The following is a 72,089-nucleotide window of genomic DNA, read 5'->3' on the forward strand; positions in this document are numbered from 1 at the left end:
ATCAAAGCTGCATGAGTTTAGTCTCTGAACACTATCGCTTAGTGAAACACTTTCACTTGATAGCTTATCCGTGAATTCTTTTCGAATGTAGTAACTCTTTATTTTTAAGAAAATAATTTTTCTTTTATCTCACGGTTAACATAAAACCACCAATAACCTCCCACTCAATCGGTTACTAGAGAAAAATAAATAAATTATCATATAATTAATGTATTACAAATAAATATGATAACCAACTTACCATATTATATTTATAACCTATAGTTTTAATATTTCATCTCATGAAACATATAAACCATAGATCTTTTATATTTACGTTAATCCTCCACTCGATGTATCTCATACATCACACCAATTATATCATATATAATTGAATTTTCTTTTGTTAATTTGAACACTTCAAACTAACCTCAATAATTGATTCTCAACTCGAATCCATTGAGCTGCCAAGGGGACCTTATGGACCTGTAGCTTGAAGCTCCAACGGTACGTGAATAACTGACTAAACTCTTTAGTCTCGGGATCCACCATCCGTTAACTATCACACTCCATTAAAGACCGATAGCTGCACTCTCCTTACTATAGATATATTTCCATGTCCATATAAACCAATCAACAGTGCAATAACTTTTAATAGATCGCTCGTAAGTACAGTGATATATTTCCATGTCCATATAAACCAATCAACAGTGCAATAACTTTTAATAGATCGCTCGTAAGTACAGTTGAGCCAATTTATCGTTTTGCCCTTGTAGTTACATTTAACTCCTTAAGTATCACTTATTCCTCTAATGAACAATAAGTCATAGTCCTACTATGTCTGGGTCCTCTCTTCCAAAGAGAGAATGTAGCCACTATATTCAAGACCCGGAATCAGCCCTTAAGGGAGCAATCTATCTACTTACCCCTGCTTCAGGGAAGAAGTGAATTTCGTCTTGTGTAACTGAATTCCCAGCTCCCCAATCAGATAAATCTCTAAAAAGGTAGGCTTGTTGAGTTGGCAATCTAGCCACTCTCACCCATACTAACCAAAGGACCGCCCTCAAAGGCAGGAGTTCCCAAAACACTCAGGATTAAGGTCATATCACCTATGGTCGTTTAAGTGAGACGTAAGTCTCAAGTATCAATGACGTTATATAAAGAGACTAATCATCTCGTGGTCCGATCTTATACAAACTCTTTGTATAGGACACCGCCACTTGCATGTCTCCACATGATTAGTCAGAATTAGACCATCTGTAGTAGTTCATAGCACTTGTAAACCTCTACAAAATGGGTCATATTTGTAGTATCACCAAGATAAAGTATCCCTCTTTAATCCTTATACCACTGACCTTTTAGGTTATTACTTAAGGCACGATCCACTTGTATATCTCATATATATGCTTAAGTTTATATAAAATAACCATGGATATTTGGTTATTGGATATGAGTAAATGTAAATAAAATAATGCTTATTTTATTAATAACAATGTGTACAAAGTTTATAAACTACGAGACTCAGGGAGAATTAGGACACCAATCCCAACAGTTATGAAATTTGAAACTTTAAGATTTGTCAAGGAAGGATTTGAATCACCTGGCTTGAAAGTTGAAGGTATGGGAATCCATGGGCTATTGTAGAAGTTAACCAATAAGCCATTTCCTATTATGAATCTTTACCCATCCAGAAGCAAGTTTCTACCCCATATAATAATTTTCCACAGATATGATGGACAATGGCCAAGATCAGCTGAAATAAAATATGAGTTATTAAAGTAAATTCCTTTTAGGAATTTGGTAAGAAGAGCTTCAGGATTATTTAAAATTTTTTAGGATCATTTGGTCACTAAAGCTTGGTTAAATCCTTCTAAATCTCTGAAGTTAAGACCTCCAAAAGCTTTTAGTAGACAAAGTCTTTTCTAGCTCATCCAGTGCATTTCCCTATGGTTTAAAGAAGAGCCCCACCAAAATCGTGAAAAGCTTCTTGACAGCGCATCATGAAAACACTTAGGCAATTGAATATACTCATTGCATAAGTTGGGATAGCATGACCAATACTTTTGATTAAAATCTCTTTGCCTTCAATAGAAAAGAAAGAACCCTTCCATCCTTGAACTGCTTTTCAAATCATTTTTGTGAGGAATATATAGTCATTCGATTTCTTATGGGATAAAACAGATGGAAGGCAAGATAATGGCCAAAACTTTCAGCTTTGTAAGATTTGAGAATATTTTTAATTTTGGAAGTTAAAATGAATTTCTGTAAAAGGATAATTCAATTTTATTTTTTGTTCATAAGGAAATTTTGAAATTTAGATTTGATTAAAAGAAAATGTGGGGTTTATGTCACATTATCTTAATTTTGTTATAGTTCGGAGAAATTGGAATTAAAATTTGGAGAAGATATTTGGAATCAAATTGAATCGATTAATTGAGATAATTAGTTTAAATTAATTTACTAAAAATATTTGGATATTTTTTTTTTATCCAAAAAGAGATTTGGAATTTGAAGAGGAAGAGGGAAAAGGGATTAAATGTGTATATATTTAAATATATGTCGGTTTTGGAATTAGAATATATATATATATATATATATTTCTTTGTTTGTTTGAGTTAAAAATAAATAAATAAGTAGAAGAGATTAATTAAAAGAACTTTTCTTCAAGATTTGGTTCTCATGCAGCCACCCACGCAAGCCCCACCTTCGTCTTCAACTTCATGCACATAGTCCTCCTCGAGACAATTTCTTCAACCAATCACCAATGCTCATTGTTAATTCTGTCCAACCACTATTCGCCACCAACCATTGATTTCGTCTCCCTTTCTTCTCTGTGTGAAGCTTCGACCATCAAGTTGTCACCGTTTTGTCAACTCGTTCGCCAGCCGCCATTGCTCTCCCTCTTCTGATCCACCATCGGTCAGGCGTCTGTCAATTTCGCTGTGGGTCTCGGTCAGTAAAGTTTTTCGGTGAGTTTTGGTGGATTTTCTATTTTTTTTTTCTTGAGAATCTTGCCAATTCATCAAGCTTTGGCTTCGATTAACATTTACCCACTTGATTTTGGGATAAAATTCTTGATACCCGATATGTTTGGGCCATCGATTCGAGCGTTGGGGGAAATTTTAAGGTCGAAGCGTGCTGTATGGTGTTGCAAAGGTTTAATTTTGGTAAGTTTTGGTGAATTTTAGCACTTTGGCCTTTGGATTAAGAGTATATGTGGAAAATTAAGCTACTTAATTTTGGATTTGATTTATGTTCAGATTGGACAAATAAATTGAACTTTGGAACTGCCTTTGAACCAAGCCACAATTCTTGTAAGTTGAGTTAGAGACATTTGGACCAATTTGGTTAATTGATTTTAGACCCCAAAGGATTAATTCAAATTTTAGATTCATTATTCTAGGCCATGGGTGCTAAATTAAATCTATGATTTATGTTATAGGATTGATTCACGTTTTTCAAAAGTTTTAAGAAGATTAATTACGTGGACTATTTTTGAGCTCGAAGTCTGAGGTAAGTAATCTAATTACTGGAACTGCCTTCGTGTCAGGCGATAAGATTAAGAATAATTTTGTTGGTTCTGAGATTGTATGTATCACGACTCTTGATTAGGGAGGTTACATGAGCATGCGATAATTATGTTTGAAGCATGTTTTATGTATAAGCATGATTTAGAATATTATAAGATATTAAGAGGATGATTGAGCATGGACCTAAATTCTAAGGTAGGTGACACTACTACTGGAATGTCTTAAAGTCAGGTGAAACTTAGACTTTGTTGATGAACATGTTTTATGTGATTTATTATGAAAGAGTGTATGCTATATGATTTATTATGAAATTATGAATGTTTTGTTGTTTACATGATCTAGTGCATGAAAGTGATGTACTGGGGTTGATTCATTACAACTAGATTAAACATGTATGTCAAGACTGATTAACATGACACTGATGGGGAGATTTTATGGGACTCATGATTACGTGAATATTATATGTAATATGAATTTAGATGCGACCTCTTTTCCTTTCCATACTATTGAAGGAACTCTTATACAAGAGTATCTCTGAGTGGAAGCGGATCTTTCCAAAAGTATCGTGACAGAATTTTCACATTTACATTTAAACAAATAGATATGCATCAAACTACTAAATTACCAACATGCTTAGAGATAAAACAACACGAGAATAAGAGAAGTTACCAGTTGAAGACTCTCTTCAGCAAAAATCTCGCTTTCTCCGAACGGACGCTCTCGCTCTCGCTGGAATGATAAGCTATCGTTTAGTAACACCCGATCGTCTACCACGAACAAACACCACACGAACAGACGAAAAATGGGGACGACACCACCACTTGGAACCTTTAGTATTCTCGAAGTGAGAATCCAAAGAGTGGACTCTGTTCGGATTTGGTAGAGGGGAGGAGGAAAAGAGATCGTATACAACGATCAAGCAAGTGGGAGAAAGCTAAGTCTATCGTGTAGACAAATTGCTTGATCGTTTAGGTGAGGTATACGATCGTGTAGGAAAAGGTAAGCGATCGTCTATACAATCGTTTAGTAAAAGCTCAGCGCTAAGCGATCGTTTAGTAGATGCGCGCGTGTGTGTAAGCCATCGTCTAGTAAACTCGAGCTATCGTATAGGCTTTCAATTCACTAAGCGATAGAATGCAAACACTTCGTGAGCTATTAACTGTGTTCTTTGCAAAATGAAGACAATTTTCATATTATTCTTTAGTTATGAAAACTGAAAGGCACTTCCCACTAACGTATGATTACGGAGAAAACGGCGGCCAATTATCCCATAACTGTCCAATTAATAAAATAATAAATATATCATATTATATTCATTAACCTATAGTTTAATATCATATATCAACCATAGTGTTTTCTCCTCCACTAGAAATAAAACATATTTATATTCAATTTTCTCCAATTAATGTATTTCATACATAAAATCAACCATATCATATATAATTAACCAGTTCAATCATATCATATATAATCGAACTCTCTCTTGTCAATTTGAACATTTCAAACTGACCCAAAAACTGACTCTCAACTTGAATCCAAACTATCAAGGAAACCTTATAGACCTATGACTCGAAGCTCCAACAGTACGTGAATAACTGACTAAACTCTTTAGCCACGAAATCCACCATCTGTTAACGGCCAGACATTCCACTAAAGACCGACAGTTGAACTCTTCTTACCATAGATATTCTATGTCAATCGAATATAACCTGTAACAACCCCACCTCCTAGGACTACTAAAAAGGGGATCGTTACTGCATGCATGCATAAATATTCTTGAGGAAAATAAAGTAAATTAAATTAGAATAATCATGATTTTGAACTGCTTTAGGTATATAAGAAAATGTTCTGACATTATCTCAAAATCCTAAATCGTTCAACCCGACCATCCTTTTTAACAAGAAACAAATAATATATAATAAAAAAATTATAATAAAACCATGAATGTAATAAAAACAAAACATGCGAAAATATAAAAGTTCAAACACGGAAGCGAAGTCTGGTTCCTTTGGCATTGTCACGGATTCCTCTTGTCAGCCGCCCGAGTGTCCTTGCCCTTAGTTGAAAAAATTAAAGATAAAGGGTGAGTATTATCCCATTACCGGGATCAGACTATGCATCCACGAGCAAAGAAAGATAGCCCGTGGCTCATACAGCTACATCGGTTTTTTATGATGAAAGGAAAACCAAAAGACGTATTATCTTGCCTTGAAACGCATGTCTAACGGCCCGTAGGCACACCGTCAAACATGATAATAACATGAACGTAAACCTGTCGGTTCATTATGTCTAGCGGCCCGTAGGCTCGCCATCAAAACATGAAACATGAAAATAAAAGTAACATGAACGTAAACCTTTAGGCTCGTGCATATCTAGCGGTCCGTAGGCACACTGTCAAACATGGTAATAACATGAACGTAAACCTATCGGCTCACGCATGTCTAGCGGCCTGTAGGCACACCATCAAACATGATAATAACATGAACGTAAACCTGTCGGTTCACGCATGTCTAGCGGCCCGTAGGCACACCGTCAAACATGAAACTAGACCCATAGGTCTTCTGAAATAAAACATGCGTCAAGGCGAGACAATAAACCGCTCTACTGGTCTATTCATGCATCACATACATAATATCAGTACTGATTATAAATTTGAATATGCTCATAATACTTGTAACTGCCATGCAATTAGCAAAATATAATGACAAACAAAATCATGCTCCAGAGTCCACCAAGTAACTTTATAGGTCTAATTTAGGTCGCCTGGTACGGTGAGAACTGGGGCAGTAACCAACCTTTGCTTAAGATCTTGGAAACTATCCTCACAAGCCTTACTCCAAATAAAGGAAGCTCCTTTTCTGGTCAACTGGGTTAGAAGGGTGGCTATACGGGAAAAGTCCTTCACAAAACGACGAAAATAGCCCGCCAACACCAAGAAACCGTGTACCTCTCCCACTGAGGTAGGACGAGACCAACTCTTGACTATCTCGATCTTTGCAGGATCAACAGATACCCCTTCCTTGGACACCACATGCCCTAGAAAGGACAACTGCTTTAACCAGAACTCGCACTTGGAAAACTTAGCATATAACTGTTGCGCCCTCAAGGTCTCTAGAACCTTTCGTAAATGTTCCCCGTGCTCCGCCTCTGTCTTGGAGTAAACCAAAATGTCATCTATGAAGACTATCATGAATTTGTCAATAAATTCCTTAAACACCCTATTCATCAGGTCCATGAATACTGTAGGAGCATTCGTCAATCCAAATGATATCATGACGAACTCATAATGCCTATACCTCGAACGAAAAGTTGTTTTGGGGATATCACTGTCCTTTATCCTCAACTGATGATACCTCGATCGAAGATCAATCTTAGAAAACACTGTAGCTCCCTGCAACTGGTCAAACAAGTCATCAATCCTGGGAAGCGGATACTTGTTTTTTATAGTCACCTTGTATAGTTCCATATAGTCAATGCAGAGCCGTAATGACCCATCTTTCTTTTTCACAAATAGCACCGGTGCACCCCAAGGGGACACACTAGGGCGTATGAAACCTGTATCCAACAACTCTTGCAACTGAACCTTAAGTTCCTTCAGTTCTGTTGGGGCCATTCTGTACGGAGCTCTCGAGATAGGATTTGTGCCTAGCTCCAACTCGATAGCAAAGTCTATCTCCCGATGCGGCGACAGACCTGGGAGTTCCTCTGGAAAGACATCCGGGTAGTCACGTACCATTGGCTCCAAAGTCAAGAAGACCTCAGGCTCTCTAGTGTCGACGACACTAGCCAAGATACTCCAGGTACCCTGGTTAAGTAACCTCTGGGCTTTCATGGCATAAATCACTTTGGGTAGGACCACGGTCCCTGCCCCTTTAAATTTAAAATTGGCTCCCATGGGAAGGTTAAAGATCACTCCTTGCGAGAGTAGTCTATACTGGCATGATTAGCAGCTAGCCAATCCATGCCCAAAATTATGTCATCCCGCATGTCCAAGAATATTAAAGTCACATCCAGGGTATGACTCGCTACTTCAATCTGACATGTTTTTATCTTCTTCTTTGCTAACATAATTTCTCCAGATGGAGTGGAAACCGACAACACATAGTGTAAAGGCTTTAGTTCTAACATGGCATGCTTAAAAAACAACGATGATATAAACGAATGGGATGAACCCGAATCAAACAATACTAGCGCAAAATGTCCTAAGATTGAGAACCTGTCACAACAGTGCTTGCTTTTTCGGCCTCTTACCGGGTGGTAGAGTAAACACGACCTTGCTGATGCTGAGGCCTACCCGAACTTCTCTGTTCATGGCCTACAAACTAGTTCCCATAACCGAACGTGCTTCTAGCAGGACATCTATCTATCGAGTGCCCCTCCTACTTGCAATGAAAACAAACCCGGTGCCTGCTAAACATCGACCCCTGTGACGTTTTCCATACGAGTTACACACCGGTCGCATTCTCTTCACCATACCCGCCTTGGTAGCCTGCTGCCTAAAATGTCGAGGCGGTTTGTCTGAGCCTTGAACCTTCTGATGGGGGTGAGGCTCGAAAGCCTTCTGATCTGCCTTCCTCTTTTGACCTGAGGAAGGTCTCGCCCCAAACGCTCATGAATACTCGTCTCTGGACTATAGATCCACCTCGGCTGCCAAGCGAAGTGCCTCAGCATGAGTAGTTGGTTTGAATGCTCGCACAATACCTTGTATATTGTCTTTTAGGTCATGAACGAACCTTTCTGCCCTCATAGCTTCCGTGGCGACCAACTCCGGAGCAAAACGAGATAAGGTGTCAAACTCCTGGTCATACTCCTCCACTGACCTGTGTCCCTGCCTTAGCTCCAAGAACTTCTTCTGCTTATTGTACCTCAGATTGGCAGAGAAGTACTTCGCGTAAAAGTGCTCCTTGAACTGCTCCCATGTCACTGGATCCCCTCTTACACCCAACATCCTTTCTGTCGACTGCCACCAGATCCGTGCTTTGTCGGTAAGCATAAAAACAGCACACTGCACCTTCTGATCTTCTGGGCATTTCATATAACGACAGATCATTTGTATTGTGGAAATCTATAATTCTGCATTGGTAGGGTCCTTTAGTGACCCATTGAAGGTGCTGGGGTTGTACTTCCTCAAATCTCGCAAATGCTTGGCCTCTACCGAAAGGCCTGACATGCTTTGGTTCTGATCATGTTCTGAGTTTGGACTTGCGACACCTGATCCTGTGGTGGTGGTGTCTGATGGAACTGGACAAACTGGGCCAGTCGTTCATCCAGCATGTCCTTCACCTTACCCAACACAGCTGATGTAACTGCTTCCCCAATAGTGACTGCCCAATCGATAACCTCTGTTGGAGCGATGGGGGTGGTATGCGTCTATGGTGGCGTGGTCGTGTACTGGGCTCTACTTCATGTCTGGGTTCGCTGCCACCCTGACCCTGAGAGGTTCCTAGGCGGCAAGGAATCCTTTGATACCAGAGGGTCCTGAACTTGTGCATCTTGAACTTGTGGATCCTTATCATGAGGATCTTGATTCTGTACCGACAGATTATGCTCTCCAGGAACGCGCCCCCTTCCGGTAACCCTATGACTGCCTCTTCCTCTAACACGAACCATTTTCCTGACAGTTATTCATAACCATCCCTTAGCTACTTTTCTTATTAGCACAAAACACATCAATTGCAATCATAAATCCTACTAACTCGGGTGCATATTATCCTAAATACTTTTTATAAATGACATACCTGGCGACGACGAAGAATCCATTATAGGCCAAAAGGAACAACCTGGACTTAATAATAAGCCAGTCTACAGAACCCCAAAACACAGGCTCTGATACCAACTGTAACAACCCCACCTCCTGGGACTACTAAAAAATGGGATCGCTACTGCACGCATGCATAAATATTCTCATTGAGGAAAATAAAGTAAATTAAATTAGAATAATCATGATTTTGAATTGCTTTAGGTATATAAGAAAATGTTCTGACATTATCTCAAAATCTTAAATCGTTCAACCCGAGCCTCATTTTTAACAAGAAACAAATTATATATAATAAAACCATGAATGTAATAAAAACAAAACATGCGAAAATATAAAGGGTCAAATGCGAAAGCGAATTATGGTTCCTTTGGCACTGTCACGGATTCCTCTTGTCAGTTACCCGAGTGTCCTTACCCTTACCTGAAAAAAAATAAAGATAAAGAGTGAGTATTATCCCATTACCGAGATCAGACTATGCATCCATGAGCAAAGTAAGATAGCCCGTGGCTCATACAGCTACATCGATTTTTGATGATGAAAGGAAAATAAAAAGACGTACTATCTTGCCTTGAAACGCATGTCTAACGGCCCGTAGGCACACCGTCAAACATGATAATAACATGAACGTAAACCTGTTGGTTTACGCATGTCTAGCGCCCGTAGGCTCGCCATCAAAACATGAAACATGAAAATAAAAGTAACATGAACGTAAACCTGTCGGCTCGTGCATGTCTAGAGGCCCGTAGGCACACCGTTAAACATGATAATAACATGAACGTAAACCTGTTGGTTTACGCATGTTTAGCGCCTGTAGGCTTGCCATCAAAATATGAAACATGAAAATAAAAGTAACATGAACGTAAACCTGTCGGCTCGTGCATGTCTAGAGGCCCGTAGGCACACCGTCAAACATGATAATAACATGAACGTAAACCTATCGACTCGTGCATGTCTAGCGGCTCGTAGGCACACCGTTAAACATGATAATAACATGAACGTAAACCTGTCGGTTCACGCATGTCTAGCGGCCCATAGACACACCATCAAACATGAAACTAGACTCGTAGGTGTTCTGAAATAAAACATACATCAAGGCGAGACAATAAACCGCTTTATTGGTCTATTCATACATCACATACATAATATCAGTACTGATTAAAAATTTGGACATGCTCATAATACTTGTAACTGCCATGCAACTAGCAAAACATAATGACAAACAAAATCATGCTCCAGAGTCCACCAAATAACTTTATAGGTCTAATCTAGGTCGCTTGGTACGAAGGCACCGGTAATAGTATCACTTACCTTAACTTGGTCTCAAAAGTCTGCACAAATAACTCCTTAACAACCCTTGGATAAAACTGAAATTAACCCTAAAACATTAACCACAAGTTTAGTTTAGCAACTATGGTCTAGGAAGTGAGTAAAAAATTAAGCAAATCCTTGGGGTCCAAGTCCAAAGGATAACAAACCATCTTACACAAAAATTACCCAAACTAAAACTCTCCGTTGAAAAGAATGGTCTTCTTTTTTATAGCAACGCCCCAGAATCTTCAAAAATCCAAATCCTAAAAGTTGACACAATGGGTAATAACTAAAATTGTTTCCAACACCAAGTGACACTCCTAAAAGACTCAAACACCAACCCTTGCCTAAAATAGTCCAACTCTTGCCCAATCTCAAAAAGGTAGTGGTGGACGAACGACGTCGACTTGGTTGGGCACGGCGGCAGAAGCAAAACTGAACGATTGGGCGTGGCGGCAAGACAGCGGCGAACGACCGGTGCTCTATTGTTGCGATGGGCGGTGCTGCAAAGCGGCGACAGCTAGGGTTTGGAAGGAATGGAAGAAGAAGAAGAAAAGGGGGGGGGGGGGGTCGCGTGCGTGGCTTGAGGAGAGAGAGAGAAAAGTTATTTTCTTTTTCTTTTTCCTTTTTTTTTTTTTTAACCTTTCCATAAGTATATATAAGAAACTAAACTCCCTCATTTTCCTTTAAAAAAATAAATTCCTTAATTATTTTCCAAAATATATGTACTTATATATTTTTTCTTTTTTAAAAAAATCTAATAAACACATTTAATTATCTCCATAGATAATCAAATCTCCCAAATACAAGCCAAAACAAAACTCAATTAATTCCAAATAATTAAAATATATTTTAGCTTAGCCAAAAAAACATAAATCTCATATAATTTATCCAAGTAGCCAACATAAAAAAAAAAAAAAAACTTAATTAAAAAATAAATCAGGATGTTACATAACCAATCATGAATACGGTAATCTTTCACAGATGCTCGTAAGTACAACTGGGCCAATTTACCGTTTTGCCCCTGTAGTTACATCTAACTTCTTAAGTACCACTGTTCCCTTTAATGAACAATACAACATAGTCCTACTATGTGTGAACACCTCTCGGGCCATGAGAAGGTGTGTGGCGCCACATCGTTCAAGCCCCAAGGTTTGCCCTTAAAAAACCAATATATCTACTTACCACTGCTTCAGGGAAGGAGTGAATTCCATCTTGTGTAGCTGAGTTTCTAGCTCCTAAATTAGACGAATCCCTAAAGTGGTAGGGTTGAGTCTGTGACCTGGCCACTCGCACCCATGCAAATCAAAGGACCGGCCTTAATGGCAGGAGTTCCCAACTCACTCAGGATTGATGTCATGTTACCTATGATCATCCTAGTGAAGTGAAGTCTCTGTCATGAATAACGTTATATAACAAGACATTAACATTTGTGGTTAGATCTTATACAAACTCTTTGTATAGGACGCCCCCGCTCGCATGTTCCCACACGAATGATCAGGATCAAACTATTTGTAACAAGTCACAACACTTGTAACTATTCCACAAAGTGGGCCGTATCCGTAGCATTACCAGGATAATGTTTCCCTCCTATAACCATATATTACAGACCATTTTGGTTATTACTTAAGACATGATCCACTTGTATGTCACCACATACATGCTTAAGTTACATAATTACAATAAGGGATTTTAGTTTATTGGTTTATGGTAAAGTAAATAAAACATCCAATGTGTAAATTCAAGTAGTGAAGAAAATATCATATATTATACGTCACAAACGTTCGTACAAAATGTGTTTACAAACTACAGGACACGAGACTTTAGAGAATCATCCCCAACAACTATTTGATTGCGTGAAAATGGTGCATGTCTAAGGTCGCTAGTGCCTGAAAGAGATGTACTGGGGTTAGTGTGTATGGAAGTGATACATACGTAGAGGGGATTGGGGTGTACGAAATAGGTGCATGCCCAGTGGGTTATGTGTATGCGAAAGAGATGTATACATAACCATGTGTACAAAAGAGGTGCACATCCCAATATAACTAAAGAGGCATGAGGTATACAAATAGGTGCACACTCAGTGGGTTATGTGTATACGAGTATACACATAACTATATGCACGAAAGAGGTGCATATCCCTACATTCGTAGAGAAGACCTGGCGTGTATGAAAGTGATTCCTTCCCAGAGGGTTCAATGTATCGATGTGTGTGAAAACGATGCACGTCTAGGGGAAAGGTAAAAGAGTGAGCCAAATAAGAGAATTCTTCAGGTCCCACTATATAGAGTTACTGTTCATATTGCATTTATTAGACACAAATGCTTAGCCTGGCCTCAGCAGTGGGGTTACTTACTGAGTATCTTATATATTTTAAAATAAGATTATATTCAATACATAAATTATAAAATTCTACAAACAAAAACTATGCATACAATTAAATTTGAGCTTTTCTAACTTCTTACAAATCTCCTATATATAAAAAAAGTTTAATCTTCCCTAAGCCAAAATACTCTAATCCAAATGGTTATAATTAAGTCGTGAACCCTCCCCCACGTTACGAGCATGTCGTAAATCCACTTAAACAAATAGATAAACACCCTTTAAATCTTCACAACTATTGGATCCCTACAAATAAGCCAATAACTTGTTCATTTAAAGTCCACAATTAGGCTTCAACATAATCTAAAACACAATTACAACATATACATCCCCCTCCCCTCCCAAGCTATGAACGTATCTTAGTTCCACCTAAACGTCATTTAAACGATAAGGTAGCAACAAATGCATAGAAAGTATCGAAGTGAATCCCCCCCCTTAAATCCACTCAAATTTATTGCAAGGCTAAACCTGTTATTCAATAGTCCTAAAAGCATATAACTCACCTCACGGATCCCTACAAATAAATCAAAAAACAAAGTTCCTTTAAAGTGCACAATTAAGCTTAATCTAAAAAACAATTAAAACATATACTTCCCTCCTCCCCCTCCCTCCAAGCTACGAACGTGTGCTAGTTCCACCCCATTTAGACCACAAAGTGGCAACAAGTACACTAAAACACACATATTTAATGTAACGACCCAACCTTTTGAGTATTCTGATAACGGTCATTACTCATAATTACACACTCACATTCAAAACATTTTGACCATTGAGGAAAAGAAATTTCATTAAAATAATAAAGACAGTTTTTCAAAATAAATAACAAATAAGTAAAACCTTTGTTTGGGACCCCTAAAATAATCAAGAAAAAAAATAACTTAAACAAATAAAATTTTGACCAACATTGAGTTTCAAATCAAAACTTTTAAATAACTTGAAAACATAAACTGAGCGGAAGCGATTTACATGTCCCACATGGCACGATCACAGGTCCCTCTTGTCACCCGCCGGTCCGTCCCTATCATTACCTGAAAAACATAAATTAAGAAAGGTTGAGTATAAAATACTCAGTAAGTGATCCCAATACCGGGATCAGGCTATGCATCCACGAGCAAAGAAAAAATAGTCCGTGGCTCATACAGCTACATCGGTTTTTTATGATGAAAGAAAAACCAAAAGACGTACTATCTTGCCTTGAAACGCATGTCTAGCGGCCCGTAGGCACACCGTCAAACATGATAATAACATGAATATGAACCCGTCGACCCACGCATGTCTAGCGGCCCGTAGGCATACCGTCAAACATAATAATAACATGAACATGAACCAATCGACTCACACATGTCTAGCGGCTCATAGGCACACCGTCAAACATGATAATAACATGAACGTTAACCTGTCGGTTCACGCATGCTAGCGGCTCATAAGCAAACTGTCAAACATGATAATAACATGAGTGTTAACCTGTCAATTCACGCATGTCTAGCGGCCCGTAGGCACACCGTCAAACATAATAATAACATGCATCAAGGCAAGACAATAAACCGTTCTACTGATCTATTCATGCATCACATACATAATATCAGTACTGATTAGAAATTCGAACATGCTCATAATACGTATAACTGTCATGCATCAAGCAAAACATAATGACAAAAATCATGTTCAAGAGTCCACTATGTAACTTTATAGGTCTAGTCTAGGCCGCTTGGCACGAAGGCACCGGTAATAGTACTACTTACCTCAACTTGGTAAAAAAACGCAAAACAAAATCTCCTTAAATCTTCTTTAGCACACTTGAATCAATCTAAAGTTGTGGTTTGGTCCAAGACAAATTCCAAAACTTGATTCAATTAGTCAATCTGATCAAGAATTAAATCCAAAATTAATAATTTAATTTTTCACTATTACTCCCAATCCAAAAGAATAATCATTCAACAACTTACAAAACTTACCTCACCAATTTTCTGCAAAACAAAATGGTCTCTAGCTTGATGATCGGGATGTGGCGGCTGATAGCGCGTCGGCTCGTGACTACAATAGATAGACAGCGAGTGTTGCTGTCGGGACAACATAAATTATTTAGGCTAGCGGCTGGTAGCGAGGGTCTTGCATGAGGAGGGTTTGCGAGAGTGGGAGAGAAGGGAAATTTCTAGTTTTACAAATTTTATTCAACAGCAATTACAAACAAACTATAGCTACAAACAACGATCCAACCGTTCAAAATGAAACTCTATATGTCTCAAAGAGACAGACCAAATTTGAGCACGATCCAATGGTTCAAACTCCGGAAATTGACAATTTTGTGGAAGCTGTTGCTGAAAAATTGAATTGTTTTTTCTCCAATTTTTTGCCTCTTTTTACTCTCATTTAATTTCGAAAAAAATCTAATTTTTTTTTTTTTCAAATTTTGAAAAGATAAATAAAATATTTTATCACAATATCTCTAAAATCTCCAAATATTCTATTAAATTTATAAATCAATTAACTTTTCAAATTATCTTAATTTAGGCTTCAAAAACCAAAATTAAAGGGCGTATCCATCAATTTGATACAAATTAAATTCTTCCAAATATTTAAATCAATTCAAAATCACATAATTTAATTATCTCTTTTAATTTATTTTTTTGTAAGTTGGCCCTAAAATCCAAAATCAAAGGAAACAAAATTTAATATTTTCAAGATAATCCGTTCAAATATCTAATCAATTAAATTCAATTTAAACAATAAAAGTTTTTCAATTATTTAAATTTAATTTCAATTTTTCAAGTGAAAGGGAAATTTAAACTCAATAATTTTAGATAATTAACTTAAATTTTCCTAAAATTTGGGATGTTACTTTTAAAGTGGCTACCATAACCACAAAACAAACAAATGAAGTTCCTAAATTCACTAAAACGCTCCTATTTGTGGTGACTATCATAACAACAGGATAGCCATAAACAACCAAATTAAGTTTCTAAATCCACTAATCAAGAACTGAAAGTTGTCATAACGTATCTAGTTATTCGAAGGTCCATTGTCTGTAATTCAATAAACAAATTTATTCTTTACATTAAATGGGAAATGAATAAAACAATAATGAATTTGCATTATACCATACAAATTCATTTTGCAGTTGAAGAAAGGATTTTGACCCACAATAATGATTGAAATTGAAACATTCTATACTCTTCTTGTTCTTCTCCCTTTTTTCCTACACAAATTATAATTTATTAGTACAACCAACTTATGTAAACAATAAGTACAACAAACACATAAAATTTGTCACTTCCATGAATTGTGCAACTCTATCAATGTACTCTCTTGAAAATCTATCTCTAAACTTAAACCAATCCTTATTCATCGTTGAACTAAATGAATAAAGTGTGAAATTTAACACTAGCAAGTAAAAAGTGTAAAATTTAGTTAATTAAACATCCTTAGTAATTTCATTTTAAAACTTAAAGCATATTATATCCATAAAAAAAGAAAGATTAAAGTTTAATATTAACAAATGAATTTTATATACAAAATCAAAACCAAAATACACAAATAATCCATCCTTCATTATATCCATCCATACAAACCAAATATAGAACAACAATTTCATTCATAAATAAATGAATATCCTAATTCCAATCTGAAACAAATACATAAATCCATCTTAAAAGAAAGAGGGAAAAAAAACATAACAACTAAAAGCTTATTTCAAATGGATTTATACATCAATTTCCTTATCAGAATAATAACATAAACACAACCCATAGACACATTTGTTAAAAAAAAAAAAAAAAAAGTAAAAAGTAAAAAGAAGGAGAACCAACTCGCGTGCAGCGGTAGTATGCGATGGTGTGTGGTGATGTTGGACATTGGAGCGGCAGCCATCTGTGTAAAAAATTTGAAGGTAAAAGGAAGGCAAAAGGGGAAGGAAGAGTGATGTCTGGAGGGGGTGGGGGGAAGGGTGAGACGGGAAGGTTGGGTCGGGTGGGGGAAGACGAGTGGGGAAGGAAGAGTTGGTTTGAAAAAAAGGGGAAAAAGAATAGTGCGAGTTTTTTAATGTCTTTTGCCAATGCATATTTTGTCAAGATAAGTTCAAATCTTTGTCGGCATAATTTTTTTAAAAAAAATGTCTACGTTGCTATATTTTGGCCAACGTATTGAATTTTCGTCGGGATAAATACGTATATACCAACGAAAATTGATGCGTCGGGAAAAAAAATATCGAAACAGGTAAAAATTCTTGTAGTGAAAGTTGAGGGTGCTATTTCTGATAATTTCCCAAATTCAATAGATCTGTGGTCATAATGCATCAAATCTAGGTGAACAACTTCAGTAAAATGAAGAGAATTTTTAATTCAAAATTTCCAACGGAACTGTCGAGTCTTTCCCATATAAGATCATCTCCTCTTCTATTGCACCAAATAAATAAGTTTTCAGAGTGTCCAAGATGAATTAGGGAACAATCGTTTATAGCTGAACGAAAATCAAAGAGAACTTTTTTACTTTTTGATGGACCATCGTGTTTTTCTTTATCCATAAGAATTTCATTTAAGTCACCTCCAATAAGTCAAGGGAGTCATCAAAGTCGTGGAGTCTACATAAAATCATGTTGCATGTAAAAAGGTGGTTAGTTTCCATTATACTCTTAATTTAATGATATATTTCAATTATGCTCGACCACTTAAAAGTTGTTCATTATAGCTATTGTTTTTTTTCTTTTTAAAGAGAAACTCTACGCTATTTTATTATCAATAATAGTTTTTTTTTTTTTTCCTTTTTAAAAAACCATTACACTAGCTTCTTCATTTAAAATTAAAATATAGATAGATATGGTAGTAAGTTTGTAAAAACAATGTCTAATAGTCTCAATCATATTCAAAATGTTAACGTCAATGGACTATAATTTATTAAGAAATTAATCGACATTCATTTATTTAGATGCATAAGTTCTCTTTCTCTTTCCGATTATATTATATAGTTGACCAAATTAAATGTCATCCATTATTGATTTATCAATTTTGGTAAACCTTCTCTTCTTGTGGATAATAATATTTGATAAGAAATTTGGTATGAAACTGTTAGAGGACTTTTTAGAGAAAACGAACAAGTCTTAATACTATTTTTCAAAAAAATGACATACTTTGCATGATAAATAAACAATATGAAAAATATCCATTTACATCTTTAAATTTTGAAGATTGTATTAATTTGAACTTTAAACCTATAAATTATATCAATTTAATAAACTTTGAAGTTTCATAATTATATCAATTTATACCTTTTATTACATTATATTTAAACAAACATCGCATGTGACTTAGAATTTAATCGATTAAATCCTTAGGTTTTTATAAACAAATCAATTTAGACCTTCCTTTAAAAATTGTTCATACATTAGCTATAAGTATAAATTTATTCATCTAATATCTAAAAAGTCTACACACATGGGAACCCTTATAGTTGTGAGATTTGTAATATAGTTCATCCCTTATAGTTGGTTCATATAATTTTAAAGTTTCAACTTCCATAATGGAAGTCAATTAGATTTCACAATTCATCTCAATATCATTACTATGTTGAAAATAAATTTCTTTATGAATAATTGATTTGATCGGTCATCTTGTTATTTTAGTACGAAAATGCATAGGTGAACAATCGAACTTTCAATCGTGAGGAAGATAATTGAGTTAGTAAATTGAATTAGGACTCTAAATCGAAAAAAAAAAATATAGATATAAACAAGTTTGTGAAGAACTGTGGCAAAATCGTAATATCTAAATTGAAAATTCGAATCTAAACACATCATCAAAATTAACTTAGAAATTTAAAAAAGCAAGTCATACTTTTCAAAATTAACTTAGAAATTTAAAAAAGCAAGTCATACTTTCCGAAGTTACAATATTGTCCTTCCACTTTTATAAACGTATCATAACTATCTTTAGAATATAAATCATTTAACTTTTGGTTGGTAATCATTCGGTTTTTAGTTTTCACCATTAATATTTTTAGAAAGTAAGCCTATAAACAACATCCACCCCTAAAATTTTTTGTTCTCTTGTCTACTTTTTACCAATATTAAAAAAAATTATAAAAATCTATTTTGTTTTTTGATATTTGGCTAATAATTCAACTCATTTACCTAGATATTGAAAGAAAAAAAAAACTTTATTTTAAAAACTCAAAACCAAAAATCAATTGTTGCCAAGTGGACTTTAGAATTCCAAATAGGTCACTATTTTAATTGTGTAAAGATAACCTAAAATGATGTGGTGATCTAATTTTTCATTATAGGTCACTAACACATAGTTTCATATCTCAATTTCTGACTACAATCTTAGAGAATTTCTATTACAAAGATATTTTGAAACGGTTCAAAAATAAAATTACAAGTTTTCAATGTATAGAATATTTTTAAACAAATGTTAAAGTTCAAGAGATTTTGTATACTTTAACCTAAAAAAACATTAAGGGAGCGTTTGGAACAAAAATTATCATAAGATTAAAATAATCACCTCTTGCTACCGTAAGTACTATTTTGTAGTCCCCATTAGCTATAATCAACATTATTTCAAAACTTTCACTTGCTATAGTATTTACTATTTGCTACGACTTTTACTATTTTACATTCATCATTTTTTTATTCTTTGCTACAATGTTTACTATTTCCTTCTAAAGCTAAAATAGTTTATACCTCAAACACATAATATTATATTCCAGACTAAAATAATATACACCCCAAACACAAACTATTGTAGCCAATTATAATAACCTAGGACTATAATAACAACTTCTTTGCCCCAAATGCTTCCTAAGGAGGTGTTTGTTTCAAGGGTTGGAATTAGATGGGCTAGGCATCCTAAGCTCAACCCTTGTTTGGGGCAAAGATGTAGAAAACCTTAGTTTCTTACATCTTTTCTCATGGATTTGAATAGTAAACACTATTCAAACCCATAGGTTAACTTCTCTTTTTTTTAATAAAAAATTTAATCTAGGAAGTACATCGGTCAACCTCCGGATACCACCTTCGCCGACCACTGTCGGCCAACTCTGAGCACCACCCTCTGATGATCGCCATCGATAAACTCTAGTCGTCACCTTCGATAAACGCCGTTGGACAATTCTGGCCACCACCTCAGTGATCACTGTCAACCAATCTCTGACCTTCACTGGCCAACTCTAACCACCATCGACCAATCTCTGGTGACCCTCCTTCCCTCCACAGGTGAAATTTTGGCCACCAACTTCGTTGACCAACCTCCGACTGCCACCTCCGGAGATTGCCACTAGCCAACCTTGAAAAATATTAATAAAATTACTTTTAGTATATATCAACTAGACAAATTTATATACAAAAACACTTTTTAAGGAAAAAAAATACAATACATGTGCGTTTTTTATCTTAAGGATTTTTTTTTTTCAAATCAAGAGTGTTAAAATAAAAATGAATTTTTGAAAGATATTTTTTTCTAAGTCATTCCAAACATGCCATTAGGCTATATGTGTAGAAAACCTTAATTTAATTTAATAACATTTTTCATTTTTTTTTTGTTGGTTAATTTAACTAGTTCGAAGACTTTGGGTCATTTTCTAAACCTAAAGATTTTAAAATTTTAAAATAACTTAGAGACCAAATAAAAATTAAAACTCAAAGTTTTATGATTTTTTATTCATCAAATGTAATTTGATAAAAAAAATTACAGTTTATCAATAATTGAATTTAAAATTAAAATTAGTTAATATATTTCAATTTTAAGTTAGTGTATTATGGTAAAAAAAACCGATCATTTTTAAATTAGTTAAAGTGACAAAAGTCTTTGAAATTTTATGTCAAAATTTAGTAAAATTAAAACATCAAATTATTAAAACAATATAAATAAAATTATAATTTTAGTCAAAATATCTATTTCGATTTTTTTTTTAAAAAAAAATCTTCTATTTTTTTTAGTTTATTTTAAACTTAACTATATTAAAATAATTAGGATGACAAATTTAAACTAATATATAATCGAACAAGTGATTAAATACAAGAAAATATTTTATAAACTAAAAATTTATATATGCAGTTCATTCTTAGGCTACTTAAACTTGCATTCCAAACACGGAATTCTTAAATCTAGACTTAAAAAAACTGTACTCCAAATACTTTTAGCCCAGACTATATAAATCTCAGCCTAACTTTGAGACTTAACATTCTCAGACTTAGGATTTCAAATCTGCGTGTCAAACGTTCTTTAATAATATATTGTAAACTAAACTCAAAATCTAAGGAGTAAAATTGTATTCTTTTTCCAATATTTTAAAACAAAATTATATATATATATATATTAAAAATAGTTATTAAAAAAAGGTGTACGGCCTCAACCCATGAGTGAGAAGTGAGAACCGGCGAAGGAGAAAATCCATTATGGTAATATTATTTTTAAAAAAGGAAAAAAAAAAGGGAGATAAAATATGTGATTGGTGGGTGACGGCAGCAGTTGCAGAGGAGGGTGATGATGGGAGAGCTCTGCAGGACCCACAAATCACATGCAAATGCAAAAGCCCATTTCAATCACGCTCACGTGCCTATTTAATTCTATTATTAAAAACCCTTGTCGTCCCCACTTTTCCCCCATCTCCTAAATTTGCAAAAATTAAATACTCCCTTTTTAGTTATAACTACCTATAAATTATAATATATTATAAATATCATCCAAATAAATTTTAGTATCATGGGACTTATATCTTATTTATCTAGTGGGTCTTAAAATTATTGAGAATAAAAAGAAATTTTCATATATTTTCTATTTTTATAAAACCATATTTCCTATTTTTATTATTCCTATTCTCATAAAATTATAATTTTAGCTATTTTTAATTTAGTTATATTTTATTATTTTATTACTATTATATTATATTTTCTCCATATCCGTTATATTCTATTGTCCTCGTCAATTTCACAACATAATAATCCCTTTTCTCTTATTTTTTCATTCTTAACTAACTACAATACTCTGTTCTATTTCTATTCAACAGACAACATAATATTAAAAAACCTCGAACACTTCCATAAAAATGACATTTCTTTTAGTTCAAATTACTTGTGGCGTGAGAGGTTTCATACCTTTAACTAGGTTAAAGAAATACTCGTAAGGACAAACAATTTTCATGTACTTCTAATTCATCTCTATCTCATACCAAACTTTATTTTTGAGTTCAATTCTCTTTTTGATTTATAATTTCATGAAAATTGTTATACCACCAAAAGAAACAGCATAATACAAATGTCAAAGGTAGAAGTATGAGTAACTACAAACAAAATATGTAAGATTCAGTATCGAATAATTTCTCTTTAAATATATTTTCCCGTGTTATATATTGTTCCTATTTTTAAATAATAAACATCTATGAGATAATCATTTAGACTCTATTTGATAATCATTTCGTTTTTTGTTTTTGAAAATTAAGTTTATTTTCTCTTAATTTCTTACAATAATTTGCATCTTTATGGAGTACAATGGTTCAATTCTTAACCAAATTTCAGAGACAAAAACAAGTTTTTAAAAACTTTTTTTTTTAATTTCCAAAATTTTGCTTGATTTTTTTAAACCATTGGTAAAAAATAAATAACAAATGAAAATGTTGGAAGCAAAAATAGTGTGTATATATATATATATATATATAATTTTCAAAAAACAAAAAATCAAAAATCAAATGGTTACCAAACAGACCTTAATTTTTAAAATTTAAGCTTATGAAAATTGTTCACTCAAAGCTTTTATGTTATGTCGTTTTCTTCTTTATAATATTTTTATCAACCAAACCAAATTTTAAAACTAAAAAAAAAGTTCTAAGATTTAACTAAAAATTAAAGTGTTCATCTAACAAAAGCGAAAACCATAATTGAAAAATTGAGAGAAAATAACATAAATTTAAAAAACATAAAGACCAAAATTAAGGTCCCTTTTCGTAACTATTTAATTTTTGAAAATTAAATCTATTTACATGTTCTTAAATAAAAGAGATGAATTCTTGATTACATTCAAAAAAAAAAACAAGGACAAATTTCTATGTTTTTTAAATTAAATTTTCAAGGACATTAAAGTAATAACAAGAAATTTAAAGTAATAACAAAGCAATAACAAAACAAGATAAAGTAATAACAAAGCAATTTTCAAAACTTGGGTTTTTAAAACATCGATAAAGTAATAACAAAGCAAGAAACTTAAAGGTGGATGGATGTACATAAGTTCAATTTTCAAAAACTAAAAATAAAAAACCAAATGATAACGAAATAAAGCCGAACGTTCTCAAATGAAACATAAGTAGTTCAATTAATTTTGTATATTTCATGTGCAAACCTTCTACTCACTTTAAAAATATATTTTGGGACAGGGATTGATAAAATTATTGCCAAAATGAAAAAGAGATGAAGAGGGCATGGTTCATTGGAAGTATTATCCATTTTAATATTTCAGGAGTTTTCTTATCCCAAACTTCCCTTCTGCCTATGAAGATCCTTGAAGATATTATGCATGTAGATAAGATGATGAGGTTGACAGTGTAATTTAACTGATTAAATTCTCTCCATCATCTACAGTACTTCAACACAACAAATCTAAAATTAAAAGAAAATATAGCATCATCCTGGGATGTATTTTGGAAAAGGGGAAAAAAAATAGTACAAATGAAGATTAAGACATAATGATTGAAAATATCTGTTAAAAGTGGGGTTCAAAAAGAATGTGGGCAATCATATCCATACTAGCATATAAAAATCTCTTACCACATCCACCTGCACTGCTAAAAACATCCATTCAAAAGAAACATGTTAATGCTACTTAGATTGTTAAACTCACAAGTAATCTAAATTGTTACAAATGTTTGCACAACAATCAAGATGTTTTCTTTTCCCTCACAAAGTAATGCAATTTCTATATGATCATTGATCACATGCAGTGAAACTATTCATATTCATTGGATTTCAAATTTAAAAGCTGTGCCTTTCCATATCAATATACAAGCAAAAACCTTGGTCAGAGATGAAAAACAGAAAAAGCACTGAAAAGTGAGGAATGATACTTCGAATCTACATAATACATATGCATATGAGATAAAATCTCAGGACAAAACAAGATAAGCTTTCAAGAAGGGAATATTTCTTTTACCAATTAGGCAATGGCCCATTAAATTCAATGGTTTCAATATCAAAAATAGGAAGAATTCCCAATCCCCCATTCTGCCAACCTCACTCCTAAAAGAATGAGCAATATGGTATTTTATGGATGAAGTTCACGTGAGTTTTTATTTATATATTTATTAAAACACAAATACTCTCGGTGAGAGAGAGAGAGAAAAAAAGAGCTCCCTTAAAACACAAATACTGTCAAGTTAGTTCCAGGTTTGTCCAAAGTTATAAGAAATTAAAGCACAGAGAGAGTCATGGATATGCACTTAACTGACCCGTTTGATGTCCAATTGACTCTATAATTTATTAAAACGGGAGCTACTTAACATATTTTGTATGCCATTCAGGTAGATTTTTGAGCTTCTTTGGGGGCATGGATCTGCAGAAGTAATGAGTTGGTGACGACGAATATTGAACTTAGAGCCATAAGCCCACCTGAGAAACCAAAGAAATTTAAAGAGCAGTCTTTTTTTTTTTTAATCAAAGAAACAAGCTGTTCTTATTGTTACAAATCACAATAGAACAAAATAACTTTGGGAATGGTATGACGTATGAGAACGAATTGCTTTTGTTTCTCTTTAGTGATTTTGGGAGTGATTATTTTTACTAATAAGAGGAGACAGGAGAGATTAGTATGCATCTACCTGAAAGTGAAGGAGTCATTGCAAAGTCAAATCCTGGGAGTAGCACTCCAGCAGCAATTGGAATGGCAACGACATTGTAAGCTATTGCCCACGACAGATTCTGGTACACCTTAGACATTGTTGCTTGTGCTAGTTCCATTGCGTCAACAAGCTGGCAGAAAGGGCATGCGGAGTTATCAAAATGAAGGAGGGTATTTGTGGTTCATATTTTCTAGTGTTGGGGTTTTGTTATACAATGAAAACTTCCTACTGTATTGGAGAAAATTATCACCCTAGGAATCATTGCACCTAAAGACCAGCACACACATAAGAGAGAGAGAGAGAGAGAGAGAGAGAGAGAGAGAGAGAGAGAGAAAAGAAAGGAAAAAAAAAAAAAGAAAACCCCTAGAGGAACATGCCATAAATGAGTTGTTCCTTCCTGAGAGAAAAAATCTTTAAACAATTAAGAAACTGATGAAAAACTCCTTTTTTCTAAGAAGATAATGGTGTATATTAAACTAGAATGCTAAAGAGAACCACAAAAAGGGTTTTGGAGATGGGAAACAAATACTAATATTCAAAGGAACACAGACACCCTGAGGGCAAGGGGTAGAGATTACTCCTCCCTGCCAAAACAACTAAAGAAGAGTCTTTCAATTGTTAATAATCATTACAATCTTGTAGTAGTATATTTAAAAGAATTTAGAACCACACAAACGGTAGTATCCGGCCTCTAACTTTTGATATTAACTGGCGTTTGTATAACGAAAGAAGAACAATAATTCTATCCCAATGTGAAATATACAACGTACATAATTATTACATATACCAACTTAGTTTTGAATCTGTCTACAAGAACAATGCAGAAAGACTTACTTTACATACATCAGATTATGAAAAATTAACCAAAAGAAACAAAGTGGAACAAAAAGTATTGAGAAAATGGTAGTACCTGAGATATTCTATTTCCAAGAAGTAAAATGGATGCAGCATTTGAAGCAGCATTTTCATGTGCTTCAAGCTGCAGAGCAATCCCAACATCGGAAGAAGCCAAAGATGGTGCATCATTTATACCATCACCAACCTACGAAAAACCAAAAGGCAGGTGAGATATAGTAATTTCGGCCACATAAGATTGAAAGGGCACGGGTGGTTGGTTCTAGAGGATCCATTTTTACATCTGATAGTCTAGGGCATATCTGGGACTCGCAATACTTATCATCAGGAGTGGTGGTTTAAATGAAGGATTAAGATTCAAGATAGAATGTAAACTTTAATGGAAATATCTACCTTACTTCAAGTGCTTGAATATCAATTATAAACAAAAATCAGGAATAAAATGACAACTTCAAATTGAATGGGAAGAACATCCATTTTTTTTCATAGTGCCATAATGCCCTTAGACATTGTAAATTGCAAGTGAGTCAGTAACACGTGCAGGTAAACTCTCTTGCACAAATCATCAACATGTAAAACCATACCATAGCAACTCGTTGTCCTGCAGTTTTCAGAGTAGAAATAAGGTCAGATTTTTCTTGAGGAGTCAAAGATGAGTGGACAAATTCTTCTTCTATTCCAACTGTCTTGGCCACACTTGCAACTGCCTCTTCCCTGTCTCCAGATAAGAGGACTGTTCTGATTCCCTTCTTCTGGAGCCTTCCAAATAAAGCAACAGATTAAGCACGAGGACACAATGTTCAGTATAGCTGACAACCTATATTAAGTATATTATTCAAATAAAAAGAACATCCTAGAAAAGTGTTGAGAATCCAAAGCAATCGGCATCATGATAATAACATTTTTCAGACGTTCCTTTTCTTGATGTCACAAGAAAGTAAACAAGGTGAATATTATTCTTAAATTCATTTGGATCTCAAACAAAGAGTTGGTTGCTAATCCAGTCGTTGCTGCTACTATGAATTTTACTTGTGGAAACAAAAAATTAGAACTTATGATAGCAGATTACTCAGAAAGCCACTGGATGAAAATGAAATTACCTATTAACAGTGAATACCGCATCATGGCGCAACCGATCAGATATTACAATAGCACCAATGATGCCCTCTCCTTCGCTTCCAACGTAAACAACTGTTTTTGAATTATTTGAAGATGATATCCCCTCTAGTGACTGAATCACAGAGCGCTCAATATTCTTAAGATCAGAGATGCTTGCTTTTTTCTCAAATCGATCATTAACCCATTCTAATGAACCAACTGCAACTAGTTGCCCATTTACATTGGCAAATGATCCAAAACCCGGTTCTACCAGTTGCCCTCTTGTGACTGGTATGGTCAAATTCAAAGATTCTGCTTTTTCTATGATAGCTTTTGCAATTGGATGTGAAGCAGTTTTCTCCACTGCAGCAGCAACTTGAAGTATTTCTGTTTCACCATAAACAAAAGAAACCACAGAAGAGACAGTCGGCTTTCCTTCAGTAAGTGTTCCTGTCTGAAAGTTGAGAAATTTGGTGAGACTGAAGAACATTGCCTATATGATCCAATAAAACTTACATTTCAAAATTAAAAAGTAATTTAGGAGAACTTTGGTGAGAAGTTTCACGTGGTTGTCTGAGTGTGAGTTAAAATGAGGATTGCAACATCATAAAATAATCACCTTGTCCAAAGCAATGCAATCTATGCCGGCCAGACGTTCCAATACATCTCCTCCTCTTATTAGAAGTCCTCGTCTAGCCCCTGATCAATTTGTTGTGCACAACAACATAAGAGCACCAACAAAGGGTCTTTATTTATTTATTATTTTAATTTTATGAGATTTAGCAGTAGGAAGGTTGAAGTGGAATGAGATATAGTAATCTAAGTCAGGTGTTCTTAAGCAAATATGAAATAAAGAGTACAAAATCAGACATATGATTCAAATACGAGCAATCAGTTTTGACAGTATCAACTTAAATACAAGCATGAAACAAAACTACAAAATGTGCCAGTGTACATCCATCATATGTGAACAAGATCTGCGCCTCCTTTTAGCTTCATTGGGAAAATAGTCTCTATCCCTCTTTCCCTTGTTGGACATGCTCCTAGGATTTTCTCTCATTTTTATTGTAATACATTTTATTAACTTCCAGAAACCACTTATTTTTGGATTCATGTCATCATTCAAAGTTCTTAAGAAGCAGATCAAGGAGAATATATATACATATGATCGAATCACAATTGATGTAAATGTTAAACATCCCACTAATTTCATAATTTCTATGAAATGAAATTGGAACTCACCAAGGGAGGTGCCAACTAGAATTGCTGTGGGAGTGGCAAGTCCAAGTGCACATGGGCAAGAAACTACCTGAAGAAGAACCAATTTGCCAACACTACGAATCATGCACTTTAACTTTTTTTCCCATGGTAATAAAAGTATAGAGAAAGTTTACCACATTTAGCACGACAATGTGATGTGGGTTAAACCAAGATTAGGATATGCACATCTAATTTATGAGAAATCTGATACCATGGTTGTACTAAGATTTTCCATCATGTCTCTGTAATCTTTGACATAAATTTCCCATTCCTAAATCACGTGAAAATCCAATTTGACCATAGCCAAAGTTATCTTCGTCCTATTTTGTGATTACAAATGAAGAATGAGCTTAATTTTTTCCCCCTTTTTGTGTCTGTCTGTGTATGTATGTGGATAAGGTGAGTTTGAAAATATTTTTCACATGCATTTTTGCTGAAACCCACTTATTAATTATTATGAGCGAAACCTACTGGGTTCTTAAAATAATGAAGCAAGAAAAAAAAAAAACTGTTCTTTTAGATCTTCACATTCAGATTGTAATTTTCAAATTTGCTTTAAACCAAAACACTGGTGCCAAACATAGAAAAAACAATTTTGACTAGATGAAAATATTATGTCAAGATTCAAATGCATTCTCAAACACAATGATGTAAAAGGAATTCCACTCAATATATATTTGGTCAACGATGAATTTGATATTGATAACCTGAAAAAAGAAATTTGTCTCTCTTAAGAAAAATAAGAAATGAAACATCTTAACAATAAAATTGGAAATATCAAACAAATAACAATCTACGAGGAAACTAAATATTCTAAAAAAGACATAAAAAGTAGTTACTAAAAGGGGAAAAAAACCAAATCAACCTAAATTGACTTTAGATTCCTACTCACAAAGTAAACAAGTTTCTTATCTGTATCCAATACATTCTAGCTATTTTGTGAATACCCTTGTCAATTAGTCCAAACTAGAGAAGATGCGTCTACACATAAGAAACAAACCAGTAGACAATAGATGAGGTACTAGAAAATGGAAAATGTGGCACGACTGTAATCTAGAATTTTCCCCCTGCTTTACGTATTAAAATTGCATGCACTCATTATCAAGCAATCGTGCATTTTTTTGGCAACAAAGTTTGAGACTCCAAAGTCTACGGTACAAAAGCTCAGCATCCACTTACCAAGACATCAACTGAAAGTTTCAAGCTTAAAAGCAAGGGGTCTCCATCTGGTCCAGCAATATCATTGATCAAAACATCAGGAAAAATATGGGTTCCAAAGCAGTACCTGGAAATAAAATGTTACCATGTAAATAAACAAGCATATTGCAGCAAAATACTCTTAATAGTTGAGTTAACTCTAAAGATATATCATACATTTCTCAAGGAACTTTCACAGCAATAGGAATTATCATCTTTGAATCATGTCAGATATATACGAGGTTCATTGAGAACTCACCCAAATTCTTATTAGCCCCTTCATCACCCTTTCAGACATTAAACACCAGAGTTTTTTCAAGTAGAAAAATAAGATGTGCATGCTTACCAAAAAGCAAACGTTGCCGCTGAGAGAGTTAATACAGTGTACACAAATGGCCCAGCTATGGAATCTGCGAGCCTTTGTATAGGTGCTTCATGGCCTTGCGCATCCTCAACCTGATGGTTATGTATAAAGCTTAAGAATGGATTCATCTGGGAAATATCCGTCCCTCCTTCACCCAGTAGTTTTAAGCAGCAATCTTTTCTATGTATGTGCAGTGGAAAGGAACTCATGCAAGGATAACTCAAATTGAGCTGATAGAATTTTGTGAAAACTTTTGTCCAGATCCAAACTAATTTTCAATTAGGCTCACCTAGAGCAAAATTATTTTCCTTTACAAGCAACCAGAACACAAGAACAACCACATGAAATGATGAACCCTCCAACTGTATACCTGATAATATCTTGAAACTGTAATAGAAACCTAAAAGAAAAGATTACTATTGTGGTCGTCAATTCTAAAAGATATCCCATTAAGAAAAGGAAATGAACCATTGTGCATATCCATGTAATTCCTGCAAAATATAAATTTAAGAACTGGTTCACGTACCATTCTAACAATCTTGGAGATTGTTGAGTTCAAGCCAGTAGAAGACGCTTCAATTCTCAAAGGGCCATCCTAGAAGATATCAATTTTTTATTTATGCCCAAAAAAAGTAATCTGTTTGAAATAAGGTGGCATATCCCACTTGTATGTAAATCTGAATAATCATGCATTTTGAAATCCTAAACATCAAGGAAAAATCATACCCAGTTCACAGTTCCAGCTGAGACCATAAGGCCTGCTTCCTTAAATACAGGTAGAGATTCCCCAGTAAGCATTGATTCATCTACAACGCTTCTTCCCGCGAGAACCTTCCCCTATTCAGTCAATGTTATTATTAGCTAAGCATTTTCAAATCGTTCCTCCTTAAGGTAAGGAAGAATAAATTGAAGGCAGAGGAAGATCTTAAAGAAGGCAGAGGAAGACATGTGATTGAGAAAAATAACTATTGACATAGTTATTGGGACATTGTTTGCTAATAATCTCTGGTGCTTACATCCACAGGAATAGTCTCTCCTGGCAAAACTAATACTGAGTCTCCAACCCGAATGTCATCAGTAGACACCTTAATGCACATTGCATCCGAGCAAAGCACATCATTTGTAGAGGAATCTCTTTCTGATGGAGTTATCACAAGTCGTGAATGAGAAGAGATCAATGACTGCCAAAACATGAATATTTAGACAAATAAATAACTTATGCCAAGCAACTAGGAGAAAAGAGAATGCTAGAGCCACAAGCATCAGAATTAACAAGGAGCCCAATGGGTCAGAGAGAACCACGATTTCATACAAACTCTTTGAACATAACTTTTGACTCAAGGGTGTATATCTTAAATCAAAGTGGCTTAATCGTCAACTTTGTAACTGCCAAAACATGAATATTTAGATAAATAAATAACTTATGCCAAGCATCTAGGAGAAAAGAGAATGCTAGAGCCACAAGCATCAGAAGTAACAAGGAGCCCAATAGGTCAGAGAGAACCACGATGCCATACAAACACTTTAAACATAACTTTTGACTCAAGGGTGTATATCTTAAATCAAAGTGGCTTAATCTTCAACTTTGTACTTGTGATAGGCTGAAATATTGAGGTTTGAACGACAAAAGTTCTTTAGAATTTGTGAAATTTAGTTGTCAAAATCTTGACTGCTGTATAATTTCAAATTGTCTTCTATTTTGAACTTTCTACATGGTGTCTTGAACGTTGAATAGCTTCCTCTGGACCTATGGTTTTCTTAGGCCTTGTGTGTGTACACAAAAGCAGTTTTATTTGGATCCAACTTTCACATGGCTAATGTATTGTACCACGTAGGCATAAGAAAGACACAAGACATCTTCTAGTTTCCAATGTCATGTTATCTAATTTAATCGATGATTAATCAACACTGGCTAAATTTTCGAAGGTCACATATAATGACATGCAATTTTTTCATTGCTATACGAAAACTTTTGATCGGTCAAAAATTTCTTCTAGAACAAAGATAGAATGTCACAAGGACTTAAAAGCATGTGGCAGTAACTAATGGATATTTAACCCTGGTAATGATCCAATAGACACATGCATTGTAATTGTTGAATATGGGAAATCACCTCTTACCTTATACATATGATTTTATTCCCTGTAATTTGAGTTTACTTTTATTCTTTCTATATGTACATTTTTTTACTGTTATAAAGTTTTCCTTAATTAGTTATCATAGGTGTATATATAAGGGATGCTCCCTCTTGTAAAATTATCATAAGAAATATAGAAAAAGTTTTGTATTACAACATGGTATTAGAGCCAATTCTATGAATCTTTTCTATAGGTTTCACATCCGAAACCCTAGAAAAGAAAATAGAAAATCTCAAACATACCTATTTGCTGGAAGTAGTGCACCAAAAGAAACCTCCAACGATTCCTTGCGTGGAGCTTCACGTCCGAAGAGAAACGCATCAAATCGCATTGAACTAGTGGATTGCAACTAATCCGAAGCATTCACAGCCGAAACACATTCTCTAAAGCAAAAACATTCATCCGACGACCACGAACACCTTCATCAACCAGAAGTCATCGACTGTGGGTGCCGATTCCCGAAATTCTCGTCTCCTCTCGTGAGTAGTCGCGGATCGTGGGTGGAGATCACCGAAAACGAAATCGCGGCAGCATCATCGACGAAACCTCGAGGGAACGGGTTAAGTTGTGCCGGGTCGCGCGAACAAAGTCAGGTCGAAACCAGGTAAGCGTCTTCAGGGTCGGATCGGGTTGACGGAACTGCGAGTGAACGGGTCAAAAACAACACAGGTGGAGTGAACAAATTGGATCGAACCGGGTCGTAGTCTTCTGGGTCGGATTGGGTGAAATCTCGGGTCTGGAGCGTGAGCCAGGTCTGGACGACTTTTTGATTAGTTTTTCATCGTTTTTTTTTCCTTTTTCCTATTTCTTGCTTAATTAATTATTTTGCCAATCAACAATCTTTTATGGCATCCATAAATTCTAACAATACTGAAGGGACCATACTTCCAATTATTAATCATAAATTAAATGGAAGGAATTACCTACATTGGTCACAATCAGTTATGATGTTCATATGTGGAAAAGAAAAGGAAGATTACCTGTCAAGCAAAAATCCTATCCCAGACCAAGCTGATCAAAGATACAAGACATGGAAAGTGGAAAATAATATGGTTATGTCATGGCTAATCAACTCCATGACGACAGAGATTGGTGAAGGTTTTTTACTCTTCTCAACTGCAGAGTCATTTGAAATTGAAATCTGGGAAGCAGCTCGTGAAACTTATTCTGATCAAGAAAATACTGCAGAGTCATTTGAAATTGAAGGCAAAATTCATGAGCTACGGCAAGGAGATATGCAAGTCACTCACTATTTTACTCGACTATCTCGACTTTGGCAGCAACTGGACGTATTTGAAAGCCATAAGTGGGAATGCGCTGCAGATGAAGCTACATTCAAAAAGATAGTTGAAAAGAAACGAGTGTTCAAATTTCTGCTTGGCCTTAATAAAGAACTCGATAAGGTACGTGGTAGAATCTTAGCTATTAAATCATTACCTAACATCAGAGAAGTTTTTGCAGAAGTGAGAAGAGAAGAAAGCAGGAAGAACTAATGTTAGGAGTGACTGCCAGTTCAAATCTGAAGGATCAGCCTTACCTGCTCGAAACCTTGGTAATGAGGTACGTACAAATACTCATAATAACCATTACAATCGAAACCAGAACTACACAGGAACTCAAAATCGGCAACGAAAACCAAGACCATGGTGTGAACACTGTAAAAAACCAGGACATACTAAAGAAGTGTGTTGGGATATTCATGGAAAACCTCCAGATTGGAAGCCCAACAAAGGTACAGAAGACAGACGTGGAAAGGCCTATCAAGCAAGTACATCATCAGAAGGTAACGTCAACCCTGAATATAATGTGTTTACTAAGGAGCAGTTGGACCTTCTCCAAAAACTATTCGGCCAACCGAAACCTACTCAAAAAACATCAGAAACCAGCGTAGCAACAATGGTACAATTAGGTAACTTTCTTTGGGCCCTTAATGCAACCAAAGAAAATTGTAGTACTTGGATTATTGACTCTAGTGCATCAGATCACATGACAGGTGACATCTCACTTTTAACTAACTACACACACTGTAACAGTCAAATTACTGTAAAGATTGCCGATGGTACCTATTCTAAAGTAATGGGAACTGGAAATGTGTTTGTATCTAAAGATCTAGTATTAGAAAATGTGTTGCATGTCCCAAATCTTAAATGTAATCTTCTTTCCATAAGCAAACTAACGTTTATGAAAAACTGCAGTGCAACTTTCTACTCACATAATTGCATATTTCAAGATTTGCATTCGGGGAAGATAATTGGCAATGCTAAGGAAACCTCGGGTCTCTACATACTAAATGCTCTTAAGCCTCAAGTCAAGGAGTTATGTCTTAGCAAATCTCGTTTTATTTCTAAAGACTATTATGATAGTACATCTAGTTCATCTAATTTTGTTGTCTCTAAAGATGATTATGTTAGTACATCTACTTTTGTTGCTTCTAAAGACAATTATGATAGTACAATAATGTTATGGCATAATCGTTTAGAACATCCCAATTTTCTATATTTAAAACGAATGTTTCCAGATATTTTCAATAAAAGTTCTCAAGTGTTTCAATGTGAGTCTTGTGAAATGGCAAAGTTGGCTCAATCCTTATATCCGATAAGCACATGTAAACCCTTTTATCCCTTTTCTATGATGCATAGTGATGTTTGGGAACCTAGTAGAGTTCAGAATGTAACAGGAGCTAAATGGTTTGTTTCATTTATCGATAATCACACTAGACTTACTTGGGTGTTTTTAATGAAAGAAAAATCTGAAGTTACTTCCATATTCCAGAATCTGTTTGCCATGATTTTCAATCTCTTTTAACACCAAAATCCAAATTCTTCACACTGACAATGCTAAGGATTATTTTAACACTTCCTTGAAAAATTTTCTAAACGAAAAAGGTATTGCCCACCTGAGTACATGTCCTAACATTCCCAGCAAAATGGAATTGCAGAGAGAAAAAACAGACACCTCCTAGAAGTTTCTAGAGCTTTAATGTGTCACGTTAACACCCCCCACCTTTTTTGGGGAGAAGCGGTTCTAACAGCCACCTACCTTATTAATAGAATGTCCTCTCGAATATTAGGCTTCAAAACTCCCTTACAAAAACTTAAGGAAGTATTTCCACATGATAGATTATTTTCTCAGGTCCCTTTAAAAATATTTGGTTGCACAGTCTTTGTCCAAGATCATAGACCCAATAGGAGTAAGTTAGATCCTAAGGCAATAAAATGCATCTTTTTCGGTTATGCTCCAAGCCAAAAGGGATATAAATGCTACTCACCAACTATAAAAAGGTTCTATACATCCATGGATGTAACCTTCTTTGAAACTCAACCTTACTTCAAAAAGCAAAACACCATTGAACCATCTACCCTCATAGAAAATGGAAAACTTTTGGAAAGCGAAGAAACCCAAAAACTAGATCTCTTTGAAGAGAGTGCTCCATATGTTCCTTATATACATGAAATAGATATTCTCAATCAAGGCCCACCAGAAAGTAGGAAAGACCCTATAGTCTATACTAGAAGGAAGAACACCCTTGAACATGCACCAGTACTCAATCAAAACCCAACCGAAATACAGGAAAATCATGTCTCCAACTCCACAGCTGAAACACTTAATGAAGACATTGATCTTCCTATTGCAAAACGGAAAGGGGTAAGAACCTATACGATGCATCCCATCTAAAACTACCTGTCCTACAAAAACCTCTCTCCCAAGTTTAAAGCTTTCACAACCACACTATCCCAAGTTTACATTCTGAACAATGTCTATGAAGCCCTCAATGACATTAATTGGAAGCAAGTTGTATTAGACGAAATAAAGGCCTTGGAAAAGAACCACACATGGGAAATAATAGACCTACCTCCAGGAAAGAAAACAGTAGGATGCAAATGGATCTTCACCATCAAGTACAAGGCTAATGGAGAAATAGATAGGTTCATAGCTAGACTCGTCGCCAAAGGATTCACCCAGTCCTATGGCATTGACTATCAAGAAACATTTGCCCCGGTAGCAAAATTAAATACTATTCGTGTCCTGTTTTCCCTAACTGTGAATAATGATTGGATTCTTCACCAATTAGACATAAAGAATGTCTTCCTTAATGGAGACTTAGAAGAAGAAGTGTATATGGATATACTGGCCGGTGTAAAATCTACTCAAACCATAAATAAGGTATGCAAACTCAAAAAATCCCTATATGGCCTAAAACAATCCCCTAGGGTGTGGTTTGATAAATTCTCAAGAGTGGTAAGGGAAAACGGGTACTCACAATGTCAATCTGACTATACTCTCGTCGTCAAACATTCTTGCACAAGTAAAATAGCAATTATCATTGTCTATGTAGATGACATTATCCTTACTAGAGACCATGAAGAAGAAATAAGAAACCTAAAACTTCCTTAAATACTTCCTAGGAATGGAAGTGGCCCGCTCAAAAACAGGCTTGAGCATTTCTCAAAGAAAATATGTCCTTGACCTGTTAAAGGAAACTGAAATGCTTGGATGCAAGCCTGCTAATACTCCAATTGACACTAACAATCATATAATCAAAGAAAACAATCACAAACTGGTTAACAAAGATCAGTATCAAAGGCTAGTTGGAATCTGTTTTGCAGTTAGCTTTGTAAGTCAATTTATGAACAGTCCAACAGAAAACAATATGCAAGCTGTATACAAAATACTCAGGTACTTGAAAGGGACTCCAGGAGAGGGATTATACTTCAAGAAATCTAAGAGAAGAAACATTGAAATCTTCACAAATGCCGATTGGGCAAGCTCAAAAATAGACAGAAGGTCAACTTCCGGATATTGCACCTTTGTTTGTGGAAATTTAGTCACCTAGCGAAGCAAGAAACAATCTGTAGTATCCAGAAGTAGTGCCAAAGCAGAACTAAGAGCTCTAGCTCAAGGAATATGTGAAGGAATGTGGCTCAAAAGCATTCTATCTGAACTTAAAATCAAATCAGAAGAACCAATGGAGGTACATTGTGATAATCAAGCTACTATCAGTATCGCCAAAGACCCAGTCCATCATGATCGCATAAAACATGTGGACATTGATTGGTACTTTATTAAAGAAAAAATTGAAAACAAAAGCATCTCACTCAACTACATACCTACCAAAAGGCAAATTGCTGACATACTAACAAAGGCCCTTTCCAAGAATATGTTTGAAGACTTAAAAATCAAGTTGGACTTAATCAACATATATTGCGCAGCTTGAGGGGGAGTGTTGAATATGGGAAATCACCTCTTACCTTATACATATGATTTTATTCCCTGTAATTTGAGTTTACTTTTATTCTTTCCATATGTACATTTTTTGAAGGTTTTCCTTAATTAGCTATCATAGGTGTATATATAAGGGATGCTCCCTCTTGTAAAATTATCATAAGAAATATAGAAAAAGTTCTGTATTACAACAGTAATGTTTAACTGTTTTAAGATTGATTGAAACTTACTAAAAGTTCATTCATATCACTAGAGGCCTTAACCCTTGCTCTTTCCTCCAAAGAGCGCCCAAGCAGTACAAAACCAAGAAGCATGACCTGCACACTAAAAAAAAGGAGTTGCACTGAGAAATGCATAATCAAGAGTCAAATTTCATCTTATAATAGAAAATTCAATAACAGAAACTGAATGTGAACGTAGAGTAAGTATTATCAATTGAATCATGATGATGGAGCTGAAGGTTGAGCAAGTCACCGGCTCATCAAAAAATGAGGCATCCCAGTCTAGCTCAGGATTAAGAAGTGAGACCTACAAGAGATGACGGTTTAAAATTCGTAAGCTAATATTAAACTATGTTAGGTACTTAAGCACCTTGGAGAACCACATCCCAAAAGCCAACTATTGGGGTAGGAGAGCCAAGCCACTTAAGTACCACATCGGCCATTTCATTCTAACCAATGTGGGACAAAGGTAACCCATACTACCTTGATTCCTAACAAACTACTGCAATTCTTTTCTAATAAAAAATAACAATAACCAAATAATAGCCTTGGAGAAATTGAGATCTTTGACAAAGCGACTTACTGCACTGATAATAAATGCAGCAACTGCTCCAAAACCCACAAGAGAGTTCATATTAGGTGATCCCTTCTTGAATGCCCTCAGGCCGTCAAGAAGAAGTTCTGCAGCAAACTATCATTGTACATCATAAAAGATCATAATGGCAAGTTTGGTTTGGTCGTCTCATTAGCAGTAGGGAAATACTACTTCCTATCCAGAAGGGCAGGAACACAAATAACTACTCGACAAAGGCCTTTAAAATAATTATCAGCTATTTACTGGTCAAAAAGAGTTTCCACACACCTACAGCTAAATGACACGAGGAAAGGAAGAATAGAAGAAAGAAACCCAATGTTAGTTCAATAATCCTGTTGTAATAAGCAATATTTCCATGATGCTAACACGATTCCTTTTCAAAAACTAGCAATATAAACGATCAAATAAAGTGGATAAACAGACCTCGTCCTGGTCCTAAAAGAGCAACCAAAGCAAAACAACCCTTCGCATAGGAGTTATGAAGTATCTCCATCAGTGGTCCTGAAACAACAAAATAAGTCAACTTAATTCAATTTGAATTTTATTGCAGGCTGGTCTTGCGTTATGCTCTGAAAATGCTTAAAGATCACCAGAAACACTTCATATTTGCTTAAAACCACAGCAGGCCTCCAAAATTTACAATTCTAATTAATGAATTTAAAACTTATGAAATTCCTGATTGCCTGTAAATTAATTGTAATTCAGAAACCAGAATTGAGCCATCCACATGACATACATTTAGGTTCAGCAATAAATCATTAGACTAAAACGGCACTTCGTTATAAGATTGCAAAATACCGTGGTGGATATGAATGCCAAGAGGGTGCAAGATATGCGATGCGTGTGAGCCACAGCACAAGGCAACCAAAGTCCAAGCAACAGCCACACGATTCCGACTCTTAACCAGCATTCTCCGTTTCTTCTCAACCATATCCTTCCATTTTCTCACATTCTCCGCCACTCCGAGCTCCGAGTTCCTCAAATTCGTCGGAAAACCACAATCCGTCAGTCTCCGCGCCAGACTCTCCGCTACATTCACCGCCGAAACAGCCTCCGCAGCAATATCATCCGATTTTAACCGAATCGCCGCAGTCTCAGTCAACATATTAACCACCACAGAGTCAACTCGGTGGTCGGACGAGAGAATCGATTTGACGCGGGAGACGCACGCACCGCACATCATTCCAGAGACATCAAGAAGAACCGAAGACTCATGGCGCCGCTCCTGTTGAAGCAGCGTGTTTTGTGCTCGAGGTTCGGCACCAAGGGAATTTGAAACAACGAAACGATGCCCCAAGCATCTTCCGAAACGGCGTGGATACTGTTTCCGTACTTGAGTCTGAGGGCGATGCTGTATGGGGAGAAATCCAGGCCTTGAGTCAAACAAAGAAGCATTAGGTTTGGTGGCGGAGTGAAAGAATAGCCTCTGGTGAGACCACAGAGAGAACCGCGCTAAATCGGCCGCCATCAGAGCATCGAACCGGCGTCGGAGCTGGAGGTTTCAGGGAGGGAAGAAAGCTGGCGGCCAGTATTCAACGAGGAGAGGAAGTGGTAGTTGAGTTGAGGTTGCAGACACTCTTGGCTAACTTTCCGGTACGAACCGCAGTTGCCACGTCACATCCTCTATCCATCCACGTTTTTCATTCTTTTTCTGAGAACAACAAGAATGAGGAGGAAAGAAAACTAGTGTCTTAAACAAAAACAACCTTTTCCCCTCTAAAAATTAAAATAGCCACGTCATATATATATATATATATATATATATATATATATTTGGTTTAAAAATAGTCTAGTCATTTTAATCAACTTGGTTATCTTAAAAAATTATAATTGAATATTATTAACAAAAATCTAAAAGAAGCTCAAATCATAACCAATTAAAATTTCCAACTAATACCATAATTATTATTTTTTTGAAGACAAAATACTCAATTTATTAAGCTTCTAAGGGCAAAAATGTAATACAATGTTTTTCTGCTAATTGAAAAAAATGGTATGGAAATTATTGGTCCAAAGGGTGGTATCAGTGTTTTTCCTTGCCAATTTAGGTACAAAATGAGGAAGATTATTAGAGTGCATGGGGACAAAGGAGAAATGGCAAGAGAGAAATGAATCGCTAAGTGATTGAATCCAAGAAATTTGCGGCATCAACATTTAATTTGTAGCATTCCGGAGGAGGAGAAGACCACGATTTTTGTTTAACGAATTTCCAGATAATTTTTTATGAGAATGTGAGGCTCCCTAGCTTTCATAATAATTGAGGATCCAGTTCCTTTTGATGGAAGGTAAAATGTAGATCCTTGTTGGGTTTTTGGTAAAATATTAAAAGTGTATTTTTCTCACCTAAGAAAGATTTAGGAAGGTCATAGGCTTGTCTTAGTTTAGGAAAGTCATGAGTTTGTCCCCCATCGAAAACGTTTACAAAAGTCATGGGCTCCAAATCTATAAAAAAAAAGTTTATGTCTTTGGTTTTCAATCATCTCAATTAGAAACACTTTAAGCTTGAGTGTGCTAATTCTAATTAAATTCCTGTAGTTTGAGAGTGTGAAAATTGTGTAAGTAGTATAAAAGTTTTGAGAAAGTTCTCTTGTAGTTGGGGTCGGGAGAGATAATTGTTCTATGTGATTGTAATATATTTTTACATAATGGATTTATTTCTGGTGGGTCGTGGTTTTTCTCCGAGTTGGGAGTTTTCCACGTAAATTCTTGTGTTTCCTATTTTATTGTTTTCTTTTATTTTCTATGATATTTTCTGCTTTTGCCTGCAGTAAAAGTGAAGGATTTTTTCCGATAAGTGGTATCATAATGTTAGATTCGAAGTTTCTTGAATTTCTGAGTGTGTTATGTGGTTACAACATTGTTTAAGCTTTTACATCAGTAAATAATTTTTTAAACGGGTTGCAATGTTTGTGATGGTGTGAATTGTTCAATATTTGTTGTTTTACTAGGAAAGGAAATAGATATGTCAAGCTTTATGAGTTTAGTAAAGTTTAATGTGGAAAAATTTGATGGAATGATCAACTTCAGTTTGTGGCAAGAACAAGTCAAAGATGTGTTGATACAAGCTAGGTTACACAAGGCCTTGAAGGGTAGACCAGGCAGTGGTGCTTCTAAAGAGTTAAGCGGTGATGGTGGTCTAGGAGAGTCTAACGGTAGTTTCAGTAAAGGTTCTAAGACATCCAGCATGAGTGATGAAGATTGGGAGGAGATGGATTTGAGAATGCAATCAGGCTAAATTTGGTTAAGAATGTTATTGCAAACGTGCATGAAATCTGAACAGCCAAAAAGCTTTAGGAGAAGCTTGAAGCAATGTATAAGGAAAAAAACGTCTCAAATCGGTTGTACCTGGAGGAGAAGTTTCACACATTGCCAATAGTGGAAGGTACAAAAATATCAGATCATTTGGCTATTCTCAATGGCATTGTTTTTTTAGCTGGAGGTGATAGTGTTGGGTTTTATGCCTAAAACTCGTAGATAGTAAGTGTTATTAATCGACCGTCATCAATAAAGAGTTATAGATGTTAATTCAATAAATGTTATTGTATTATTTTCTATTTTGTCTTAATAACCCTAAAACTAATAAACTAACATTTAAGGCTGTCTTATGGGTCTTGAACTGTATATGGAGACATACAGGGATCAATGTTCAAGATACAACATAAATGGTCTATAGTATAGTGATAAGGTCGGATACCTTATCTTGGTAACACTATGGATACGACCTATTTTGTATTTGATATAGACACAACAATCCAACGCATTTGTGTAGGTGATAAAAAAAAGTGGAGATATCCTATGCAATGAGTTTGCATAAGACTGGACCATGAAATAGTAACCACTAGATGTAACACCGTCGACTAGTTAGGTTTCTATTTCATTAGGATGACCTAAGCAACTTAATCTTAATCTTGAGTATATTATGAACTCTTGTTCACAAGGGATTGTCCTTTGATTTGTATGGGTGAGAGTGGCAAGTTCGCTAACTCAATAAGCTTACCATTTTAGGGACAAGACCGAGTGGGGAGCTGGGAACATAATAATATAAGATGGAATTCACTCATTTCTGTTTTCAGGATAAGTAGATGAGTATTCCCTTAAGTGGTGTCTCCGAGACTTGAACAAAGGGTCCTACCCCCTCATTGGCCCAAGATGGGTTTCTTTTTATTGGTTAGACTATAAACAGGTTGTTCGTTAGAGGGGCACTGGTATTTAAGGGGTCAAGAGATAACCTAGGGATAAAACGATAATTTGACCTAGTTGGAGTTACGAACACCCATGGAGGACTAATTTGATGTTATTGGTCTATATTTGTGGACGCAAAAATATATATGTAGTGAGAAGAGTGCAATTGTGGGTATTTAGTAGAGTGTACTCACAGTTAGCGAATATTGATTAACTTGGTTAATGAATTTAGCCAATTAATCTCATATTGTTAAAGCTTCTGATCTACAAGTCTATCAGGTCCCCTTGTTAGCTCACTAAAGGATATTAAAGAGGAATGATTTGAATTGTTCAAATTAATTTGAGGAAATTGTATATTAATATGATTAATATGTAATTGATTATGGATGTGATCTATAATTCAAATTAAGTTGGAAAGAAACATTTGAATGAGATTCAAATAATTTATTCAAGTGAATTAGATTCACAAAGAATTAATTAATAAATAGAGAGGTGTTGCACGTAGACATATGATGTTTATGGTAATTAAATATATATACGTTAAATTAGATTTAATGTATAAATAGTTATTTAATTAATGTGCTAATTAATTAAATAAGTGTTATTTAATTGGAAAAAGACTTGGAGAAAGGGTGACCATTCTCTATATAAATTCTTCCTTTATGGCCCTCTTGGGGAAAGCATTCATTGTGCGAATTTTCCCATAAGCCATAAAAACAAATTCTCTCTATTCTCCCAAAGGCTTTTATTCCTTAACCTCTTCCAATAGTTGGATACCATCTATCCTTCTATTGGAATCCTTTAGAATAACAAGGTTATTCTCGTGGTAATGTTCAAGATTGTTCGAGGAGACGTTCGTATTCAAGATCGTTGAGGAGTCGATAAACCAGTCTTGATGTACGGGAAGGAAACAAGTGTTTGCTGAGGTTACGAGTAAATTTTTGTAAGATTGAATAGTGAAGGACGTACTTCACGAGAGGATTCAATACTGGTAGCTAGCTGTTGGTTTGTGAAAATCGCCCGCAAGTGTGATCGGATCCCAAAATCATTTATTTTATAGAAACAAAATAATTCAAAAAATGAAACTAATTATGCAATACAATTACAACATGCTACTACAATTAAAATAAGAGAAGATAAGAGAAATTAGGATTAAGATAACACTTAACCATGATGATACAAGTCTTCTTGAATTCCTCTCCTTGATCTCGTACCCAATGATTTCCTTCGAAATCTTCAAATACCAAGAATATAGTAACACCAAATCCCAGTTTGGTTGAACATGACCACTAGATTTCCTAGGTATTCTCTTTTGGGTGAGAATCTACAAGAGTTGTGGGCTTCGTGATATATATGGTAGAGAGAAAGAAAGATTTTTTTTAGAGGAAGATCTTGCTTTTGTTGCAGAGAAAAAAAACCTTAGAGATGTCGAATTCCACGTCCTCTGCGTTGGAAGTGAGGATAAAGAGAGCCCCCAGTCCATTTCTCGACTAAAGAAAGAATTAAGGGGGACTATTATTTAATTTAAAATTAGTTTTAAAAAACAATTATATATACCATATTTTAAACTATATGTTATATCTAATTTAACACATAACCCATAGTTTATATTATATCAAATATAACATAATCTATAATTTAATATTCTCTCATTTAACCTACGAATAAATTTCATATGACTAATATTTGAATCATATTCAAATATTTATTTCATTTCAAATACTTTGTATCATAACGTATCAAATACATTATATTAATTATATCACATATAATTAATTTATATTAATTTTGTAATATATAATTAATTTCCTCGATTAATTTGAACAATTCAAATTAATTCAAAATTAATTCAACTCTCAATAATCTCAGTTGAGCTATCAAAGGGACCTTATGGACCTATGGATTGAAGCTCCAATGGTATTTGGATAATTAATTAAACTCTTTAATTAAATTACCCAACTTCCATTAACTGTCGATCACTCCACTAAAGACCGACAGTTGTACTCTTCGTACTACAGATATATTTTTGTGTCCAATGGATATAGCCAATCAATAGTGCGATGACCTTTCAAAAATTGTTCGTAAGTATAGCTGGGCCAAAATTACTGTTTTGCCCCTGTAGTTACATCTAATTTCTTAAGTACCATTGATCCCTCTAATGAACAATAAGTCATAGTCCAACTATGACCAAACCCCTCTCGAGCCAGGAGAGGGTGTGGCACCACATTGTTCAAGCCTCAGAATCAGTTCTTAAGGGAGCAATTTCTCTACTTACTCTAACTATAGAGAATGAGTGAATTTCTTCTTATGTAGCTGCATTTCCAGTTCATCAATCAGACAAACCCCAAAATGGTAGGCATATTGAGTCGGCAACACTGGTCACTCTCACCCATGCAAATCAAAGAATCGCCTTCGTAGGTAGGAGTTCACGACTCACTCAAGATTTATGTCAAGTTACCTATGGTCATCTTGGTGAAATGTAAGTCTCTTTTATCAACATTGTTATATAATGAGACTAGTTATTTCGCAGTCCGATCTTATACAAACTCTTTGTATAAAACACCCACCGCTCACTTGTCTCCATATGAATGATCAGGATCAGATCATTTGTAGCACTTTACAACAATTGTAATATCTACAAAGTGGGTTGTATTTATAGTGCCACAAGGATAAGGTACCCAGCCTTATCTATCTACTACAGACCGTGTAGGTTGTCTTTTAAACATGATTCACTCGTATGTCTCCGTATATATGTTTAAGTTACAGAAGACAACCTTAGATCTTAGTTTCTTGGTTTTTTGGGTTAATGCTTCTAAATTTCAAATAAAATACTATTTATTTTATTAAATAAATAAATTATTTGTACATTATAATTACAAACTACAGGACCCACGAGAGTTACGGCATCAACCCCAACACTAGAAAGTGGAAGAAGAAGAAAGAATTCGTGCATAAAAAGGTTTGCTGGAAATGTGGACAGTCTGGAAATATGAAAAAGGATTGTCCTAATAGAGTAGATTCATCAAAAAGCTCTAAGTCATATGCTAACGTTGTCTTCGTCATCACAGAAGATGACAATCTCTTCATTAAAGCAAGGCAATATTCATCCTCGTGGTATGTACACTTTACCATGATAGAGGATGTGATGTTAGCAGCTCCACAAGTTTGCGTATAGGCATTCACTTGACGGATATGCAAGGTGTCTGGTGGAAGTTGTGTCAATGGCTAAAGGACTTCTAGTTGAGCCAAGTAGATGGAAGTTGCACCACAAATATCAGCATGGTTTATCGGCATGTGACAAAAAAGGAAAATCCTGGGAGGGTATTGAAGGAACTAAAGAAACGCATTGATTACAAAATGTATTAATGTCTTAAGCCAAAATGTAATACAATACAGAGATAAGAAGAAAGATGGAGGGCTAGATGTAAGCAATCTCTTGCTTCCATCAGATGTCCGTCAAGGCTGCCGTTGGTGCCATGGATGGGTGGTAGAGTAGTCTCTTTCGAGCTCTATCTCCGACAAAAATCCAGTCATCACTCGGAATGGGCTATGAAGGTGAAGAATCCTCAAAGAGTGTCTGCTTATGCTTTCATCTGTGATCACAAGGATCTGCCTTAGGGCAGAAGCTCGGATGCTTGAAATTAGGCTCTAAGGCTCTTTTTATAGAGCTTAAACACCGACAGAATTGGTGGTCCCGCTCTGAATCACTACCACTTTTGGTGCGATAGGTGAAATGTCAACATCATCTTATCCTTTTGATACTCTCAAGGTATGCGTTCATGCTTGTTTTTCCGAAGTACCAACGCATTCCACCCACCTTGTGATCACCCTTCTATCATGGTTATTACTTTATAGCTGCAACATCCATGCGATGAACGCATACGATCAACTTTTCGATGGTTTGGGATTCAACACATGCGATCGATTCCTGCGATAGCTATGAAAATAGACATTTTGACGCAAAATAACACATAATATTGGGTTAGCAGAGATTTTTAGTGCTGATCGGCGCAAGCTCACTTTTCACATGAATTCTTAGTATTATCAACGCATATTCTACTTGTTAGCCCTCATCATTCTAAATAAAAGGCTACAATAGCTTGTATTTCTACCTGCTATTGGTGGTATTCTAAGTGGGCTACTTTTTATGCTGAAGTAAGTTATAATTCTATAAGATGGAAATTATGATTGTCGGTGAAGACAATGAATGTTACAGAAGCTGTGGATTCTTCAAATATCTTGCCAAGGTGGGATTTGTTGAGATTTTGGCAAAATATTATAAGTATAGTTTTTCTACATAAAAAAAAAGGAAAATCATGGGTTTGTCCTACATTGAAAAAGTTTAGGAAAGTCATGGGCTTGTTGATAACTTGTAGAAACACGAGTTATTCTACCTCTTTTATCTAGAACAATTAGGAAAAAGCTTTGAAAATATGACAACTTGATAAGGAATTTATAAAAATAATTATATCATACAAACACACAAACAAAGTCTCACTATCTACAAAAGATATAAAAATCGTGCTTTTTGGGTGCAGAAGATCTACTTATGTGATCACAAGGAATTCTCAACGCCAATAATAGAATCGCTTAGTTGAACAAGTTGGTAGCCTTATGCGATGGAGGATGACATGACATATGGGCGGTGGAAGTCAAATCAGAGACCAAGTTGGTAGTTGACAAGAAAGCTTAACGACAGAGCTAATGAACTTCTGATACGGAGCAGGTAGCGCATCAGAATATGGAAATTAATGCACCTTATCAGCAAAATCATTAGTAAGAGAAGAAAAAGTTATTCCTTGATGCCTATAAATACCCAACGAGATTTCCATGCAAAGAAGAAGGATAGCTGATAGCCAAGAGCCAAGACATTGGAGAAAAACTCTATCCGAATTATTACTTAAAAAACATTTCGCTTACGAGCCCTCGTGACATCTTAAATGAAAGTTTAGGATTTCTCTCTAGGATCAAGAAGGGAACCTCACTTTTAACACACTCTTTGTGAAGCGTCGTCTACAGAGATGAAGGGAGCAAGAAAATGCATACCACGTCTTGATTCTCTATCTCTATTTCCTTTCACAGTTGTTATTTGTATTGTGTAACATGTTAAAAAACTCTTGTTTCTCGATATGAATGCATTTACTACAATTTATCTTTTATCTATCTCCTCAACTTTTACCATGAGCAATTAATTTCTTTATGGGTTGAGAAACATTGCAGATAACATGAACTAGCCTTAATCATGCATTCAACTGGTTTTATGTATGCTTTATAAACTATTTGAATAAGTCGAAAGATTATTCCTAGTAGATTAAATCTAGGTTTGAAAAGGCCAAAGATTTAGATCTCATAAAACAAGAAGATAGCATCTTTAAAAATAAAGAAACATCTTTTGCATCAAATACTCATTGTATGCATCCTAGAGATAGGATATGGTAGCTAAATACATTGAGAAGTGTAGGTTGTAATTTTTTATTAGTTTGCTTGAACGCATGATTTGGTTTAATACTATTTACTTAACCCTACCTTTAATACATTAAGAAGTGTAGGTTGTAATTTTTGAGTAGTTTGTTTGCTTGAACGCATGATTTGGTCTAATAATATTTTTCTCAACCCTACCTTTATTCATTCGAATCTTGTACTTAAATATAACGTTCTTCACAAAATCGCAACAACTTAGCATCCTCAAATAAATGGTCAAGCTAAGGTGTCTAACCAGGAAATAGAATCAATACTTGAAAAGATTGTCATTTGAACGTGAAGATATTGAGCACAATAGCTGGATGAGGCACTATGGACCTATCGCACAACATATCAAAGCGCCCGTCAGGATGTCCCCATATGTGCTTGTGTTTGGTAAAGCTTGCCATTTGCCTTTGGAGCTTCAACATAAGGCATTCTGGGCCACCAAGAAGCTCAACTTTGATATGGAAGCCTCAAAAGAAGCAAGGAAGTTGCTATTGCTAGATATAGATGAATGGAGATTACAAGCATATGGAAATGCCAAGATTTACAAAGAGCGCATGAAGTGTTAGCATGACCAACACATTAGTTAGAAAACTTTTAAAGTTGGCCAAAAAGTCATGTTATTCAACTCATGTCTACGTTTGTTTCCAAGAAAATTGTGATTGCGCTGTTTGAGACCTTTCATTATTGAGGAGATCTACCCTCATGGAGAGGTAGAGCTAACACATGAAGATGGGTCAAACGCATTTAAAGTTAATGGCCAAAGGATTAAGCCATATTTTGAAGGTGATTTTGATCGTGAAAAAACCTCCATCAAGTTGGGAAAGCCTGAATAATGATGATTGGAAAATCCTTGCATTGAGAAAGTTGTCGTCTTTTCAGGGACGCATCATATCTTCTTTTTTTTTTGGTATCATTTTATGCTTTTCTTTTATTTCGCTTATTTCTTTAATTTATTGCTTTCTTGAAATTTTTGTGCAATGATTGCTTCACATGATTAGATCGATGTGGGCTAAGAATGTGGTTTAGAAGCATAGAGTGTTGCTATGAGTTTTGGAATGCGTTGTTGGAATCATAACTCAATGAATCCCAATTAAACTCATCGCAGGTGAGGAACCTCGAACAACAAAAGTTGACTGTTAAGATAATGAAAGGACACCATTAGAAGTGTTGTCTGACATTCTTTCACATCACTTATTTATTGCTCATGCATCATGATGTCATCATCCTCGAGATTAACCAACCGATCATTTCCTCTCCCTTCGTGCGCTTATTTAAATCCCATTTCTTCCCCATTTTCTCCTTAGATTTTCAAAGAACCCTAAGCTATTATGATTTTCAGCGAGCTCTTTGTCTAGATGATCATCATCTTTTTTTTCTTCACTAAGCTTTTCGACCACCGACATTGTTGGGGTCGATGCCTTAAATCTCGTAGGGTCCAGTAGTTTGTAAACACTTGTATGAACAAACATTTTGTGATTTATAATATATGATATTTTATTCATTCTGTCTATGAAATATTTGATATTTTAGTTGCATTAACCACAAACCAATAAACTAAGATCCATGGTTATTGTTGTAACTTAAACATGTATGTGGATACATACAAGTGAATCGTGTTTAAGTGATAACCTAAATGGTATGTAGTATATGGATAAGTTTTGATACCTTATCCTGTTGACACTACGTGGCCCGCTTTGTAGGTGTTACAAATGTTGTAAAGTGCTACAAATGATTTGATCCTAATCATTCATGTATTAGATATGCGAGCGGGGATATTCTATACAAAGGAGTTTGTATAAGACCGGACCACGAAATGTTTAATCTCGTTATATAACGTCGTTCATAATTGAGACTTTCATTTCACTAGAATGACCATAGGTAACGTGACCTTAATCCTGAGTGAATTACGAACTCCTGCCTATGAGGGCGATCCTTTGATTTCATGGGTGGGAGTGGCCAAATTGCCGACTCAACAAGCCTATCATTTTGGGGATTCGTCTGATTGAGGACCTAGGAACTCAACTACACAAGATGGAATTCACTCATTCCCTGAAGCAGGGGTAAGTAGATAAATTGCTCCCTTAAGGGCTAATTCCGAGTCTTGAATAATATGGCACCACACCTTCTCTTGGCCCGAGAGGTGTTTAGTCATAGTAGGACTATGATCTATTGTTCATTAGAGGGATCAGTGATACTTAAGGAGTTAGATGTAACTATAGGGGCAAAACGATAATTTGGCCCAGTTGTACTTACGAGCGATTTGTGAAGGGTCATCGTATTATTGATTGGTTATATCCAATGGACACAGAAATATATCTGCAGTGCGAATAGTGCAGCTGTCGGTCTTTAGCGGAGTGCCTGGCAGTTAATGGCAATGAGGATGATGCCCTAAACTCTCGTTGGGTCCTGTAGTTTATGAACACAGTTTTGAACAAACGCTTGTGATGTAATAATATATGATATTTTCTTCACTTTTGTCTATGGAATATTGGATGTTTTATTTGCTTTACCACAAACCAATAAACTAAGATCCCTAGTTGTCGTTGTAACTTGAGCATGCATGTGGAGACATACAAGTGGATCATGTCTTAAGTGATAAGTAAAATGGTATGTAGTATATGGATATAGGAGGGAAACCTTATCCTGACAATCATACGGATGCGGCCCGCTTTGAAGAATAGTTACAAGTGTTGTGACTTGCTACAGATAGTCTGATCCTGATCATTCATGTGGAGACATGCGAGCGGGGGCGTCCTATACAAAGGAGTTTGTATAAGACTGGACCACGAAGTGTTATAGTCTCGTTATAGAACGCCGTTCATGACAGAGACTTCACTTCACTAGAATGACCATAGGTAATATGACTTTAGGTAATATGATCTCAATCTTGAGTGAGTTGGGAACTCCTACCTTTGAGGGCGGTCCTTTGATTTGCATGGGTGCGAGTGGCCAGATCGCCGATTCAAACCTACCACTTTGGGGATTCGTCTAATTTGGGAGCTGGGAACTCAGCTACACAAGATGGAATTCACTCCTTCCTCGAAGCAGGAATAAGTAGATAGATTGTTCCCTTAAGGGTTAATCCCGGGGGCTTGAACGATGTGGCGCCGTAAACCTTCTCATGGCTCGAGAAGTGTCTACACATAGTAGGACTATGTTGTATTGTTCATTAGAGGGATCAGTGGTACTTAAGGAGTGAGATGTAGTTACAGGGGCAAAATGGTAATTTGGCCTAACTGTACTTACGAGCATCTGTGAAGGGTTATCGTACTATTGATTGGTTATATCCAATGGACACAAAAATATATCTATGGTGAGAAGAGTGCAGCTGTCGATCTTTAGTGGAATGCTTGACAGTTAACGGATGGTGGATCTCATGGCTAAAGACCTGGTAAATTATATATGATATGATTGACATTATATATGTGATACATTATTTGGAGGAAAATGATATAAATATGATTTATATCTAGTGGAGGAGAAAAAGGACTATAGTTTATATGTTGCATATGATGTAATATTAAACCATAGGTTATAAATATAATAAGATTATATTTATTTTTAATTTAATAATTATGGGATATGTTAGTCTTTTCTCCGTAACCACATGAGATAGTGGGAGGTTGCTTTCAGTTTTCGTAACTGAAGGATAAAATGAAAATTGTTTTCATTTTGCAAAAGATCATTCGCTCATGAGTTATGTATATTTCCTATCACATAGCAAACTGAGAGCATACACGACAGCTCAAAGTTTCTAAACAATCGTATACATGCGCGCGATTTACTAAACGATCGTCTAGCTTTTCCTACGCGATCGTGCGCCCAAGCATTTATTAAACGATCGTCTATACAATCGCACCCCTTTTACTAAACGATCGTGTACCTCTACCAAAACGATCAAGCATCGTCTATATGATAGACACCCGATATCTCCCACTTGCTTGGTCATGGTAAACGATTGTGCTTTCCTCCTTCCATCTACCAAATCCAACAAAGCCCACACCTCCTGAATTCTCACTCCGAGATTACCGAGGGTTCCTAGTGGTGATGTCTTACTACCATGTTCATGAGAAGTCTATTCGTGGGTAGACGATTTGGTGGGCGATTATTTGGACGATCTCAGTGAAGAGCGAGAGGAGCAGTCCGTTGGACGAGAGCGAGATTTCTGTGAAGAAGGGTTCTTCAACTGGTATGTATTTTGTTCTCTTGTTGCTGTTAAAGTTTTAAAGCATGCCTGTAATTAGTTGTTAATGCATATCTAGCCTGTTTGATTGTGAATGCGGTAATTCTGTCACAATGAATTTGGAACGATCTTGCTTCTGCTCAGAGGAATTCTTTGATAAGAGTTCCTTCAAATGGATGGTGGATAATGTGATTAAAGAGTTTAGTCAGTTATTCACGTATCGTTTGAGCTTCAAGCTACAGGTCCATAAGGCCCCCTTGGTAGCTCAATGGATTTAAGTTGAGAATCAGTTTTTGGGTTAATTTGAAATGATCAAATTAATAAGAGGGAATTTGATTATATATGATATAATTCAATTATATATGATATAATTGACATAATGTATTTGATACATTATTGTCTAATTGGAGGAATAAATATTTGAATATGATTCAAATATATTTTCTATGAATAAGATTCATAGTTATTAAATTTAATATAAATATGACTTATATTAAATACCATAAAATAGAGAAAAGAACTATGGTTTATATATTGTATATGATGCAATATTAAAACTATAGGTTATAAATATAATATGAAAGTTAGTTATCATATTTATTTGTAATTTATTAATTATATGATAATTAACTCTTTTTTCTCAATAACCACCATTATTGAGTAGTTATTTGGTTTTATGGAAAAAGTGGGATAAATGAAAATGGTTTTTTTAATTATTCCATGAGATGCAATTAACAATCAAGTATCTACACGATTTCTTGAGAGACTATACGATAGCTTAATTTTCTACACGATCGAGAGACTTGTCCATGCGATAAACTTGTTCATTTACACGATAGTGTTGTTCGTCTACTCGATTGTCTTCTTCCTCCACACCAAACTTCTCCTCTAACAAAAATTAGCTAGAGCCCACCACTCCTGGATTCTCACACCGAGAATACCAAGGTCATCAAGTGGTAGTGTCCGGTTTGGTTCTTGGATCGAGTTGCTGCTTACTGCTGTTCGAGGGAGTTCGTGACTTGTTTGACGCGTTCGTGAATGAGTACAATCGAGGGACTACTTGAAGAAGGGTTCTTCAAAGGTATAATCTCTTAATCCTTTGTTTTATTTCAAAGCATGCTGTAATTTAAGACTTATGCATAATCTGTTATATATAACTGTAAATGTATGCGTTCAATCACAATGGAATTTGAACGATTTACTTCCACTCAAAGGCTCTCTGTAAACGGAGTTCCTTCAATCCTTTCTACACTAATGGCTCACCAAAATGTTACCTCTTCCACCCACGCCACTACCTCGTTCTCTTCCTATGAGGTGGTAGTACTATCGGCTAGCCTCCAACCTATAACTTTCCCGATCACCCTCGCACCAGTATATGTTCTACCACTAAATGTGGCAGCTTTTCCACCATTAAGCCCTAACTTTTTCAGGATTGCCTCCATGATCTGACCTGAACCCGCATTATCATGCTCATCATCCCCACAAGAATGCATTCAACCATGAACCTTTAACACCAGCGAAGCAAGGTAAAGGGACGAGTAAGAGGTATACGAAGATATTCTTAAAAATTTGAAGCCGCTCAATTCCCTTGAAGACGAAGGCATTGTCGACCAACCAAGCAAGATGGGGGTTGGATCTGGCCAAGTGGTAAGTGACCTTGAGACGCTAGCGTCCAATGCGCCAAGCCCTATAAGCATCAAGGAAGGGCCCTAATGCGTTCTGTTCATGCGATGAAATAATAATGCTTATGAGAATTAAACGCTTAGTTTTCTTTAGTCAAACCCAAGTGCAAATCTTACCAAAGTTCCTGGGGAGTCCAGAATCGAATGCAGGGATTGCTCGTAAGTATGTGATAAAACTAAAAATATGATCTTCACGTGTGTAAAAAAATGTTCAAAAGAGTGATTGAATAAGTAAACTTAAACCTAAATATGCGATTGGGACTATGTCTAAAGTGAAGCAGCATGAATCGAATAAGAAGAACATTCACTAACATTTTCTAAACAACTGAATGAAATATGAGATCAAACTATACATTCAATGTTACAATAAGCACTTCTCAGTGTCTTTTGCTACATTATCTTATCTCTAAGATGCATGCGATAAGTGTAATATGCAAAGAATGTAATTATTTCTAAGGAGCATTTTCTCTCGTTATATGAGGTCTTAATCTAAATTCTCTCAAACTTAGATTAGCTTTACTTAGAACAATTTTTCAATTGATTCAAGCAACAAGTTTAAGCATGCATAAAACAAGTTGATCACATGATTCCTCTAGTTATTTAGTCGTGCTAGCTACAATCTTCCCAACCCATGAAGCGATTTAGCCATGCATGATATTGGTGGAAATGATAGACAAGATGTATAATAAACATGTATTCATACTAAAATTCTGAATTTGTCAATATAATAAATATAATACGAATACATAAAAAGAGAAAGGGTCAGAGAGTCAAGCCCTGATTCCCAATGTCTTGCTTCCTCCGGCTTGTTTTACAGTTGTTTCATTAGATAATCGAACAGAATAATCTTCTTCTTTACCTAGAGTCCTAAGCTCTCACCAAGGAGTGTCTATGGAAGAATGATAGGAGTTTCAAGCAGAATTCCTTCTCAGGGTGTTCTTCTTGTCTCCCACAATGTATCCCCTAGTATAATAAGAATTTCGAACTCAGAACAACTAACGACTAACTCCTCTCACTATTCATATATCTATATCTCTTCTGCATGGGTGTTTATAGGCATTAATGATCACTGCTTTTCTTAAGCTCATGATTGCGTTGATGGGGCACGATAAATTCCATATCCTACTACTACGCCGACTGCAACGTGTCAATGGTCCATTGAACCTTCAACATAGTTTTCCTGTCAGCCACCAACGCAACTTGTGATCTGACACCCACCGCCCATGTCATGTCATGCCTCTTCGCTTGCAGCCGATGCGATCGTCTTCATTTTCTTCTCAGGCCGCTTCTTGCTTTGAACACAGTAATGGGCATACGATTGCGCGATCATCAGACTTCATAAGAGTATACTGCATAGAAGTAGCGAAATTAGTCTGGAATTTAAATATGTTATGCGTTAGAAGTAAGTGATAACATGCTTTGCTTTTTGTATAAATTTATTAGTAAAATTTATCTAAGTTGCGTGTCTTTACCTTATTATTTTAAATAAGAGAGATAAAATAACTTGTATTTTTACAAGTTATCAAGCCCCTCAGAAAGATGTTTGCCGCATTCGAGCAAAAAAGGAAGAAGAAACAAGGTGATAAAGTCGAGGATCAATGCGTCGATCTTGTGGATGAAAATGAAGAGCCCCTTCAGAGGAAGAACGCAAAGGAAGGAAAAAAGAGAAGTGAGAAAGAAGTGATCGTTCTGTCTGCCTCCTCTATTGAGCGGTTGGCAAAAATTGGCCATTAAGATCAAGAAGGTTAAGAAGGGCTTTCAAGAGCTGAGAAAGGAACTCAAAATCCTTATCGCTGTGATGGAACTTCATCACGAATTACACAATGAGGATATTGAGAGATTCGGGTCTTCATCACAATCAAGGTTGGACATGTCGATGGATAGTGCGAAACATGTTGCATTAGAGTTTAAAAAATAATAGAGGGAAAAAAGTGATGAGGAAAAGATAACCCGTAAGGAGAAAGCTCTGCGCATCAAGCATAATTTGAAGAAAATTCAAGAAGAAAAGAGGATCTTGAAGGAGGAAAAACATAAGAAAAAGGCAGCGAGCAAAAAGAAGCAACCAGAGGTGGAGGTGGTAAAGGTCGCGAAAAAGGAAGCGGCGACGAGAAAAGTGGGGTCGAATAGGGAAGAAAAGGGTAAAGCACCCATAGTCGAAGAGGAGAGAGTGCCAAAGAAGAGACCCCTAATCCTAATGAAAATGGGATTTTCCCTAAAGAATGCACCACCACTGTCCACCTTCATCATGGATGTTGTAGATGCAATAAGGTGGGTAGATTTCTATGAAAAGGCCAGAATGGTCAAACCAACAGTAGTTCGCGCGTTCTATAATGGGACGCTGCATTTAGATAGATAAAGAACAGATGTTGGAAATGCGACAATAGGATTCAATGTCAGGAAAATCAATGATAAGACATCCCTGATGCCGAGGGAGATAGAATCATTGATGAGCCAACTGTTGAAGAATAGAAAGATGCGCTAAAAATAGTCGCCCAACCAAAGACTAAATGGACCACGTTTACTAAGGGAATGAAAAATCTATCGCCATACAACTTAACACATGAGGCAAATGTATGGCTATACTTCATAAAAAGGAAGTTGCTCCCAACGAGGCATGACCACTTCGTTTTAAATGAACGTGTAATGGCAATTTATTGCTAACGAATGATTCCGATCAACGTTGGTCGCATTATCACAGGGCAAATATGGACCTTATTCTCAAAACCAAAGGGGCAGTTATTCTTCCCGTCGTTGATTACAAGGCTGTGAGCAACGCAAAGTTGGTTTAAAGAAGAAGCGGAAGTGGAAGTGAGAGGCATACTCACAAGGTAGTCTCTCTACTGCCTCATGAGATTACCAGTGCAGCAAGCCCGAGAGTCAGCCAAAGCAATCAGCAAAATGGCGAACCCAATAAATCCAAACCCCTTTAGAACCTACTCAACACAAGAAGCGAAAAGTGATCATTTCGCCAAACGTTGATGAAAGATGATCGCATCACCCTAAGTTGAGAAGGATCCTTCCCGCCGAAGCAAAACTGCCTCGCCTAAACCTAGGACAGACTCTCCCCCGCATCCAGATGAACTTGGTGAACACTTTGTTGGGAATGTCTTAGAACTCACAGTTCATATTAAACATTCTATTTTATCAATAATAATGATTTGTTGATTTTGCATCTTATTATGAAAATCTAATAAACGTATCCTTGGCTATAGTCTGAATGTTGTAACTTTATGTAGTGACATAAATAGGATCAAGTTGACAGTATATAGCCTAAATAGTCTAATAAGTATATGGATGAAATTGGATATCTCATCCTGGTAACACTATTGGATGCGGCCAACTTTGTAGTTGTTACTGAAGGATCTCTTATCGAAGAGTTCCATGAGTACGTTCAGATCGCTCCAATCTCACAGTGACCGAAATACAAAAATATACATTCAAATGCACAATTATGCAAACAAATCTTAATTAACAGCATGGTATGAACAAGATATAACAAGGGAGAGATTGCCATACCAGTTGAAGATAATCTTCAATCTTCATAACTCAACGCAGCAGAAACCTCCACCCGATCAACCAACGCCCAACAGCAGCGTCGACTACAACAGCACGAACACGAACGCTGCAGGGACGACACTACCAGAAAAGAGCCCCGGGTATTCTCGGAGTGAGAACCCAAAGCGTGGTCTTTGGTGAATTTGGTAGAGGAAGGAGGAAGCACGAATCATGTAGGCGATAAGAAAGTGGGAGGGAAAAAGGCGCTATCGCATAGCACGATGCTTATCGTTTAGGAGACACTACACGATCATGTAAATTTTACTGAACGATCATTTAGGAAATGGTATACGTTCGTTTACCGAACTCTGCACACACTACGATCGTTTAGAGAAGCTATGCGATCGTGTAGGAACTAGTATGTGATCGTTTAGGCGCGAGGTGGACGATCGTTTAGGCGGAGAGTGGCTATCGTATAAGCTCTCAAAATTCTTAAGTGATCGATTAGCTTTCACCAAGACACTCTCTCTAATTTCTTTTGGACAAACGATCAAAATGAAACTATTTTCATTCTAATTCATCGGCTACAATAACCGATGCTGCCCCACTAACCCCCGTCCAAACATGATTTTTGGGTTAATTATCATATAATTAACCAACTAAAATATTAATAAATATAATCATATTATATTTTTAACCTATAGTTTGATATCACATATCTACTATAGTATTTTTTCCTCTACTTGATATAAATTATATTTATATCTAATTTCCTCCAAAATAATGTATCTCATACATTTAGCCAATTATATCATAGATAATTAACCAGTCCAATTATATCATATATAATCTAACTTCCTCTTATCAATTTGAACATTTTAAATTAACCTAAACACTAGTTCCCGACTTTCTCCAAGCTACCCAGGGAACCTAATGGACTTGTGGCTCAAAGTTTCAACAGTCTGTGAATAGCTGATTAAACTCTTTAGTCACGAGATCCACCATCCGTTAACTGTCAGACATTCATTAAAGATCAACAGCTGAACTCTTCTTACCACAGATATATTTCTGTGTCCATCAGATATAACCAATCATGAGTACAATGACCCTTCACAGATGCTCGTAAGTACAATTGAACCAAATTACCGTTTTTCTCCTGTAATTACATCTCACTCCTTAAGTACCACTGATTTCTCTAATGAACAATACAACATAGTTCAAGTATGTGTGAACACCTCTCGGGCCAAGAAAAGGTGTGTGGCACCACATCGTTCAAGCCCCGGAATCAGCCCTTAAAGAAGCTATCTATCTACTTACCTCTGCCATGGGGAAGGAGTGAATTCCATCTTGTGTAGCTGAGTTCCCAGCTCCCAAATCAGACAAATCCCAAAAATGGTAGGCTTGAATCGGTGACCTGGCCACTCGCACCCATACAAATCAAAGGACTGCCCTCAATGGCAAGAGTTCCCAACTCACTCAGGATTGAGGTCATGTTAGCTATGGTCATCCTAGTGAAGTGAAGTCTCTGTCATGAACAGTGTTATATAACAAGAAGTTAACACTTTGTGGTCAGGTCTTATACAAAATCTTTGTATAGGACGCCCCCGCTTGCATGTCCCCAACACGAATAATCGGGATCAGATCACCTATGATAAGTCACAACACTTGTGACCATTCCACAAAGCGAGCCGCAGCCGTAGTGTTACCAAGATAAGGTTTCCCTCCTATATCCATATACTACAGACCATTTTGGTTATCACTCAAGACATGATCCACTTGTATATCACCACATACATGCTTGAGTCACATACAGATAACCAGGGATTTTATGTTTATTGGTTTGTGGTAAAGCAAATAAAACAAGCAACTGAGCAAAAATATAAGATGTGAAGTAAATATCATATATTAACAACACAAGCATTCGTACTAACTGTTTACAAACTATAGGACACGAGACTTTAAGGCATCAATCCCAACAATCTCCCACTTGTCCTAAAGCGAAGTGGGGTGTACAAAAAGCTAGTACAAAACAATAAACTAGGGCATAAAAGCTCAGTACAAGAAAATCTCCCACTTGCCCTAGTCCAGCCGTGGGCGATCCTGTAGACACATGCTCCGTAGGTGACCCTCAAACACTATAGCCGTGAGAGCCTTCATAAACGGGTCAACAACATTGTGCTCCGAAGCGATCTTCGTGACGATCATGTCCTCTCGATGCACTATCTCGCAGATTAGATGATGATATTTCCACTATATGAGTTTGCAGCGCCAGTGACTCCTTAGCTCCTTTGAGTTCGCCACTGCCCCACTATTATCACAATAGAGGGTAATAGACCTAGTCATATCTGGAACAACTTCCAGTTCTTTCAAGAACTTCCTAAGCCAGACGACCTTCTTAGCTGCTTCGCAAGCCGCTACGTACTCCGTCTCCATAGTGGAGTCGGCGATGCACCTCTGCTTAGTGTTTCGCTACACTACAGCTCCTTCGTTAAGAGTAAAGACTGACCCTGATGTGGACTTGCGAGAGTCCTTATCAATCTAAAACTCAGAATTTGTGTATCCTGTAAGAGATCAAATCCCTATAACCATACACGAGTATGTAGTCCCTCGTTCTTCGAAGATACTTGAGGATGTTCTTCACTACGGTCTAGTGACCCTGGCCTAGGTTAGACTGATACCTACTGACTATGCCCACAGCGTAATAGATGTCTGGACGAGTACAGGGTATCACGTACATCAAACTGTCAACGATACATGCATATGGGACCCGACTCATCTCCTTAACCTCTTGAGGCGTCTTAGGACACATGTTCTTAGACAAAGTGAATCCATACCTGAATGGCAGTAGGCCCCTCTCGGAGTCCTGCATCGAGTACTTGAGCAAAATTTTGTCAATGTACGATGCCTGAAACAATGCAAGCACTTTGTTCTTACGATCTCGAAAGATTTGTCTACCTAGAACAAACTGAGCCTCTCCCAAATCTTTCATTTGGAATTGAGTCGCTAACCAGTTTTTAACTGCAGTCAGTAGACCTACATCATTCTCAATGAGTAGGATATCGTCTACGTACAACACTAAGAAGACTACCGAAGCATTGATGATCTTCTTGTAGACACAAATTTCATCAACATTTTGGTCAAAGCATACGACTTGATCACAGTATCAAACCGTATGTTCTAAGATCGAGACGCTTGTTTTAGTCTATAAATGGACCGATTCAGTTTGCAAACCTTTTTCTCTTGACCTTGGGCTATGAATCCCTCGGGTTGCACCATATAAATTGTCTTCTCAAGATTGCCATTCAGAAAGGTCGTCTTGACGTCCATTTGCCAGATCTCATAATTATAATAAACTGTAATGGACAGGAGGATGTGAATTGACTTTAACATGGCAACAGGCGAGAAAGTCTCCTCATAGTCGACTCCCTCTACCTGGGTATAACCCTTTGCCATAAGTCAAGCCTTGAAGGTCTGTACCTTCCTATTAGCACCCCGTTTATGCTTGTAGAACCATTTATAACCTATAGGGCGAACCCCATTAGGCCGATCTACAAGATCCTATAATGAGTTGAAGTACATCGACTCCATCTCGAGATCCATGGCCTTGACCCATTCATCCCGGTCAACATATTCCATTTCCTTCTTATAAGACAACGGATCCTCAACGTCGCCATCTGCTACTAATGCGTAATATTTGTGATGTGTTATGGTGTGAGTTTGCGGTGATGTGTGTTATACAGTGATCATGCAAGTTTTCCTAACAAGACCCAAGTATAAGCCTTCTTAGGTTTCCTGGTGTGTCCAGGGTCGAACACAGGGACTACTAAGTAGATATGCGACAAACACTTTGATTCTATTGCAGTAGTAAAAACAAATGAAGTAGATAGTGTTAAGATTTTTCCTATACAACGGAGTTGAATGTAGAGTTGATGAAAGCGTAGAATTACAATGAGTATGGGGGTTGAGAAAGGGTTTACCTAACATTTCCTAAGATTGAGCACAAGATATGCAATCATGCTACACACAAATAACAACACTTCATTTCTCAATACAGAATGCCATAATTCCTATTTCTAGGACACATGTGATGTGTATGCGAAACAGTCGATAGGACTTATTTCTAAGCATCTACTCTTGCCTATGCAATGATAAATGATGCACACATAAAATAAGGTGACCGCATACAATTATTCCTATTTCTAGGGCATATGCGATGTGTAAATAGCAATAGAACTTATGTCTAAGTTTCTACTTCTTGCTTATGCGATTCTAATCCGACTCTTTCAAGTCTAGATTCTTTCTTTAGACTACTCTCTCAAGTATGTCCAAATGATGAATGATGCCTACATAAGACAAGATGATCGTATAAAATGTAAATCTTAAGTCATGTTAGCTAAGTACTTCTCAACCCATTCAAAAATATAGCTACTCATGCGTGATATGGAGAGATTGAACATAGATTGAAATGAGATTTCCATTCTCTGTGAATAAAGTACTGAATACAAAATAACAAATGGGTTTGAAAGATAAGAAGCCCGGTAGGCAATGTCTTGCTTCCCGTGGCCTTTTACACTACTCTTTTTCACTCCACTCTGTTCTAGATGTGTATTCTTACTCTCGCAAGTGTCAGCCCTCTCTCCTTTGTGTTGCTTTCTGGCAGTCTCTCGATCTGTCCGGGAATGATCTCTCGGCTTCCTTGTCTCCTTGCTCTTCTCCGTTCATTATGTATATGTATGAGTATGTGCGTGAACAGACTAACTGATTAACTTTCTTCCCCCTTTTTACACTGGTGGCCTTCGGTATTTATAGATTTCAAGGTGAAACAGCCTTCTTGCTAATGATTGCAATGATGGGCGGCATTAATTCCCCTACTCTGATGCGTCATTGAATAGTCACCGAAAATTGAGTGTACTTGCTACAGTGTGGCTTTTAACGGCTTGTCAACTAAATTCGGAATCGATTTTAATCAGCTTTCCGTCCCATCATGATTTATTATGTTGTCACCTTGATGTAAGGTCTTTATGCGTCCGCCTTCTTAAGAAACTTCTCACGATTACATGACTTGCGACCGCAATCTTCAAGCGCATTCACGCCTTGTTCTTTTAGTCAGTTATTAAGCGATGAAGCTTGCTGACCTAAACGATCGTCCTGTGCGCATGCGCTAGACGATACATGAGCATCTCATCATCTACACGACCCGATACTCTGTGATCGCATACCCGATCGTCAAAACGATACGATCAACTCTTGATCGCATACCCCATCATTTAACCGATGCGTTCAACAGCGATCGCATACTCTATCGTCTTTACGATGCGATCAATAGTGATCACGTATCACATCTTCTGCACGATGCGATCAACCCTAGATCGCCTCCTTCCTCGAAGAACTGCAGCGCTTGCACAAATCTGCTTCTTCGAATGACTCAAAACTTCAAACAAACTTTGAATACATACTCGATAACAATTATTAATGCCCAAAAACGCAGGGGCCTTTACAAACAATCGCAAATGTAAAAGGATTTAAATCAAACTGAGGCTAAGCATCCTGAAAACATCCATTAATTTGCACATCCACAACAAATTTAACCATTAAACAATGTAGAAATGCACCCACCAAGAATGTAAATGTCATTTTGTTGCAACATATGAAATTGAAGTATCAAAACTTGGCTCTGATACCAATTGAAGAATCTCTTACCGAAGAGTTCCATGAGCACGTTCGGATCGCTCCGATTTCACAGTGGCCAAAATACAACAATATACATTCAAACGCACAGTTATGCAAACAAATCTTAATTAATGGCATGCTATGAACAAGATATAACAAGGGAGAGAGTGGCATACCAGTTGAAGACAATCTTCGATCTTCGGAACTCAATGCAGCGGAACCCTCACACCCGATCAACCAACGCCCAACAGCAACGTCGACTACAGCAGCACGAACAACGCGGGGAAAACACCACCAAAAAAGAGCCCCAGGTATTCTCGAAGTGAGAACCCAAAGCATGGTCTTTGGTGAATTTGGTAGAGGAAGAAGGAAGCACAAATCATGTAGGTGATAAGCAAGTGGGAGGGAAAAAGACGTTATCGCATACCACGATGCTTATCGTTTAGGAGACACAACACGATCGTGTAGGTTTTACTGAACGATCATTTAGGAAATGGTATACGATCGTTTAAAAAACTCGGCACACACTACGATCGTTTAGAGAAGCTATGCGATCATGTAGGAACTAATGTGCGATTGTTTAGGCGCGAGGTGGATGATCGTTTAGGCAGAGAGTGACTATCGTATAGGCTCCCGAAATTCTGGGGCAATCGATTAGCTTTCACCAGCGCACTCTCTCTAATTTCTTTTGGATGGACGATCAAAATTAAAAATATTTTCATTTTAATTCATCGGTTACAATAACCGACACTGCCCCACTAACCCACATCCAAATATGATTTTTGGGTTACTTATCATATAATTAACCAACTAAAATATTAATAAATATAATCATATTACATTTTTAACCTATAGTTTAATACCACATATCTACTATAGTATTTTCTCCACTACTTGATATAAATCATATTTATATCTAATTTCCTCCAAAATAATGTATCTCATACATTTAGCTAATTATATCATATATAATTAACCAGTCCAATTATCATATATAATTGAACTTCCCCTTGTCAATTTGAACATTTCAAATTAACCCAAACACTGGTTCTCGACTTTATCCAAGCTACCCAGGGGACCCAATGGACCTGTGGCTTGAAGCTCCAACAGTTCATGAATAGTTGACTAAACTCTTTAGCCACGAGTTCCACCATCTGTTAATATCAGGCATTCCACTAAAGACCAACAGCTGAACTCTTCTTACCACAAATATACTTTTGTGTCCATCAGATATAACCAATAATAGGTACGATGACCATTCACAGATGCTCGTAAGTACAGCTAGGCCAAATTATCGTTTTGCCCATGTAGTTACATCTAACTCCTTAATTATCACTGATCCCTCTAATGAACAATAGATCATAGTCCCACTATGACTAAACCCCTATCGGGCCAAGAGAGGGTGTGGTGCCATATTGTTCAAGACTCGGAATTAGCCCTTAAGAGAGCAATTTATTTACTTACCCCTAGTTCAGGGAATGAGTGAATTTCATCTTGTGTAGCTGAGTTCCCAGCTCCCCAATCAAACGAATCTCCAAAATGATAGGCTTATTGAGTCGGCGATCTGACCACTTTCACTCATGAAATCAAATAACCGCCCTTATAGGCAGGAGTTCGCAACTCACTCAGGATTATGGTCACGTTACATATGGTCATTCTAGTGAAATGAAAGTCTCAATTATGAACGGCGTTATATAACGAGATTAAACATTTTGTGGTCCAGTCTTATACTAACTCCTTTGTATAGAATATCCCCGCTCGCATATCTAATACATGAATGATTAGGATCAGATCATTTGTAGCACTTTACAACATTTGTAAAACCTATAAAGCGGGTCATACTCGTTGTGTCACCAGGATAAGGTATCAAACCTTATCCATATACTACAAACCATTTAGGTTATCACTTAAACACGATCCACTTGTATGTATGCAAATACATGTTTAAGTTACAATAATAACCATGGATCTTAGTTTATTGGTTTGTGGTTAATGCAACTAAAATATCAAATATTACATAAACAGAGTGAATAAAATATCATATATTATAAATTACAAAATTTTCAATATTCGACCTTTACTTCTTTTTTTTTTTTTTTAATTTTCTATTTTATAAAAACAATTTCTAAAAATATTTTTTTATTTTATTTAACTTAACTCTAAAAGAACAAACTAAAAAAAATAATATCTCATAAAAAAAATATAAATTAAAATATCTCATTTATATAAAAATAATTTCAAAAACCAATGTGTCCTACAGGGCGGACGTCGTCGATTTCGAGCTAGTTGTCGTCGTCACCTTTGAACTTGAGGTTGTTCTGGTTCTTCTTGATGGTGCTTTGGTACCTCTGCAGGCGCTTTATAATATAAATATTCATTATGCTCTCCATGAACCTGCCATGTCCATGCACGTATGAAGACGAAGGACCAGCCTCTTAGTCATAATGTGCTGAACCAAATGTTGGCATCATCATCATCGGACTAACATAATCAGTTTGATTCTGCGTCTGCATCACAGGGGGCAACTCTTCCACATTATGGGCAACCTCATCAAACTTATCCTCTTCCTGAACAGGTCCTCTACGTCTAGGAGCTGGTGGAGGAACAATAGGTATATCGTACATATAATGTATCTCCTCCATATAGCTTTGGTTGTCACTACATATAGCAAGAACCTTGTTCGGATCATTCACAAGATCACGAAGTCTACTATTGTTCGATCTCTGTGAATTATAAAATAATTAAATAATATTCAAAATAAATTTAAATTAAAAATAATTAGATAGTATTCATTCATTTACCAGATGACCCACAGCTGCTCCCGGACGAGTGACGTAGCGCCTTGTGATATTATTATACTAGTGAATTAAGTCTTGAGTGACATCCCTATCAAATTGTTCAATAGAAACCCCCACTGCAATAAACTTTGCACGATAGTACCACACACTATCAAATGTGTAACTTTTTCAGACCAATTTACAGTCCTTAAGTCGATATCATGTAGTAGGGGTTCACGTTCAGTATTACAAGGTGATGGGACATCCTGCTGAAAACCGAATTGTCTCATCATCCTGTCAGAAAGATGCCACTCACCAATATGAAAACAATGAGAGGACTCATCGTTCGCCATATGTTTTGACCATTCGTACAGAAATTGGGCAAACTATGCATAATAATTTTGTACGGCTCCCAAATAACTTGAAACACAAAATATTATATTGGAGAACATTAAAGAAAAATACAATAAAAATGTGTATAAAATAATCAATTTGGTTCAGTGTTAATGTACTTGATTAGGTTGAAGCAGATCAAATATGTATCTGTACTGGCTGACTACGTGCGTGGTCGTCCTAGTCACACAAAATTTATCTCTCCACCTAAATTTTTAAATTGATAATTTAGATTCTAAATTAACTAGAACAGTGATATAAAAATTAAATTGAATTAAAATAACATACTAAGAACTGTATGCTCGTCCAACTAACTGAGCGTTATTGACATGTTGTAACTGTAGAACCATTGTTGGAAATCGCTCTCAAGCCCATAGTTGCAAAAGTATGAGAGGCCCAGCTATCTCACAAACCTCAGGTCTTGTTGCTTTGCATAGTTGTCTATACAACCATGCCAAACATGCTCCACACCACGAATATCGCCCCACATCATAGAGGTTAGCTAATAGTGGCAGGAACATCAAGTAAACAAAATGACTTGATTTATCGAAAAACAGACTTTCACCCATCATTTGTAGTATATATGCTCGTGCATATCTTATAACAGTTTCTTCGTCTGCATCATCTGCGAGCTCATGGAATTGTGTTCCTACCATATCAAACTTAACATCAATCCTTAAATTTTGTCAGCAGGTGGGGTCACACCGAGGTACAGTTGACAAACTTGTGACCAGTCATCATACATCACTCCGATGATCGACTCACCGTCAACAGGCAACCCCAATAACACTTCTATGTCTTGTAGAGTGATCTATGTCTTGTAGAGTGATAGTGCACTCTCCAACAGACATATGAAATGTATGCGTCTCAGGCCTCCATCTCCCGACCAAGGCTGTGATCAGATGCCAGTCCAACTGAATAAATCCCAATCTGGCAACCCCATAGAATCCAGAATGTGTGGAGTAGCAGTAGTATTCGAGGGTGGAGTGAGATAGTGCGCTAGAGAATTGCCTCTCGACGCCTGCAAGATATTTCTCTAGTAGTACGATCTCACCATACAACAGATGATCGATGAATGGACTGGCCGTACAAAACATCAGGATCAACAGGTCCTAGGTTTAAAGCCATGATCTGAAAGAAAAAAAATATTTATTTCTCAATTAAAAAAAATATTCATTTCTCAAGTAGAAGAATAATGTACAACTTAATTAACTAAATTAAATATACATGATGAAAAAATTATTTATTTCTCAATTAAATAATGTACAACTTAATTAAAAAAATAATGTACAACTTTATAAATTATAATAAAAAAAATTGAATATACAATAAAAGTATCTACACTTAATTAAATATACATGATAATAAAAGTATTTATTTCTCAATTAAAAGAATAATGTACAACTTTATAGATTACAATAAAAAAATTGAATATATAATAAAAAAGATATTTATTTCTCAATCCCTAACTATCTGAAGCTCGTCTTAGTAACGAAGGACACTTTCTTCGATTATGGCCTAACTAATTACAAAATCCACATCGCTGCTGGTTCTGTCTAATCCATCTCGTTGTGATAACGTGAACTTTTTGGTCTACCAGGTTTTCTCAACAACGATGGATCATGATGTAAGACAGGCATATTAGGGTGCGTGATCTAGATCTTCATGTGGTACAGGTTGAAATCGAGGAGATTAACATTCAACATACGTTGACAATTTATTAGATCGTGATTAGGTCTGTCGTCCTCTTAAAATCAATAGTAGTCCTCAATAAAGTCTTCGTAGTTCATGTTAAAATGTGAGCAAACGGTCATAAAATGCGAGCATGGAATGCCAAACGCTTGTCACTTGTTACCTGAACAGTACTGCTTGGACCTGTTTAGCCTCAATATTTGAACATTTCCTCCTTTGGCATTGAGACTATAACGTCCGGTCTTCACATGAAACACACCTTCATATCGATCGTATGATTGTACTTCAGTACTTGGTAGACGATCGTATAGTAAGAGGTAGGCGATCGTATAGGTTCTGAGAAGGAGATCGTCTAATAGTAATAGCTAAGCGATCAGGTAGGAGTTGGTGGGCGATCGTGTAGTGAGGAAAGAGAGCTCTCGAGCATGGGAATTCGGAAGACGTTGTCATGGAGAAGCCATCACAGCGTGCCACTTATCGTCTACTTCTACTAGGCGATTGTGTAGCACTTGGTAGACGATCGTATAGTAAAAGGTAGGTGATCGTATAGGTTATGAAAAGTCGATCGTCTAATAGTAATAGCTAAGTGATCATGTAGAAGTTTGTGGGCGATCATATAGTAAGGAAAGAGAGCTCTCGAGAGTGGGAGTTCGGAAGACGCTGCCCTGGAGAGGCCATCGCAGTATGCCGCTCATCATGTACTTCCACTAGGCGATCGTGTAGCACTTAGTATACGATCGTATAGTAAAAAGTAAGCGATCGTATAGGTTTTGAGAAGGCGATAGTCTAATTGTAATAGCTAAGCGATCGTGTAGGAGTTTGTGGGCGATCGTGTAGTGAGAAAAGAGAGCTCTCGAGAGTAGGAGTTTGGAAGATGTTGTCCTGGAGAGGCCATCGCAGTGTGTCGCTCATCATGTAATTCCACTAGGCGATCGTGTAGTAAAGCTCAGTGATCGTATAGCACTTTGTATACAATCGTATGGTAAAAGGTAGGCAATCATATAGGTTTTGAGAAGGCGATCGTCTAATTGTAATAGCTAAGCAATCGTGTAGGAGTTTGTGGGCGATTGTGTAGTGAGGAAAGAGAGCTCTTGAGAGTGGGAGTTCGGCAGACGTTGTCGTGAAAAAGCTATCGCAGCGTGCCGCTCAAACCCTCAACCTCTTCTTCGACAGACTTCAAATTTTGTCGTCTTCTTCAATTTCCTTGAGGTCGAGGGTCAAACCCTCGACTTCTTTAATTTTCGACAGATCGAGGGTTGAACCCTCGACAAAATATTTTACACAAAATCCCCGCCCTCGAAAACTCCAAAACAACCATAGATTTCTAAATAGTTTCAAAACCACTATATTTCCCTAAATTGTTTTCCTAATCACAATATTTATTTTTTAAAAAAAAAAAACTCTCAATTAGATACAAAATTAACCTTTTTGTTCAATAAAATAATTATTTTTTTAAAAAAAAGCTGAGTATATCTTAAACCTATGATATATAAATCGAAAGTTAAGGTATATGTAACACATTTAAAAGATATTTTTAGACACAAAACTTATAATATAATATTCATATAAATATAAGATAACATCTAAATTAAGTAATATGGAAATTCTTACAAATAGAAAATTCTCAAAAATATTTACACTTTATAGCAAAAAGTTCCAAAAGTGTTTTTATATATTTTTTTTATTTTTTTTTTTAAAAAAACCTATTATTAATTTTTAAAAAACCATAATAAACCCTCCTAAAATCATCCATCCAAAAATATAAACAAATAGTAAAAGGTTAAATGTCAAACGGTTGAAAATATTTTCAAATATAATAAAATATCACAGTATATCAGTGATAGACATTGATAGTTTGTAGATTAAAGTTAATAAGCATTAAAGTTCAAAGTTCAAAATTCAAAGTATTAAACCTAAAAAGTTGTAAGGTCGATATGACAATCTTAAAGGAGTGAATATGTTTTATTTAAACTAATGATTTTTTTTTTACTAATGTAGGCCAAATTAAGTAAATTAACAGATTTTTGCTGAGAAGTAATTTGAACAAGAATTTTATGCAAATAATTTCACTTTGAATTTAGCAAGAAATTAACAATGACATTAAAACATCCTATTTAATTCTAATAAAAAGATTGGTAACAGATATAGAAATTAAGAACTGCCAATTGAAATAATTAATTTCAAGAATTAAAAATGTGATAGAAATTAGCACCCTGATTTTATAATGTTTTGGCACAACCCGACCTACATCCATTTTTCAATCTTTTTAGGTATGTCACTAAATTTTGACTTTTTTCACAACTTAGAGTCGAACCGCTACAACGTTTTTTTGTGGGTGCAAAAACAAACTCGATCCTTTCTACAGTTGACGATCAAATGGTAATACAAATAAAAGATCAACATGTGAATCCAAAATGCCACCTTCATAAAAGATAAATTTGACATCTTAATGGCAACCATGGGAGCTTCAAAAGCAATCAAGAATGTGTCAAATAATCAAAGTCCTATTCTCATCACCATTTCTCTATCCCGGCAAGAATCAAATTTGAAAAGAAATAGATTTCTTCCAAGGTTTTTAACCCTAAAACTTAGTCTTGTCCTCCAAGATTTGACTAAGGCATTTCTCATAACACGATATATGATTCGAGATGCCAATAATTTTCCAACAAGGCAATGCTCAAGTTGAGCATTGATGACAGCCTTAGTTCTTATTTGTTTTCACATTTTGTTACGTAGAAAGAGGATTATCATATTTAAGATAGGGCAAAGGTTGAAACAAGGATCAGTTTCTATCCTCATTCCTTTTTTATAAGTTGGTTGATTTGGTTGATGGAGTAATTTTTACGATAGTCAATGCATTTCGTTTCATTAGAACTATTCTTATTGGGTTTTTTATAAAAATAGAAGTCTGATAGCACTTTGGTTTTATGATCAAATGATCGACCATTAGTTATCACTTAGTTTATATTGAAAAATTGAATTGCATAATTAATCTATTGAGATACGATATTTGGAATACTCTCAAATTATTACTTATTCATAGGGTATGCATATACCACCCCACTTTTATTGGACATAGTTTTGCGGAAAAAAATCAATGTACATTACATTGTTAAATAAATTGAATTTAAAAGCTCAATTAGATAGAAAATTAACCTTTTTATCCAATAAAAGAATTATTTTTTAAAAAAATTGAATATATCTTGAACTTATTAAACACAAAATTGAAAGTTTAGATATATGTTAAGCATTTGTAAGAGACTTTTAGACACAAAACTTATAATTTAACATTCATATAAATACATTGATGTAACATTTAAATTAAGTAATATTAATTTAAAAGACTGTAATAAACTTTTACAAAATCATCCATCCAAAAATATAAGCAAATAATAAAAGAAAATTGTTTTAAATGCCAAAGATATAGCAAAATGTCACAATTTATCATGATAGACAGAGACACCGATATACTACTTTATAAACACTAGTAATTAATAGACAGTAACATTTTGCTACATTTATAAATATTTTGGTTCGTATTTCTATATTTGAAAATAACCCATAATAAATTTAAAATATTTATCAAAGTTTTTAAAACAAAGCTAAGTTAAAACGAAAAAATTTCTTAACCTGAATTTTTTTTTCTCTAAATTGTTTCAAAAATACTTTATTAAAAAAATAAAAATATGTATACATTAGTATACGAAAATAAGAACTAACGTATAAATTATAACCAAAATCCAATCTTAAGTTGCAAATAGAAAAAAATGAAAAATATAATAATATTAAAGTAAAATAAAATTCATTGAATTTGAAAAACTTTAAAAATCATTAAAATATAAAACTGAAAAACCAATATTAGATATCATTTATAATATTAGAAATATTTTTAAATGTGTTTTCAAGTGATCTTATTAGTTTTTTAGATTCAATGCGTATTTCCTTTATCTTTCTTTAAGATTTAGAGTTTAGATTTTGAAGATGCATAACATAATGGATAATTGATTAGTAGTATTGAACGAGAAATTTTGGACCACTCACAAATTGCCACATCATTCAATAAATTAATTACGAAATTTCAAATCATCAAATTTGGGACCAACTAGAAGGTGACATGTGTCCCAAATTGAAGTTGAAGACAAAATTCGATGAGGCCACGTGATTTTATCATGACCGTTGAATCAGATAAGATTAATTTGACCCAATTTGATATTATTATTTGGGTTAAAAGTTCAATTGAGCCCAAAAATAGGTTTAATTTGACCCAAATGACACAAATTAGTTGGCCCCACGGGGTTAGGTCCATGGACCAACCAAGCCTAAGCCCATGAAGCCCACATGAGAACTCTATAAATAGAGAGACTTTGCTCATTTGTGGGAGTAAGAAATTCTACACTCCAGAGAGCTTAGAGGGAATTCTCTACAATCAGAAGACTCCTTGACTCCTGGAACTGACCACACTTGAAGACCGAAGTCCTTTGAAGATACAAGCATTCTGAAAACTAAAGTCCTTAGAAGATGCAAGCATTCTGAAGACTGAAATCCTTTGAAGATACAAGCATTCTGAAGACTGAAGTCCTTTGAAGATGCAAGCATTCTGAAAACTGAAGTCCTTTGAAGATACAAGCATTCTGAAAACTGAAGTCCTTTGAAGATACAAGCATTCTGAAAACTGAAGTCCTTTGAAGATACAAGCATTCTTCCAAGACTCCAAGCTTAAGAACATCCACACACCTCGCTTCTTTACATCAAACGTACGCATTCAATCGGGAGAAAATCAGAGGATCAAGTACTAGAGATCAAACCACATTGCATCAAATTAAC

General features: G+C 35.8%; 1 protein-coding gene, 1 long non-coding RNA gene and 1 pseudogene across 3 annotated transcripts; all 3 read right to left on the reverse strand.

The window, feature by feature from the left end:
• Positions 1–8,139: 8,139 nt before the first annotated feature.
• On the reverse strand, positions 8,140–8,679 carry LOC150034144 (uncharacterized; annotated as a pseudogene).
• Positions 8,680–24,195: 15,516 nt separating this feature from the next.
• On the reverse strand, positions 24,196–39,438 carry LOC120085579 (copper-transporting ATPase PAA2, chloroplastic). 2 transcript variants are annotated; one of them, XM_039041630.2, is made up of 17 exons: positions 38,521–39,438; positions 38,146–38,223; positions 37,711–37,808; positions 37,381–37,434; positions 37,137–37,223; positions 30,562–30,726; positions 30,272–30,382; positions 30,072–30,140; positions 29,528–29,637; positions 29,164–29,269; positions 27,967–28,033; positions 27,344–27,423; positions 26,727–27,178; positions 26,211–26,385; positions 25,682–25,813; positions 24,751–24,901; positions 24,196–24,541 (listed from the first exon to the last, which is right to left on the reverse strand). In XM_039041630.2, the coding sequence occupies exons 1-17, from the start codon at positions 39,188–39,190 to the stop codon at positions 24,450–24,452; spliced, it is 2,697 nt and encodes an 898-aa protein (XP_038897558.1). In that variant the 5' UTR covers positions 39,191–39,438; the 3' UTR covers positions 24,196–24,449. The 2 variants fall into 2 exon arrangements, with proteins under 2 accessions (XP_038897558.1, XP_038897557.1); XM_039041629.2 differs by having other exon boundaries at positions 26,727–27,217.
• LOC150034145 (uncharacterized) lies at positions 32,711–33,249 on the reverse strand. The gene is made up of 3 exons (XR_016532530.1): positions 33,121–33,249; positions 32,934–33,012; positions 32,711–32,850 (listed from the first exon to the last, which is right to left on the reverse strand). It is a non-coding gene; the product is annotated as an uncharacterized LOC150034145 (long non-coding RNA).
• Positions 39,439–72,089: the final 32,651 nt, after the last annotated feature.

Source organism: Benincasa hispida, chromosome 9, assembly GCF_027475165.1.
Source record: "Benincasa hispida cultivar pf3 chromosome 9, pf3_genome.v1.1, whole genome shotgun sequence".
Lineage (NCBI taxonomy): Eukaryota > Viridiplantae > Streptophyta > Magnoliopsida > Cucurbitales > Cucurbitaceae > Benincasa > Benincasa hispida.

Coding starts and splice junctions, on each gene's coding strand:
- LOC120085579 (XM_039041629.2), bottom strand. CDS start 39,190: ATGGCGGCCGATTTAGCGCGGTTCTCTCTGTGGTCTCACCAGAGGCTA. Junction 30,727..37,136: donor GTGATATGAATGAACTTTTA/GTAAGTTTCAAT, acceptor ATGTTTTGGCAG/TCATTGATCTCTTCTCATTC. Junction 30,383..30,561: donor GAGAGACTATTCCTGTGGAT/GTAAGCACCAGA, acceptor TTGACTGAATAG/GGGAAGGTTCTCGCGGGAAG.